The sequence below is a fragment of the Carassius auratus genome, unplaced genomic scaffold (assembly GCF_003368295.1).
Source record: "Carassius auratus strain Wakin unplaced genomic scaffold, ASM336829v1 scaf_tig00013368, whole genome shotgun sequence".
NCBI lineage: Eukaryota > Metazoa > Chordata > Actinopteri > Cypriniformes > Cyprinidae > Carassius > Carassius auratus.
Genome location: NW_020524389.1, coordinates 1 through 65,301, shown reverse-complemented (window position 1 = coordinate 65,301; position 65,301 = coordinate 1). Strand labels below are relative to the sequence as shown.

The following is a 65,301-nucleotide window of genomic DNA, read 5'->3' as shown; positions in this document are numbered from 1 at the left end:
ACATGCAACAGTCCAAAAGGGTCACAAAAACATATGTGAGTACACTTGAACCATATGCAGTTTCTGGCTGTTAATTATTGATTTGAATGTTAATAATTCAAGTGGACTTTGTAAATCAGAGTTTTGAACTTGGTGGTTCAGATGAATAGAGCTCTGAAATGAGCAAGAGTTGGTCTTTCACTCATGCATGAACAATTAAGGTAAGAGTCAGTCAGTAACAATTTAGTGTTGTTTAGTACATTAATCATTTCAGTGTAGTATAAAGCAGTATATGAAATTCATGTACAGATGATTTCAGTGTAAAAAATATTTTTGTGAGTGCAAAGGAGGTATAATTAAATATTATATATTAATATTTATTTGTATTTTTCTTTTTTTTTTGCTCAGATACAATGAAGTCACTTTCCAACCAGGCACACTTCATTGTTGGGTTATTTTTGGCATTTTCTGTTTTCACTCTGAGCTGCAGCGGAGGTAAAATTTTACTGTACCCTGTCGATGGAAGCCACTGGGTCAATATGAAGGTCCTGATAGAAGAGCTGCACTCCAGGGGCCACAGCATCACCGTGATCCGACCCAAATCCAGCTGGTACATCACAGAAAAGTCCCCTCTCTACACTTCCATCACAATCGCAGATGAAATAAGTGAATCTGATAACTTTTTTGATGAGTATTTATCTAAAGTGATAGAGATAGAAAGAGGCGATGCTTCTGGACTGTCATTCTTGAAGCTCCAGGTTGATTTGTTCTCCATGTTATCAAAAGCACACTATATTATGTGTAAAATGGTATCGGCTGTTTTAGAAGATAAGATGCTTGTGAAAAGACTTCAGGATGAGCGGTACGACCTGGTTCTCACCGATCCTGCATTAGCAGGTGGGGTGATTGTAGCGCATTATCTAAAACTCCCCTCTTTTCAATGTACGCTGGATCACAGCCGGTGAAGGACATTTTGCTATAGCACCATCTCCAGTGTCTTATGTACCTTTACCAGGCTCTGGCCATACAGATAAAATGAGTTTCACCCAAAGGGTTAAAAATGTTTTATTTCAGAGCTTTACTTTCTTCCAGGACAGATTCGTGGTGGTCCACACTATGATGCGCTAATAGATAAGTATTTGGATACCAAACGGACATTGTTAGCCTCATTCAAGCTGCTGATTTTGGCTCATGAGGACTGATTTTGTCTTTGAGTTCCCAAGACCAACCATGCCAAATGTTGTTTACATGGTGGGTTTCAATGCAAACCCTCCAAGCCTCTTCCTGCAGATCTGGAAGCATTTGTGCAGAGCTCAGGAGACCACGGCTTTATTATTATGTCATTGGGAACACTTGTTAAAAGTATCCCTGCGACATGGCTAACGGTATTGCAGCCGCTTTTGCTAGTTTACCTCAGAAAGTCATCTGGAGACATCTTGGAGATCGGCCATCCACTGTGGGCAACAACACCCTTATCGTGGACTGGATACCACAGAACGACCTCCTGGGACATTCCAAGATCAAAGCGTTTGTAGCCCACGGAGGAACCAATGGAGTGCAGGAAGCCATATACCACGGGGTCCCGATCCTGGGCGTCCCTTTGTTCTTCGACCAGTTTGACAACTTAATACGCATCCAGGAGAAAGGAGCGGGGAAATACTTAAGTTGTCAGAGTTCAGCGGTCATAATTTTGGAAAAGCCCTACGGGAATTGCTCAGTAACACCTCTTACAGGACGAACATGCAGAGACTCTCTAGTCTTCACAGGGACCAGCCGATGAGGCCTTTGGACTCGGCTGTTTTCTGGATCGAGTTTGTGATGAGGAATAAAGGAGCGACTCACCTGCGCTCGGAGTTCTACAAGATGCCGTGGTACTCATACCATTCTGTGGATGTGTTGTTGGTTCTCTTCACTGTTGTTGTTGTGTTGTTTTCTACGGTTGCAATAATCCGATATGTATGTTATAAAACATGCTGTAAGCGAAAAATAAAAAATGAATGATGCTATCCAGATTTTTATACTCAGATTTGCATGCAAAAACAAAATAACTGGGGAATAGGTAAATAATTTACTCAAATGCTTTGATAATTTCAACAATAAATACTTTTCTTTTTTAAAAGGTGTGTTTTCTTTTTATTAATAACTGGCTTTAATTATTAAATTAAACAAAACTAATACAAAAAATTTGGAAACATATTTAATACATTAATATTTATAAAATATTAAAAACTGCTTAATTTTAAACTAAAAGTTGTTATATTTATGCATTTAGCAGACGCTTTTATCCAAAGCGACTTACAGTGCATTCAGGCTAAACAATTTTTACCTATCATGTGTTCCAGGGAAATCGAACCCCCAACCTTGTTATATGAACAACTAGTAACGAAACTTCACTGTATGCTGTATGTGTTTGAATCCCTAAAAATAATTACTCAAAACTCATTTGTTCTGTAATCAGACTACACTGATAGCCCTGCATTTTTATGATTCACTAAAAAGAAACTGGCTTATTATAAGAGTCATTTGTTCTGGAATCCGACTTAATTGGAAATGCTGTATGTTTATGATTCATTTAAAAGAGCCGACTCAAAACTTTTCATTTGAGAATTTGAATAAATTGGTCGCTCTGTATGTTTATGATTTCCTAAAAAGTACCGGCTCATGAGTCATTTGTTTGGGGAAATGGACTACGCTGGTCGGTGCTGTCTGTCATAGATATATATAAAAAAAAAAAGATGAAGTGAAGCAAAAATGTTCCTAAGATGGCCGCTGCCATCTTACGTTGATAATGTCATTTGGAGCCAGAGTCTGCACAGTAGTGATCACGACTCATATAATTCATAAAAAACTGCTGGCTTACAGTAACCGTTTTTTCCCCCTGCAAGGCTAACACTAAGCTTGTTGTCTTAGCTAGCTAGGCAATAACTTTTATTTACTAATTCACTTATGAAGCACAAATTTAACTGAACAAACTTCAAAAATCCCTCAGATTCTGTTGATTTGTACAATTTACTGTAGAACAACTAATTTTGGAGCTAAATGGCAGACTAATAGGTTAAAGTAGAGCTGTCAATCAAAGCTGTCAATCATTATATCAGACCCCATTTTTACAGCATCAAGTAACTAAAACCAACCAATTAGAAAAACAAACACTTGACATACATCAGCGTTATAAGAACTACATAAAATTAGAGAAAATAGCTTTGGGGGAAATGTATTTGAAGTGGTCATTTATTTATTTTAGTTGGGCTCGAGTCCCATCTGTTTACCTGAAGAGGGTGGATTATGACGTATAGTGCAGCCAGCCAGCAGGGGGCAATAGAACTGTTTTGGTTTCACTTTTCAGGATGTGGGGTTTATTATTTAATAAAGAAAACTGGTTCATAAGAGTCAGTGGTTTGGGAATCAGAAAGTTGTTCACGATGTATGTTAATGATTTACTAAAAAGAATAAGTCATTGAATTTCACAAACACTGCAGATTCATTGTCAGTCACTGAAAAGTGTATGATAGAAACAGTTCTGAATAAGAAACAATTCTCGGATTCCAACCCTACAATAATAAATAAACTGCTTCATTGTAAGCTTTGTGGTATAATATTACATGAAAGCAGTTGAGCCATATTTGAAAATTCAGCCCTGGGCTAATGTTTCCTGTTTGAGGCTATAGCTGCTCTCTATGTTCATGTTAGAGTGCCTTTTCAAACTCTTGTTGACAGAAGAGATGGAAAGGATGAGAAATGTGTCATTGTTAGCATTCTCTCTGATGCTTTGGAGCAACCTGAGCTCATGGAGGTCACCGCAGAGGGTAATTTCATGCACTAACATGCTTGCTTTTTACAAGGAGACTCTGATAGGCATAACGGTGTGAAGACATTACCCCTTTTACGCACATTTACAGTGAACCTTCAGAGCAGTTGTCCCTCTGATTGCACCCAGCTGTGGTCTTTTCATGTTTGAAAGAAATTACATGCCATAACTGTCAAAAATGCATTTAAAATAACAAAATAATACATGTAAACATTTACCATAATTCCCAAAAGCACAGTGTGGATCACTGGTCTCTTCCAGCTGTTGTTGGAAATGTTTGCAGATGACCTTGTGGTTGTGTTATGTGGCTTTATAAAAATTTAAAGGAGTTTTAAATCCATACCAATGACTCAAGATGTTAACAGACCATGAACACAACCAGAATTCCTTCATATCTGGGTTCTTGCACATAAGAGTAGCTATTTTACTGACATCTGTGGGTCAGAGGCTGCTGAACCCTGAAACCACAATCTATTACAGAAGTGCTGCAATACATTTGCCTAACTCATTGCTAATTAACCTAAACCACAGGCACTTTAAACAGATTTACCATTATGTATACAAACAGGGTTCCAGAATGATTGAGGATAATTACTTGTTGGACTTTATGATGTAGCGGCTTGATTTACCACATTGAAAAAGCATGATGGTGTTATTATATATTTCCATCTCACTGGAAGATCTACACATTACTGTTTCAGTTTGTGTGACATTTTTAGGATAAGTTCAACAGTCAGTACTGATCATGTTTGCTGTGATACATTAGCAGTAAAAGCTCCTTTTGACACAAACCTTTACAACCAAGAAAATCCACTAATTGTTTTCAGGTAATGCAAACAAACAATGGCTGAACAGAACAAAACACCAAGGGGAATTGTAATGAGCTTACCAAAAAATGTTCAGAGAAACAGTCTATTTACCTTTACATGTGCTCTGGAGAGCCTTCCGCCTTGTGTTTGAGAAAATGGTCAGCCAGCGGGAAGAATTTAAATGAGTGTTGCAGCAATCATCTTTGTTCTCAGTGCTGTTTGAACTGAAGTTTCATTCACACAGCTCTGCATCTGACGAGAGTAAATCATTTGTCATAAAAGACAGCTAAAAATAAATGTGCATTTTGTCTTGATCAAAAAGTTTACAGCTCGAGCCAATTGTACTACAAACAAGTGATCTGACTCAAAATGGGAGAGTGTAAACCAATAACATGCAACAATAGGCCAGTATTACATGTGTTGCTTTTTTGCTACATGCTGTAAGTGATGCACAAACACAAATTGACATTTCACTGTGTGTTGAGAAACTTGCTGAGATAAATTATGATATTATTTATGCCTGTAAAAAGAAAATATATCTAGAAAATATTATTGTGTCCCAATAAAGGAAGAAGGTATTTAAATGTTTTTGAGGCCTGAAAAAGTGAAAATGTTCAATTAAAATGTCTGTTATTTTCCATTTGTCGTTTACATTTCACAACTGCAGCAAGTCTAATTTGGACTAATTTCATTCAGTGATTCCTTGTTTTTGGCAGCTGTATTTCTGCCTTTGATGTGGTCAAAGCTGGTACTATACTCATTTCACGGGATGCACTGCACAAGCGTTTTTATATAAATTAATAAAACAAACCCAAATGACTCAGATAACATTATTTCACATAAGTGTTTGCAAAAATATTATCTGTCATGTAGCAGTCAGTTGTGGGCCTACGGGCCAGCTGAGAAAGCTAAACACTATTAGAATCACTTGCATAGTTTTCATATATTGTTTCCATTTATGTGTATTACAGTATTTCCAATAGTGTATTCTCCTCATGTCATAGCTTTTCTACTGGTTGCTTCCAGTAGTGTATGTCTTCAGAGCTTTAATCCAATCGTGTTGCCAGGATCAAAGAAATCTGCCTAATGCCTTCAGAAACAGTGGAGGCATCTGTAGCTTAAAATCAGTGGCAATAAAGCATATCAGGTAACGCATGTAACCATGGTTCCCTGAGAAGGGAACGAGACACTGTGTCCTCTAGAGGTCATTTTGGGGAACACTTCAGCGTGTCCAGTGTCTGAAGCATACATCTAAACACGACAATAACATTGGCTGGCGACAGCCTATGACATCATTATCTGGCGTGATCGCAGTATAAAAGGGTGCTGGGAGAACACGTCATCTGCTTCTTCATTTGAAGCTTGCATCCGAAGCATGCCAAGGGAACTAAAGGATGCAGTGGGTCTACCGCCGGTTATGAATAAACCTGCTCAAAGAACTGACTTGACAGATCTTTAGTAGCAACACCTTGCTCAGAAATGTATCAACAAAGATACATAAGTTGAGTGGAGCCCTTGGTGACAATCGGGGCCTAAACTAACTCAGAGAAAGGGTACGAGGCCGACAGCGCATAACCCTTACCATTCAGGATTTTAGAAAGTGCACAGAATGCTTAGTGTGTACACTTACCATAGCAGGATTTAGAAACACCATTGCTTAAGGGGTAACCAAAGCTGTATTAAACCAGCCTAGGAGCCCTACCTGACAGTGGCACACTCACAGAACAGACTCCGAAGCATCTGCTCACAGATGCCCAGAAGGGAGCGGCACACTTGCACGAAGCCCTTCATAGTGAGGGGAGCACAGCTAGCTCACTTAACAAGCAACCCACCAGGGAGGCATGAGATGGTCCAGCCACCTGGCATGATTGCTATCCGGAGCTCAAAAGAGCGCAGGCCAGACTTCAAAAATAGAAGGGGGACTCTCAGATCGAGAGGGGCATGCTCATATGAAACCCCCAAGGGAGGTGTTAAACTCGACCCAAAAGGAGACCCTCAACAGAGAGGCAGCAAGAGGCCTAACAACCTGAGGCAAGGTGCAATTTGTCCGACATGCAGATTAGAGCTGACTTCAGGTGGAACAACATTCAAATTTGACATGAAAATGTTGCATGTTATCAAAATGATTTCAGGGGACCTTATGGAGTATGACATGCAGAAAAAAAATTATGTACCTGAGGTAAATAATGACACACGCGAATCTTCTGTTTGAAACAATGACTGCATTCACACAGCAGTGGAACATGTTAAATTATATGGAAATATAGATCAAATTTATTTATCATTATGGCATGTCAAACATGTTCTGTAACAGTTAAAGCTTTATTTTTGTATCATGGCAGGTGTGAGCACGCAGATGTATATTAGTATTGTGTGCTTGAGTGAATTCTGAACAGGAAACAACAGGCCTAACACCCTCTGAGAGCCATTAACAATGGATGATTCTGGAAGTGGAAGTAATATGACTGACAGATGTTATTTAATGCTGTGAAAGCCCAGCCTTGGACCCAAGCCCCATCCATCCATCCACGCAGCCCACATCTCCTGCCTAGAACCTGGCCAGACACTCACTGATTGAGTCATGGTTTCATGCTCATAGACTGGAATCTGTTTTCTTAACTCCATCCTTTTTATTTGCTTTTGCCTGTAGTTCAACTTCTTATACTGAACACTAAGATTTCTTGACAAGACTGTAAAACAAATATATTTGAATGGTTTTCAGCATTTCAAGCTGACTTTAAATAGATCAAGTAACATCTAAGAGGGGTTGAAAATACATTTATATATACATGTGTATATACATATTATTAATTAATATATTATTAATAATCATTAATAATTAATAAAAAATTAATATATAATTATAATATCACACACACATACATTTATATATATATATATATATATATATATATATATATATATATATGAATTGTATTTGTTTTATTAATAGTAGTAATTATATAATTCAATTATTTAATTGCATTGTATTAAACAGATATTATAGTTAATATTTAGAACAGTTTGGGATGGATTTAGTTAATTTATATTTTATGTTTAATTCTTTATTTTATATTTATAAACATGAAAACTCTTATACTGGAGGGACTTGCCCAAGATTTTCCCTTTTCATCCACCAATGCCATAATGAATGCACAAGTTTTCAAGTCATGAAGCAACAGAATATCATTTGTTTTCTGCACTAGACTTTACAGATGTGATAGCTAAAGAGATGTATTCAGTACGTACGAAATTACAAGTCTTAAAGACATGGAAAAAACAGAGCTGCTAAGAATCCAGGTAACTGCCTTCTGTTTGTATGAAACAAAACGATGCTCATGATGCTCAAGCGCATAGGATTTTTCCATTCGTGGTGTACAGTAGATTCCCTGAATCACTTTTGTTTTAAACCGTCCTACTATATTATTACCTGAACCTATTTATTTTCATGGAATAAATGGGGTCTACCTTTGGAACAACCTGTGGCAGGATGATTAACTTGCTGTCTAAGTCTTACTAAAGCTTTCCTCTGTAAATTGAGCTGCAAACCTTTGCTCCCTCCAACAGCTGCATTTGAAAATGCATGCTGTTTTCAAAAAAAAAAAATATTATTTTAATGTCAAATCTCAGCCATTACAGGTTTGGCATCCTGTGCACAGATGGCTCAAAAAGGGGGATTACAGAATGGAAGACGGTGCTCATAGGCCTATTGTGTGTTCAAGGGAATCTTTATAGATCTGATATAATACATCTCAAAACAAAGTGCACAATAGAGAACATTAGTGGAAAGCTGACATGGTGCCTGTATATCTTGCTTCCTCTTCATGTAAAGGTTGTTAAAATCCAGGTTTTAATCCCATCAAGCTGCACAGATGTTTCTGATGACATTAATAATAATATCTTCTTCAACTCAGTTTTTCCCTGTGTTATGAATCAGTATAGCACAATGAACTTGTTTACTAAAGGGCCATTGAGACAATGATCACTCAGATGCTGTTTATTCAAACTTTCAACAGCAACAACAACAAAAATAATCAAAGAAAACATATTTCCATGAAAATATTAAGCAGGTGAACTATTTTCAACACTGATAAAAGTAATAAAATAAGCAGAAAATCCCTATACATCAGAATTATTTCTGAAGGATCATGTGACACTGAATGACTGAAGTGATGCTGAAAATTCAGCTTTGAGATCACAGGAATAAACTACTTTTACAAAAATATATTCAAATAAAAAAATGTAAATAAATGCATCCTTACTGACTTTGTATATTGTTTATTCTTTGTTTGCTATTGGCAGCTATTTTGAAGCACCCTGAAATCGCATATTCATTTAGTAGATACAGTATTATTTTGTGACCATTGTAAAAGTATATTTAGTAAGAATATGTTTACTCTGAACATACTACATCTACAGTACCATGTTAGCACTGTCAATTCAATTGTCAACTTATCCACCATTTACCGATCCACTCCTGTGGCCTTATGGGATAGTAAAGGTGCTTCATAATCTTTTCAAAAGTAAGGAAACTGTGAACACATTTTTACTTACTAAATTAGAAATATTTTGATATCTTTAGAAACTCACCAAGGAGTGGATTGAGACGCACCCAAGTAAAAGACATGTCTGGAAACACTTAACAAGGAAAACAGGAAGCTAATGACAGGAAACGAGACCTTTATAATATCAATTATATCTAAAACCATGACTGGCATAAAAGACTTACAAACACAAAAGTACAAATGTCACACAAAGACAATGCCAATACAGGCCAAATTTTAGGCTTACTGACAAAGCTTTTTTTATACTAAAGGGTGTGTTGTATTTATTTGACTGATGCAGGAATGGCAAAGAACAGCTGTGTGTGTGATTATTTGATGGATTATTTACTTGTGTGCTGGAGACTGTTCAGAAAGGAGATCGCCCGGAGCTATTTTTTTATTTTGCTTGATTTTTTGAGTTATGAGAGAGACGGCGTCTGCTTTAAGACTAATGTCAAAGAGAACAATACTTGACAAGATTAACAAATGAGCGCATAGCTACCTTGCTACATTGCTAGCTATAGCAAATTCAGGTGTGCTGCACACTTTCTAACTTTGAATTTCCTTAAAAACATTTCCTACTGTAAAATGTTTTAGCTTTTGCCCACTTCTTAAATGACTATCCTTTTTCTTCTCAATGCTGTGACCATTTTTGACCAGCTCTCACACCCTTTGGGAAATGGAAACTGTGAGTCACTGAGGAAGCACATGTAATGGGACTCAAACAAGCTCAGACATTACCTTGGGCTTCATGTCACTGTCCAACATGAGACGCCTCAACAAGTTTGAGCTGAAATGAGGCACGCTTTGAAGATGTATCCATCATTCATAAGAATTTATGACCTGGACATCTTTCTTTTTTAGTGATTTATATCATGTTATTATTATTATTATTATTTTGGTAAAATTCTCTTAGATCATACCACCATGCTTCAGTTGTAATTTTAGATAGATAGATAGATACTTATATACAGTATTTTCAGTATTATCCTTTTCCCGTAAAATATAAAATATAGAAAAATGTAGCTGTGTTTACACAAATGATGGGATAAATCCGAAAGAAAAAGTTTCTTTCGTATCTCATACAGTGACATAATGTAGGCGTTCATTTCCTTCATACAAACACAGCAATACTAAGAAATACAAGTGTGATTCACATTTTCATAAGATCTTCCAAAACGCTGTGGTAACTGAAGTAAATGTTCTGGTGCGGTACAGATGTTCTGCCATGTTCTTCTCCAGCGAATGAAAGAGAGTTATGGCAACTGATCAACAAACAAATAACAAACAAAGCCCTGCTGACAAATAAATGTGATAGAATAAAAGACTCCACTGGCCAAAAAGGATGTTATTGTGTGTATAATGTATTTAAGGTGTTCGGAATAATATTGTGTTTGTTTTCTGCCCCCCTCAGATTCATGGAGCCGATGGCATCTCCAATATGATTCATGAAGACATGTTGCTGTTTTAACCTTAAAAACCTCTTCGCATATTTTTGATTTATTTATTTTTGTACATGAGACTAATCATCACTCAAGATTTAGTTCTGCGGGGAACATCAACAGTGTTGATTTAAGTTGTCATCCATAGGATATGTCAATGTCTAGAGAAAGACCGTTTAGAAACACAGGCATTGTTTTATTTTATACACTGACTAGACATATTACGAGTACAGGGGATGTTACACTTGGCAATGCCTTATAACTGGCTGTCCTCAGGAGTGAAGAAGTGAAGACGGACACAACACCAGAAGGTCAGTGAAGCGCTGAACAGTGATGAAACAGTGAGGAAATGCGTTTATTCTTAGAACTAGTCTGATAAGACGAGCCAATTGGAGTGGTTTTCCACAGCAGATGGTGGAGAACAAGCAGGTCTGTTATTATTCTCGTTCATATTGTACATCAACTCAAGAACATCAGAGTAATGGCTCTCTAAAACCACTTCAATAAGAGCTGTCAGTGCATTAAAAATCACACCGTGATGATCTTTTATGACCAATGGAAATTAGAGAACGGAGAGTATCAAAAGCCAAATATGTAAATGAAACACCTTATCCAGACACTTCTATTGTATTTGCCAATAATGTGTGGTTTTGAAAGTAGAGCTTTTCCAGTGGAATAAAGGTGTCATCATAACATTTCCATTAGTAAGTTCATGTTTTGATAAAAAAAAAACAAATAAATAAAAAAAACTGTTATGTAAACCAGTAGAAAAAAATAAGTTTGACATTAAACCATCACCAACAGTGTGTGAAAAAATAGTAAATTATTGATTATATTAATTCATGATATATATTATTTAACAAATACAGTATTATTGTTCTCTGACTTTAGACAGATATTTTAGTCTTATTCTAAGTATTTTAATAAATTAGTCTAATTCTATGTTTACTTGGTTATCTAAATACTCATACCTTAACATATTGCTTTTAAAAATAATGTAGTAAGTAATAATTCGTATAAAATGGAATAATATACTGTATATCTAATGTACAAAAAGCTAGTACTTCTTTTCAGGTAGTGTGTTTTTGTACAAGCCATAATCACAATTTCACCATATTGTACAAGTTAAACATTCTCATGAATCTGTGTTTTATTTTAAAGAAAAAAAGAAAAAAGAAAAAAAAAAATCTTTATTTGTCTTATTTATTAATACATTTTACAATTTCAGATTTCCCCCAAAGGTTAGATTCAGCTCACTTCTGGGACAGATTTGTCCCTAAACCACGGCTAAGCACGTACAAACCCACAGACATATAACCCATCCATCACTCCTTCTCATTCAGATGCTGATCTTTCATGAGAAAGCAGCCATGCCAGAAACGAGGATCCAACTTGAGTCCCATCCAGATTAATCAATCCGATCCAAGAGATACGGTAACCACAATGGCTTCAGTTAAAAGAGCAGCATAAAACACGCTCCAAACCTCTGAGCTCCTAAACACATACAGTGTCCCATCTGTCTAATTAGCCAATGAACTTTAATCACTCTGAAACAGTTCAGGAAGTCCAGGTTTTTTATATCCTTTGGAAAAAGTCCCTTAGGGGACAAGATGGCTATATTGAGTCATTAATCTTGACACTGTCGAGTAACAGTCTTAAAGAATGCACTCTTTGAACCTCGTATTAAGTGAATAAATCAAGAAAGCATTATGCATGTGCGCTTAATTGTTTCTTCTTCAGGTGAGCAGGGTTTTCAAGCATCACAAACTCTCTATTTCTTCTCAAGTAAATAAGTCCTGCAATATCTGAAGGGCGTTAGCATTACACAACACTGTGGGCAAGGTAAACACTTGTTTGATGACCTGGCCTGAGTCAGTTTGGGACAGCCGTCAGATGGTGACTCACTCTGGACTGAGGTGGAGCTGAGAATAATCTCTGTCTTCGAGTTTGGATGAACGGGACCCAGCGGTGCCTCCATGAAGTTCCCACTAACTCCACTTACAATATCGTAAAAAGTAGCTGCAAGTCAATAAAAAAAAAAAGAAGGCGATTCCATCAGGTGCATTTATGCCAAATGAAGAGGCAGCCAGGCCAAAAGCAACAGTGGTTTCCACACCACATCTGAAACACTTTTATGTTGTTTTGGAGGTTGACAACAAAATATGGTCCAAGCATAACACAACAAATGTTAACATCAGCCCATCTGTGTTGTTTTTATCTTCATATTTTGGTGGCGTTGAAGTATTTCTAGAGAAGTTAGATCTGTGGTAACAGAATTTGATGGCAAACTTTAAAAAAGACTGTTTACTAACTTGAAATGTTCTTCATAGACAAATGTGCACCAGCCTCAATCAGACTTAGGACTTAAAGGGACACTAAGTAGGAATTACTCCCATCTATTGGTGAAATTGTATTTTGCATTCAAACTAATTTTGCTCTCCAGCGCCTCGCTTTTTCAAATGCGCGTTGCATCTACGGTAGGCGATATGTACCAAAAAGCTTTGACAGGATGTCTTCTAATAGCACTTCGTCGAGTTTTCCTTCAGGTGAACAGGTGTGTTATTTCAAACAAACTGCAACATGACAACTAACAAACGAATGTTACAGTATGAATTACTGACTGTGGAAAACATGAAATATTGTAATTAGTAGTTATGTCTAATTTATTCGTTATATTTTCTGAATTATATGCATTGTTAGATATAAAAAAAAATATTATAATATAGATTGTAACACTGACTTACCTGTCGAGAAGAAAACTGGCCACTTCAGCGTCTCTTTTGAAATCTTTATCCAGCATTAGCTCTTTCCACATAGAAAAAGCTTCCCCGACATTAACTCTTGTTTTCTGTAATCTACGGTCACGTTTCCTTTTAGGTTCTATTTTTGACTGTTTTGGCGACGATGTTTTCTTCTCCTGTGGCGCGGCATATGTATGGTCCATAATAAGAATGCAATCCAGACTTTTAAACTTGCCGGTGCAGTTTCAAGCGCCTCTCACTGCTCTGCACCTGCGTTTCTGGCTCTGTCCGAAAACGCGTTGTGGAAACGCGTTGGCTTAGTACTTTTTGTCCCTCTCTGCTATTATAGTTTTGCAAGATGGCGGAACTACATGGAAGCCTCCGTCGACCTACCCGTCCCATGTATATAAAGATAATAAATTCTTCATTTACAAGGATTAGTTTAAACATTGGCATAGGTATTTGTACACCATTGAGGGCATATTTATGAATAAAAATATTGATTTTAGATAATAAAATACCTAAAAAGTTACTTATTGTCCCTTTAAGAAACATATATGAGCAAAATTATACAGTAGATAAATCTGAGTTTTTTAATCCTTATGGGATTGCTTTATCAATGACGTATACATGCAATGTTGCCTATCAGCAAGGCTGTTAATCTTGAGAAAATTGGCAGAATTGCGATTTAATAAAAGGCATAATTTGCTTACCATAAGTCATTATGTCAGCAGTTGGCAGGGGAACACATTTTTCCATTGAAAACTGACCCAAACAGGATAACAATGATGCTCCAAATCAGACAAAGCACGCAAACACAAGAAAAAAGGTCCTGAAGCTTGAGTTCAGCTGTCATTTAAGCAAAACACAAACAACTCTGGAATGTTTCACTCACTTTATGGTGCTACATTTACCTGACGCTTTTATCCAAAGCAACTTACAATATATGTCAGAGGTCACACGCCTCTGGAACAACTAGGGGTTAAGTGTCTTGCTCAGTGACACATTGGTGTCTCAAAGTTGATTCGAACCCAGGTCTCTCAGACCAAAGGCATGTGTCTTATCCACTGCGCCAACGGCACCATGTTACACATGCTAAATGGTGTTAAACATGCTAAATCAAAACATTTTAATCCCAGCTGTATGAATTTAATGTTAAAATACTTACATCTGAGCCATTTATACAGTTGGGTTGCAGACAAGACAAATAATAAATAAAGGTACTATTTTATATACATGTACATAAAGCATCTCTGAACATCTGTTCTCCAATTCACTTTAAACTGTACTATACCCAGAGGTTTGGCAAACCCTTTAGATGTTCAAATCTAGTCAGACTTCCAGGGCCTGCATATTCATGTGCATTTATTAAAATGGACCCTTTTTGGAGCATAAGCTTGTTAGGTAATTGCACTGTCTCCTGCTGTTTCATTTGCGTTTTGTGCCATAAAAAAATCCTAAAGTCCTAAGAGTGATTTTTGGCCCTTTGCTTAAGGTAATTATGACCAGAAGTTTCAGTGAATTACACTTAAATACACATGGTTTTGCTGCCAAACAGTCACCAAAAAACGGACTGTGCCCAGGTTAAATTACGAATCCATATGTGTTTACATCACAGTTTGTGTTGTGATTGTTTGGAGACACTGTCACTTCCTGTGCAATTCCGATTCTGTTTCATCCCAAAAGTACTACATAATGGACAACATGGATACATTTTAAAACAAGGGTTACTATTGTTTGTCATCCATTATCCTTGCTATTAAATGCACAAAAACACTGAAGCCAAAGCATTCTCTGGTTAATAGGCAATAAATAAGTCTGTACATGTTTATAGATGTACTTTTATGTGTTATGTTTTATTCTATAACCTTATGAAGGATGCGAGCATCGTAAACACAGCTGCCTGGGACTAGTTTTGCAAATCAAAGCATGTGCTTTTTTCTTTTCGCCCCACATAAAAGATTTATTCGTTGGGTGTGACGTTCTTGACAGTTTATCATATGTCCTGAAAAAGCACCCTGAAGATACATGCATGTCATCTGTTTTTTTTTCCTTTGTGAGATGACAAGGTCACGTATACTTGCGTGTTTGTAAGCGCACGGATGTACAGTTTTAAAACACGTCAAGCATGTTTATACAAAGAATCTTTTAACATGCCAGGGTGAAACTGCAGTTGAAATCCTAAAAATTGACTTTGCTGGGACTAGTACAGCCTTTCAGAACATGAGCAGTGATTATAATCGAAAACCTAGACATAACATTTTAAGGACTCATTTCTGTATGGCTCCATTTTTGAAAAGGCAATCTAGCAAATGATTCTTCTCTACAAATGTCATGAAAAGGAATGAGATCATTATGGCACTCTATTGTTGTGAGTCATTTTAAAGGGAAAGTTGCTTCAAAATTCACCCTAACACAATTTTAAACCTGTATGACGTTGTCTTCTGTGGAACACAACAAAAGAAGATATTTTGAAGAATACTTTTGTCATGCACTAAAAGTCAATGGGGTTCAAAATAATTTTGGACCTTACTGACTTGAATTGTATGGACAATAAAGCACTTTAAAAATGACATTTAAAATATCTTGTTTTGAAAAGTTTTGGAACAATTGAGTGAGTTAAGGATTAAATTTAACATGGCATGAAACACCTTTTGGTTTAGAGAGAGATTACACTGGCAGTAATATAAAACCTATTTCTTTGACACGTGTGTTATTTTACTCTACCTCTCTGTTTCAGAAGAAAAGTATAAAAGCACAGCTGCAGGCTTGCTCTAAACTCAAGGTCACCCCTGTTCACTCATTTATTCAGCTTCATTAAAAACTGCAGCCTCTTACACACACAAACATTGTTTTAGTTCATCAAACAAAACGTTGGCCGATCCGTTTGGAATTTCATAGATCTCAATATGAACGTCAGACAAAAATGTTATAGCTGTGGTGTTTGAATATGAAATGTGTTGGAAATGAAGTTGAAATCAGTTCATTTATTCTCTCAGTATGGCACACAGCTGAGGAATTCCAGATATGACCTGTAAAATAATGAGTTAAGAGCCGTGAAGCTGAACTTCATGTCCGCTGCGTTGGAATCCTTCTGCTTCTAAAATGCCTCTTAAAGAGCTTTATAGAAAATTCCATACAAAACACAAACCCACAAGAGACACATGGTACTATTACTAAAGAACAAGAAGTTCTCAGTCATTCAAGTCATAATAGGTTGAAATCACAACAAAATTACAATTAAATTTGTGTCCAAAAGCACACTTTTGTTGCTTGTGAACACCATATAAGGAGAAAGAAGGCGGAGCATAAGAAGTTCCACATAAACCTCATTGGCTCTGGTGTATTGTCAAAGCGTTAGAGTTTAATGTTTGAGAACTATTTGTCGATTCGTCTAAGCGGGCGCAACTCACACAACTTTTAAAATATTAGAGTACAACTATAGTCCAACCGGTGAAATTCACAGGATTGAAATTACAAGATTTTATCATGATTTTTTAAACATGTAACCCTTTAAAATGTATAAATGTGTTTTATAATGTGAAATAAAATACATTATATTAATTGATTCAACTGTTTCTCCAATAAACACCTAGATGGGGAACCTGATCCATCATGTGTAGCGCAGGGATAGTCATAGATGTAGTGTTGTATGTTACAAGTCCCTCTTCACAACTTTTCTTGTTAAATTCAATCTCTAAGAACTTGCACAGAGCTTTCTGTGAAGTATGGCTGTTAGCCAGCATCCATCCAGTGTTCCTTGGCTGTCAAATCAACAAGAACACTTCTTGACATGAAAGTCACAAGAGAGCACATATTCTTCTGAATTTGGGGCATTTGGCCTCCAGTGTACATACAGCAAGGCTGCCATGTGCCAGCAAGCTGCACTCCATCAGTTATTTATTACAGCTTTGTGTAAGACTCAGAAACACACAGAAACACCCATATTCACCCATACACTTTGTGCTAACTCTGTGAGGGCTATAATGTGCATTTTTTTCCCAAGCAAGAAAAAAGTTCAAGGCCATAACGTTCAGTGACAGTAAGAAGCAGAAGTACAGTTACTTGCTTTTGTTTGAAAGGTCTGAAGAGTCATGATGAAACAGACCACAGCCGCTTCAGTATGTTTTATGGCTCTAGTAAATCTCCTAATCATTGCAATGATCCCCACGTGCAGGGATGTTTTGGCAGAGACTTTTGTGCACCACTTGAGAGCCTTTCATCCGATCTTTAACTTATCACACACAGCCTGTTCTTCCAGTGGATCTGTCACAACTTATTCAAGTCCAAAACTCAATAGTCACTGTAATAGTGTGTTCACTGTGTTCTGTTTATGTTTTTGTATAATGATGGTTTGTTTTCATTTGGTTCTCATATTAGTAGTATTTCATGTTCTGCATTTTTTCATTTACACGATATTGCTAAACTTTGTTTTTCACTCTCTTAACATAGTACTGTTATTAATGCATTGGTTACATCTCGGATTGATTGTAATTCTCTTTTATTTGGCGTTCCTGAAAAGCAACTTCATCGATTACAGTTAATTCAGAATTGAGCAGCTAGACCCGTTCATGTACTGTCGATCACATAACTCCTATTCTTTTTAAGTTGCATTGGCTTCCTGTTCATTATTGTGTACATTACAGATTTTTACTTCTTACCTACAAAGCTCTTCATAATTTGGCACCTCATTATCTTTCAGATCTTCTCCATCTGTATACTCCTTTGGCTCTTTGAGATCATCTTCTGCACATTTATAGTCTGTTCCAAACTTCAAGATGAGTTCCTTTGATGGTAGGGCTTTTAGTTTTGCAGGGCCGAAGCTATGGAACTCTGTACCTTTGCACATTCACCAACTGGATTCTGTTTCCTATTTTAAAATTCAGATAAAAACTTATTTGTTTAGAATTCCTTTTAATTTGTTTAGATTTGCTTGTTTAAACTGGTGTTATAATGTTTGCATTTTATGTTTTGTTTTATTGTACAGTGTCCTTGAGTGTCTTGAAAGGCGCCTATAAGTAAAATATATTATTATTATTATTATTATTATTATTAATGATGCCAGTGAATGCTAATAATAAGCTATATATATATATATATATATATATATATATATATATATATATATATATATAATGCTGTTTTTTGTGCTTTATTGTGTCCCAATAACTAAATAAGAGATTTAAAAAGTTCAAATTGAAACATAAATCTGGTAGTGTGATTTGGGAGCAGGATTTTTTGCTGTTCATAACCATGGAAGACGGGGAATTTTTCTGGCTAACTTTTTTGAAAATATTATTTTTGTGATCGATTAAGGATTATTTTTGATGGATGAATAGATAGATAGATAGATAGATAGATAGATAGATAGATAGATAGATAGATAGATAGATAGATAGATAGATAGATAGATAGATAGATAGATAGATAGATAGATAGATAGATGATAAATACGACAGAAGTAAACTGAAAAATATGACAAAATAACATACACACAACGTGAGAAACTCAAATAAAATTATATTTTTAATGATCATGTCTGCTGTTTTATTACTTTAATTCCTATATTCAAACAGCAAAGCCATAAAAAAGTGTTTTTTTCTGGCACAGCAGATGTACTTTTGACTTTCTCTGTTGGAGCCCATCTCTCAATACTAAAGCTGTCTAACGAAGGAGCTCCTGAACCCTGCAGGCATATCACTCATCACCCCACTGACGACTTTATGTCAGATATATGACTGGAGTCAAAGACATGCCAACACTCTGATATCAGGGACAGCATCTTGCTACACAGAAGGAGGTTCCTCTCAGTATTATGATTCCCTTTATTGGTGTTACTTCCCAGTTAAAGTTTGTTGATAATATGTGGTCTTTGTGTTTCTTTCAGAATATTAATAGAAATTACACTCAATTAAATTATAGGATTTTGTAATAAACAGAAAAGTAATAGGCTACTCATTATTGCTAGTGTAAATGCTTTTTTTTAATAGTGTAATAATATTTTTAAATAATTTTACGTTTTATTTTCTTTATAGTAAATAATAATAATAAATATAAAATAAATATTTTAATATATATATATATATATATATATATATATATATATATATATATATATATATATATATATATATATATATATATATATATATATATTTTTTTTTTTTTTTTATATATATTCTGACCAGTCTGGCACAGAAACACAATGGTGTGAGTCAGGGGTGGGGCTATATGTTTTTAGACCAAGGCCAAGCAGGGGGAGTGGCTTTGAAAAATCATCGTTCTTTTTTGCAGTTCCATTCGTAACGGACTGTTTTATAAGATTTTCCAAATCAGATTGTATTCTGGACTGTAACTCTTGTATTGTGTAGATACTCAAGCAAGTTTTCCCTTGGTTGTCTCTCCAAACATGAGGAATTATGTTCGCTGTGCAGAAATGTCCCCATGCAAGAGCACACGTGGAGAATAATAGAACACATATGTGAACCTGCAAGTTCAGCCACAATACCCAAGATGTTTTCTGTAGCAGATGTGTGGAGAAAGAAATGGCCGGTACTTTTGTCCTTATACTGTAAGTGCAGGTCAGTTGTTGTTAGCTCACTAAAGAGGGATCCAAACTGGGATCCAAAAGCATGACACTTACAAAATAAACTGCAAAAGGAGTTGTACTGAAAGCTGGCATAAGGTTATATAGGAATCAGTAACTTAACATAAACGGCAAAAACAATGTACCCAAGTAAAAAAGCAATATATTCTATAAACATATTTGCTGACATATGGCTCGAGACTTACTGATATAAAAAACTTTACTTGTGCACAATACACATTTCTTAACATTAACTATAAAATGTGTTTTAATGTCACAATTGATGAGGATCTCACGGCAATTCGTACATATTTTACGAGGTGGCTAATTTGTATGAATTGGTCTTACTTCAGTCATGCAAATTCATAAATCATACGTATTTTGCAAGCATTTACGCATTTTTTTGTATTTTTTTTTTGACCTACACCTAACCCCGCCCCAAAACCTACCCATCACTGGGGTCTACACAAATCATACAAAAGTGAGGTCATACGAATTTGTATGAATTAGCCACCATGTAAAACACGTACAAATTGGTTGTGAGGTGTTGTGATTGTATGATCTTTGAAAAATATCGGTCTTTGAATGCAAGGTATTCTTGCTGATTTACTTGCTGTTCCATAATGTAAATATTAACTTATAATATTAATGCTACATAAGTAGATTAAAGTCACAATGATGTTCATTCCTCACAGATATTGCTGTAGAATGAAAAGATTCTCTGCGTGTTCTCAAAATGTATGAGAAAAAAGTGAGGATTAATAGCTGTAATTAAATGATTTTATTTACAAGTGTTATTTTAGTATCCTTAAGATACGTGTAGTTTTTATGAATATTTTGAATTCTTTTTCATTTTTTACATATTTTCCATTTTGATTTTAGTTAAAGGTTTAGAAATGTTGTTGTGTTTTCATTCATTCATTTTTTAGATATTTCGGGTTTAGTAAACTGTAAAGTATTTTAAGGTTTTTTATTTCATTTCCACTAACATTTATTTCTAGTAACAGAAATGTTTATTTTTGATTTTACTTTAAGTGGATAAATTGAATCAGTATTTAGTCTGAATTTAGCAGTTTTCATACCAGTGCAAATAATGGGCAGCTTTAAACTGTCACATTCAGTTTAAAGAGTGTATTCACTATCTAAATCAAACTTGACAAGGTTATCCCCCCAATGAAGTCTGGGGCTTCAGATTGTCTGTATTAAGGAGCAAAGCTTTATTTTTTCAGGCATAAAGACATCCATATGTCTTTATGTAAAGGCATGCATGCTGCTACATAATCCCCTGTCAACATATGTGTTTCTTTAACTCTACACTGTTAGTTTTTGCATTGACTTCATGCCATTTTTGACATGCTATTTATCTGCAAACAAGAACACAAAGGGATTAACTCTGTTAGCCCGTACTAAAGTCAAGATAAATAGCAAACTGACAGCAGAATGTGTGGAGACTGAGAATCAGTCACTTCAAAAGTGACTTTGTACTTGGATATAAATGGTTGGTGATGCCTATTATCATTAAACTCATTATTAGCAGTCACTGCCATCATATTCATGTATATGATGACACTAAAAGTCACTGTGCAATGGGACAGTTCATACCGTTGTTAAGTATTTATATCAGATTCATCAACTGAAATAGGTGCACCACACATTAAAAAAATGAACAGACAGGTCACCGTTTTTTGGACATAAAATCACAAGCAGAGGTGCTATAAACAGAAAATATTTTATTTCATTTTTTTTTACTCCATTGAGGCTTAATTTCAATGTGATGATTTGAATTTCTATATTTAAAAAAACAAAAGAAGCAAGTAAAAAATGTAGATCTCATGAAGAAATTAGTGAAAAATGAACAGAAATTAGAAACAGATGAAAAGTTGCAAGCTGTGTGATTTAAAGTAAACTCAACAGCCAAAGCTTTGCTGATCCTTACAGATAAAAATGCATTCATATCCCTGAATGCAAGCACCACAAAATCTCATGTGCACGACAAGCTCAATGACAGGCTCATACAGTATATATATATTCAAAGAAACAATATAAACAGCTTAAAAAACAAACAAACAAACAAAAATGACCAATGTCTCTCTTTATAACCACCACCATTTCAAGTACCCCTTATCTGAGTTGAATTGGGGTGTGTGCCACATAGATCCAAGATATGACTGCATTGGTTTGTAATGTGTAAACATTCAATGCGGTTTGAAGTAACAGTGTATTTGCAGGAGAAACACACTGTCCTACAACACTGTCTCTCTCTTTAGCTGGATCTTCAGAGTGAGCCTCATTCATCTCACTGTCTGCGTCTGGAGTGATGCCTGACCATTCTCACTCTCCGCCTTGATCCTGCACAAACACACATACTGTATATAAACAGCAGTTCTAGACATTTATAGTTCATTTTCCTCTGTGTATTATGAAGGTCTGGATTATGGTAAAATTGGATATTAGAACAAAAAAATGCTATACTTAAATGTGTACTGTATGTGTCTTAATTAATATAAAAACAGCAAAACACAACTGATGCTAATGAGCTGAAACACATACCTTGTGGATGTCTGATGGCAGCTCGTTTTTTAGAACGACCCCCTGAGGAGAAAAATAATTCAATTAAATCTTGGGCATTAAATCCCTCTTCATATTATTCCCACAGTCGTGAAAGCACTAACCCTTGATGATTCTGGTGATTCTCTCCGATTCTGTTTCAAGGAGGTCTGGACTGTCCTTGAAAGATACAATCTTAGAAAAGTCTGGTCCTAAAAGAATAATAATAATAATAATAATAATTCATCATGTATGCATATATAATATCAAATCAGATACTATGATTTTTATAATTATAATTAATGTAACTGAAGCCAGTTACTACATTCTAAACAATGGTGGGTTCAGCATGTTGTGTCAATTTATTGGGCTGTTTTTAATTTTTTTACTCAGGTGCTGGGTTATATTTTTTAACCCAAATGATGGGTTCAGCTTGTTGGGTCATTTTATTGGGTTATTTAAAATATCTTTTTACCCATGTGCTGGGTAGTTTTACTGTAACTTCAGTCTCCGAAGAAACAACCTGGAGTTACAGTCAGAGAACAAGCACAAGCGGAATAAAGGATAGTATACAGTTTACAATTTAAATTATAAAATCTTTATAGAGTCCTGTAAATTATATTATTTTAAATGATGGAACAATGGAAACACCTTTTGCCTTGCATAATATAAATTGATTTTATTCATTGTTTAATATTGTTTTTAATTTAATTTGATGTTAAAACATGTTCTCTAATGTCAGTACTGTTTGGTTATGGGCAGGTTATGGAGTCACTCATGGAATTTGTCAGCTACGAGTGAAACGCGAGGCTGCAGTCTGAAGTTCACTCGTGAATCAGCAGCCCTTCACCAGCTCCGAGAATTATCACTATTTTGGTAAAAATTTATAATAGAGAACTTTTTTATTTTGTTTAATTTCCAGCCCATTTTAAGGCAGGAATATAACTTTTAAATAATAGTTGACTTAAATAAAACAACCCAGCATATTGGGTATAAACATTAATTATAATAACCCAGCATGAGGTTGCCAAATAACCCATGTTGGGTTGATGTCTTCAACAGTATATATATATATATATTAAACACTAAAATGAAACACTAAAATCTGAATATCGGAAGTGTGAAATAATTTCTTACCTTCAATTATCTGTGGTTCTGGTCGAACTTCTCTGGTAACAGTGGTTTCCCCTTCTGGTGCATTTGAATACAAAAAGATGAATATTTGATTTAACTGCATCTTATCACTGTTTGATGTACTGTGTCTCACCTTTAATGATCTGAGGGCCTTTCTTAATTACTCTAGTAAACGTGGTGAGCCCTGGTTCAGCTTCAAGCAAAAACAGAATTCAATGACACAAACATCTGAGCAAAACTTAACTCACAGCATATCAGCATTTTATTTATAAGGCCTTACTTTCAACAACCTGGACCTCTGGTTTGATTACTTTACTGATGGTGGTGATCCCTGGTCCACCTTTGAGAACAAGGAAAGATGAGAACAATGGATGAACAAACCTCTCGGTGAAAGTCAAACCAACCATGAGCCAAATCGGTGAGTAATAGTCAATAATGAAAGCCTTAATCTAACTTTAGCTGTACTGCTTAAAGGTTCTTAAACTGATTCTTTCTTTTAGCTGAATCATAAGTGTGATCTTGCCAGGAATGAATCAAAACCATAGGGTAAGGAGTTAAATCAAGAACATCTGGAGTAGAGCCATGTGTATGAGCTATGGGAAACCAACAGGGCTTTATTCTGTTCCGTAACTAGAGATTGTAATCCATGGGCATAAAATAATACAGACAAACAAACATTAAACAATACTAAACGAGGACGAATCACCGCGTTCACAGATGCTCTCAATAAAAATGTCAAGCTCTTTAAGAAGCTACAAAAGAAGCTTACAGATCCCAAAGCCCTTCAAAATCATAAATAACATTAATGTTTGAATCAATGGCATAAAAAAAAAAAACAATGCGGGAAAGAACATGATTATTGCACATGCCAAAGATTATGGGTAAATTTTTGGCAGGAGAGAAAGACATATGTGAAGAATTGATGCCAAAGGGGAAGATTAAAGAACAGTCTCTGTTTTTTCAAATGTAAATGGCTCACCAGTTTAGTGTCAATGAGTTTGGTCACCCTTTACATACAATTATACACATTCAAATTGTATCCAGTTGAAAATGTTTTTTTTTTTTCATTAACTGAAATAAAGCTGAAATAAAATAAACTACAAATGAATTAGGTGAAACTTAAATTAGGAAAGCTAAACTAAAATAGAAAAGCACATAACAAAAATCTCTAAACTTAAACTAAACTGAAATGAATTTAACATTTAAAAATACTTTACTAATATATATACTATATAACACTATATGTGACACTGGACAACAAAACCTTAAGTCTTAAGAGGGAGAGAAGAATTTAAGAATTCTTAGCAATGCTTATTACTAATCAACAATTACGTTTTGATATATTTACGGTAGGAAATGTACAAAATATCTTTATGGAACGTGATCTTTGCTTAATATTGATTTTCTAATGATTTTTGGCCTAAAAGAAACATTTATAATTTTGACCCAGACAATGTTTTTTTGGTTATTGTAAAAAATATACCAGAGTGACTTAAGAGTTTTGTGGTCCAGGGTCACATATATAAAATAACAATAACAAATAAATAGTCTACAATGAAGTTAATGTCAGAGAAAGGGCAACTTTTATCATTACATCAACACTGAGGATTAAATATAGTAATGTATTATTAACATGTCAACTCATTCGAAACTCTCTTGGACTAACCTCCCTGGGTAATCGCATCAGTGATTTGTTTGATATCTTCCTCCCGGAGGATGTGTACATCACCACCATGAAACTTCTGCACCTTGGTTACATCTACAACACATGGACACACAATGTTTTAGTGTTTTATCAGTTGTTTACAGCCATTCTGAAACAAACTAAACTGTTAAAGTATTGGTAACTTATAGAATAGACTTGAAAATGAGTGTCTCTTTCTAATCCAGTCCTTACTACGCATGAATCGGTTTTCAAATGTTTGATAAAACCAACTGGACATTCTTACCCAAAACATATAATTTACATAATGTACTATACAACATATAACCAAATAAAGCTGTTAAAAGGAATGACCTTCACCCATGATTCTCTTGATATCTCCCTCAGTGTCAATATCTCCATCAGATGAGGCACTGTGAGCTGAGCAAAATAGTCACAAAAAGAAAAGGGAACACAAAAACAGAGGTCTGTCACTTTAAAATTAACCTTGCTACTTAAAATAAAAAGTTCATCCAACAATTAAAAAATCACATGCTCACCAATGAATCCTCTGCAGTGAATGGGTGCTGTCAGAATGAGAGTTCAAACAGCTGATATAAACATCCACATGATGCCAGTTCATCAATGAATGTCTTGTGAAGTGTTGTGAAACTGTTTTGGACTGTTATTACTTACAAATATTGGATATTTCTGTGCAGATTTCTCTCCTGATTCAGACAAAGCAATATTATGCACAGAGACTTAATGATGAATTTGTTACAAACATGCAGCACACGTGTGATGTTTTTATCACAATACTGTTTTGAGTCTCATTCTGATGGCATCCACATACATGTAGAAGATCCATTGTTGAACAAGTGATCTAATGTTAAATTTCTCCAAATCTTTTCAAGTGAAGAAACACCCTCAGGCCATCCATGAAGCAAATGAGTTTTCAGCAAATTTTAATATTTGAGTGAACTTTTATTTTAATCTAATGAAGATTGGACATACTTTCAATGAGCCTTGTGACTTTTGTAATCGACGGCTTTCCTTCATTAACTCGTCTAACTTTGGTGACGCCTGCATCTCCTTCAACCACTCCTTTCATTATGGTGATGCTTGGGTCTCCGTTAGTCACTCGCGTAATTTTGATGTTTGAATCTTTTTCAATCACTCGTCTAACTTTGGTGATGCTCGGATCTTCTTCAATCAGTCGTGTAACTTTGGTGACGTTTGGATCTCCTTCAATCACTCGTCTAACTTTGGTGATGTTCGGATCTTCTTCAATTACTCTTGTTACTTTGGTGACATTTGGATCTTCTTCTATCACTCGTGTTACTTTGGTGATGCTCGGATCTCCTTCAATCACTCGTGTAACTTTGGTGATGCTCGGATCTCCTTCAATCACTCGTGTAACTTTGGTGATGCTCGGATCTCCTTCGATCACTCGTGTTACTTTGGTGATGCTCGGATCTCCTTCGATCACTCGTGTAACTTTGGTGATGCTCGGATCTTCTTCGATCTCTTGTGTAACTTCTGTGATGATTGGTTCTCCTTTGATTACTCGTGTAACCTTGGTGACACTTGGTTCTTCAATCACCACCTTGTATTTGGGACCTGAGGGAAAGGTAGAGATCCCATCAGGTGGCATGTCAAGACCATGACATTTCCCAAAAAACTTCTCAGTACTTGTGAAAAATTATTTTTTAAAATTATTACCAATTATTTAGGGACATTTTTCTTTTAGTCTTTTTTTTTAAGTACTATTATGCTGATTTCCAATGGTTTTGAGTCCATTGTGCCATTGCTCCTTGCTGCTTTTACTGATATAAATCACAAGTAAATCATAGATGAGAAAGGAAGTCTAAGCCAATAATTAATAATCACTGGCGCTGTCAGAGCTGTTAATGTACACCAGACAGGACTTTCTTTCTAGACTTTGCAATGGGGGTCATGTTTCGTGCTACTGCTGGATTCATAAAACACAAATTTGGATAATTTGCCAAAGATGAGCTAAGACATAGTGCAGATGGAAAAACTGGCGGTGGGTCAGGCTCATAAGGTTTTTGATTGCAAGCTCAGCTCAAATGGTACTTTGTGTTTTACACTGGAATTCAAAGTGTGAACAGATGTACATAAGAACCAACAGACCAAAATAAAACTACATTACAGAAAAGAACCCAAATTAGGGATCGAGGAAGTAAGCAATCACAATTCAAAGATTTTTATTTAGTTCATAGGTGCTGAAAATGCTAATAATTAAAACAGTTGTGCTGCTTCATATTTTTGTGGAAACTGTGATTTTCTCTGATTTCGAAAGAAAGCTCAAAAGAGTAGCATTTATCTGAAATACTATCCTTTTCTAACATTATTACTGTCATTGCTGTTTTTTAATCAATTTAATTTGTATTTCTGCTGAATAATAAGTATTAATTTCTTTTAAAAAAATATCCCCAAACTTTTGAATGTTCGTACATATAGTATAATATACACGTTTGATACAATCAGCATTTAATCAACTGTTGACCCATTTACTTTGACATGATATTGATTCTACTCTTGAGTGGTTTTAAAGACAGATCGGAACCATTGTGACGCACAGATCAGAAAACGAATGACACATGCAAATGTTAGACTGTAACATCGACTTATTAAATTTAGCCGTACAAAGACTCCAGATGATTTGCCTGATTCATTTGTCCCATCTGTCTTTCATTTAGAACTAACTTTGTCATTAAAAAGATCTTTCATGGAAAAAGTTTGTCTATCATTTACCAATAAATAAAGTCCCACTATGGGATTGGGTCTTTTACATCATACCCTCACAAAGCTTCTGGCAATTCTAGATCTGATTTATCAAGACCTATGATTGTAAAGTTGCATTACAATCAATTTAGCTTTTGTCAGTATATTGATATTTCATCCTATAAATTTAAAGTATTGGATGAACCAATGTTGGGCTCTGACAATTACACATATTAGCTCTACATAATTGTAGGAGTTTAATTAGATGAAAGCCAGAGGAGATGCCAGTGCTGGTTCCAGCCAACAGAATAACGTGCTCGCTCTCCTCTGGGGCTCTATGAAGAATCGGTTTTCTTGAAATGCAGCTGAGGCAAAGTTCAGGCATTTAGCATTGGATAATGATCACGTAAATACACAATTTTACAAACAGGCTACCAAAAAGTGCTGCTGGGAATAAGCGGCTAGCAGAGAAGGACGTGCTTGAGGAATAAATGCTTATAGATGTGTAAAAGTGGTAAATGGGTGAAGAAAAGAGTTAGCATTTAGAGGTCTAAAATCAAATAAAAACTGAAGTCATGAAATAATGTTCTACCTTTCTCAATGACATGTGTGGTTATAGTCCTCTCTGCAAGGTGAAACACAATATTCATTAATAAAAAAGCATGTCCAGCGTAATCCGTAAGCCGTTGATAATGTTATTATGTTATGTGGAACATTAGAAGAGTAATGAGGGATGAAACTGAACTTACTGATGAATGTAAGTGGAATCTCACGATAGGTGTATCCAGATACAAACTACACACAAACCAAAGCAAATAAAAAATTGAACAAACTGGTATGTGTGTTTGTTCAGTGATGTACTGAACTGTGATGGGTCTGTTATATAATGAGAGTCAGTGTTCAGATATGATGTGTGTTCTGCTGTACCTTCAGCTGCATGTATTTGATGAGTCTCCTCAGCAGAATCAATATGTCTTCACGGCCAACTGGCAGATCTGTCAAATGCAGTCAAATTCTTTATTAAGCTCAAGGGACTGTGTCTTATGGCTCAGCAATTGTACAGTTATATAAAAGGGGGGAAACCATGTATATTGAAGACTTAGACCATCATGCAATTGATTTTGTTGGTAAACGTCCCTTCAAAATATGACATTTTAAACTTATATTCACATATAGTGCATGCTCATTGCTGTTAATAATTCACCTTGAGGATATAATATGGTCTTCACTACATGAACCACTCCGTTGGATGCCATAAGATCAAAATCTGGAACCTCCACTGAATTTACACGGATGGAGTTGTTAACCTGAGAATAAGATGGTGTTGATCATTAAATGATGTTTCTGCTGTCTTTGATTGATGCAGTAAACTGTCAGGAAGTTATGATGTTACCGCTGTAGCAATGCTCCCATAAAAATGTCCTATGTCCTAGACTTTCAGTCTTACACAAACACAAAAAGAGATGTGTTCTTAGCACATCAGGTTTTTTATAATCAACTCTGCTTCATGCTCAATGTTGACCTACTGGTACATTTCCTGCAGGATTTATGAAAATTGTCTGGATTTGGTTCATGGAATTTTTTGAGGACAGACACAGGAAATTTGTGTTGCATCTAATTGCATTGTCTGACGATAACAGCAGGTCAGGTCCTTCCTCTCTTGTCCTACCAAAATATTAGTACTGGCTCAAATTTAAAAGTCATTCTGTCAGAGTCTAGTTATAATATGGAGTTTGGAAAGGACTTTATACGTTAACCTTTATTGATAATGCCCAAATTTGATGAAATTTCGACATTTTCACTAATTACAGTTTAATAGGATATAGTTGGTTTGTGGTTAGAGCTTAAAAAATCTGACAGATAAAAAAAAATCCTATTTTAAAATAACAACCCCAGTGTACTTACAGACAGCACTTGAAGGTTGTTGCCCTGAATGGTCTTGAGAAGATTAGTCACGCCACCCTCCAAGCCTCCATTAATAAAGACGCCATTGCTAAAGTGGTAGAGCAGGATCACCCTGAGGGTGTTGATGTCGCCTGGATGACAGAATAGTCATAACGTCACTGTGAGGAAACAGACCTAGCAAAAGTTGGACATCATTTAAAAAAAAAAAAAAAAAAACAGAGAATGAAAGGTTTACTTTTCAGAAGAGTGATGTCTTCCTCTGTCAGGGTGCCAAAGGCAGCATCTTCAGGAGCAAAGAGTGTGAACGATCCCTCCTGCTTCAGTAGATCTGTCAGTCCAGCACTCTCCATCAGAGACAGGAAGATTCTGCAATAATTCAGCCAGTCTATGAATTATGTATGCTTGTAATAAAGAAAAAATATTTTTATATTTTGATATACCGTAATTCGATTTTACATTATAGTATTTTAAAATGCTTTTAGAAAAACATTATATAGACTAATAATTTTTTTTATTACATGCAGAAAGTGTCCTGTTAAATTATAATTATTTTTTCATTGTATTTAAATAATTAACTTATCTTGTTACAAATACTTTTACAGTTTAGGTAATAAAACACTTGATAATAGTAACTATAAGGAGTCATGATGATAATCTCACTTGAAGCGTCCGTCTTTTAAGAGCAGCTCATAGATGGTTGTCTCGGGAGGCTGGATCAGTGATCGCATGAGATGAAGGACTCCGTTACTGCCCTCTCTGCTGCCTCGGACCATACATGCGTTCTCAATACACACAGCCTAAAACACACACATAAAAAAAGAGAATGAACTGCAGAAAAATAGCATAAAGTTTAACCGCCTGCACACTTAACAAGTGCTTGTTTTCACTCATGGTGTTTACACAATAATTGTTTGCAGGTCCTCAATCTTTCCCTCTCACCGTGCGATAAATGAAGACTCGGAGGAGTTTTCCTCCCAGGGTTTCCAGAAGCTGGCCGCTGTAGAGGTCACTCAGAGAGATCTTGAGTTTCACAATGTGGTTTTCTAGAATCGTCTTCAGGAAACGCTGATCCATGGACATTACCCCGTCTGCATGACAGGTGAAGACACTTTTTTGGGACATTTTAACCGGACTTTGGGGCATTTAGAAATGTACGCATATTAACTATAAGCTGAAGATACAAATCATATATTTTTTCATCTTTTGCAGCCTTATGTATCTTACCAATCTATCTATCTCTGTGTGTGTGGGCGTGTTTTTGTGACATATCAGGACACAACTCTGTATAATGACATGGTATGACACAGGTATTACAAGGAGAGGGTGACTTATGAGGACATAACCCATGTCCCCATTTTTCAAAACACTTATAAGGCATACAGAATGAGTTTTTTTCAGAAAGTAAAAATGCACAAAGTTTCCTGTGAGGGTTAGGGTTAGGTGTAGGGTTGGTTTAGGGCCAAATTAAATACAGTTTGTACAGAATAAAAACCATTACGCCTATGTGATGTTTCCACTTTTCACAAAAACAAATGTGTGTGTGTGTGTGTGTGTGTGTGTGTGTGTGAGTGAGTGCTCTCTCTCTCTCTCTCTCTCTATAAATGTCTATATTGTATTACATTATAATTTTGTTCACGTGTTTAGAAATGACAGACCCCTGGTGAGCGCTCACAGTTATCTCTGCAGAAAGATCCTGTATTTTTCTCATAGAGTCATGAGATCAACTCACCAGAGAAGGCTCCATTCAGTGGGGCAAGAATAGTGTACTCAGTTTCAGGCTGCATGGCGGCAGACAGGCCGAGCTGAGACACCAGGTCACTGAAGACGCTCTGAGATTTGCCTATAAGCTCCGTCACCTGCTTGGCTGCAAGACAAGACACACACCTATCACAACTTCAGAAAACTTGTTATATCAGTGACAACAAATGTGTATATTACAGTATATACAAATGTACGGCATAAGGATGTAAAAATAAAGTCAGCGGTCAGGTACAGAGTCTCACCCGAGTCAGGCATGAGCACCTGGCTGATCAGATGAATGACCCCATTGCTGGTGACAATGTCTTTCTTCAGCACCATCTTGATACCATTGACTGTAAGGCTCTCGCCATCACATCCGATCTCAACATTGCTGCCCTCAAGAGTCCCATAGACAGAACCCGCCATAATGGCCTCAGAGCACTGCACCGAGTTCAGGAGGTGGTACTTTAGAAGGGCTTGAAAAAGAAACAGATATAGAGAGAAGGAGAAAGTTTAAGTGACAATGTGCTGACCTGAACTGTTGAGATGTCTTTATCGTCACAGTCCAGTAAGCGTCAAGATATAGACCACTAAAGAGAATTAAAAACACAGAAGCTCATGTTGTCCAATGGGACACCCGCCCAGTTCTTCCTGTGCGGAGGCAATGTGGTGGAGAGCTGAGACTCTTAAATCACTTTCCCAACAGCTGAGCTTATTTCGACAGTTTCCTGCATCTGTTTAAGCTGTACATGTATTCGCAGTCTGACAACTTTAATTGCTTTGCCAAACCTAAATCCAAATCAAAACAAGCTTTTTAAGACAGGTCCTATTCATCGACACTTCTAAACTTTACCACATGGGCTATTGGGTAACAGTCAGCTGTGGCATGCATCATGGTACTCTCATGAACGTGTGTTGAAGACTGACATGGAAGGGCCGAAATGATTGAATAAAGTCATTATATTTGTTTTCTTTGCGCACAAAAAATATTCTTGTAGCTTTATAACATTATGGTTGAACCACTGATGTCACATGGACTATTTAAACGGAGTCCTTATTACCTTTCTGGGCCTTCAACAGGTCAGCTGCATTGCCGTCTATGGAGGATCTGAAAGGTCTCAGATTTATCAAAAATATCTTAATTTGTGTTCCGAAGATGAACAAAGATCTTACGGGTTTGAAACGATATGAGGGTGAGTAATTAATGAAAGAATTGTCATTTTTGGGTGAACTGTCCCTGAAATTGAGATTGTATATCTCCCCTTATTAATATAGATGTGCATATAATGATCCTAAATGCAGTTTCCAAAATATTCCTAAACAATTTATTAAACATCTGTATAGACAAAAAAATTCTTAAATTCAAGCTCATTTATCATTATTAGTACTATAGGCAACAATTAATTGTGATTAATAGCATCCAAAATAAAAGTTTTAATATATATACATATATATATATATATATATATATATATATATATATATATATATATATATATATATATAAAATATGTGTGAAATGTGTACATTTAATATGCACATATAATGTTACAGACACAGTATATATTTTGAAAATATTAACATGTATATATTTTTATTCATATAATTTATGCATGTACATGCATATGTGTGTATTTATATTATTTATATTATTTATATAAGTAATATCATTATATAAGTAATGTTTGTGAGTAAAAAAAAAAAAAAAGAATAATTATAAAACAAAAACTTATCCTGTAATCTCAAATGTGAAGTGCAATGAACCCTTCTTGAAACTTAAAACTTCTGGAATTTATTTCATTATTAAGACATTGCCACTCCTAGTTTCTGTAAACAAAGAAATAAAGTTTGGAAACAAGTTTTTTCACTACAGCAGAAATGCCAGAAGTACCCTGGCCTTAATGGAGGGCTTTTGATTGTTGTCTTGGACAAGTCAGGCCTTGGAGTCAAAAAGGTTGATAAACCATTGCTAGGGTCCTGTGGACATCATGTACACATGCGAGCAAAGTCCACAAGACCACAGGTCCACATCCAGTGAGCCATTTGGACAGGGCCGCAGATCCATTAAGAGCCAGAAGTGATGTAATGCTGACTTTATACATCTGTGTGGTCTTTCCCTTCTAGCCTAAAATGAGGCATGCTACCAAAATCTAATTTAAGTAGAAAAAATACACTAGAAAATCAGTCGGTATGCCGTAGGCCTTTAAACCAGAACCCTGATGCCTGATCTGCTCTAATGATTTGCTTTTTTCACACAGCATTTACATAAGCGAGGTCTTGAGATAATTGCCCTCAGAAGAACTGAATGTTTACTTAAAAGCTATTCTTTGCTTTTGAATACAGGTCTTAACATTATTTTCTTTTAATGTGTTTTCTATAATGATGATCTCAGTCATCTAAAAGGTCACACAGATTAGATCTGTAATGAGACCCTCTTTATTTTACATGGGGAAAACAGATTTGGTCTGGTACAACACTTACCATTGTCTGACCATCTTTTTTTCCCCAGAATCAGATGAAGTATTATTCAGCATCTAAGCATTTCCCGTCAGGAAGCGTTAGAGGTCTTGACCAAACTTGGTTTTGGATCTTTGTACGGCTCTGGCCAGATCCGCTGTTTGCCCGCCGTCTGAGAATGTGCCACTGCTTGGATTGGACTGCATTTGTGCAGTTTACTTAAAACACGAGGCTGCTAGTCTTTCAAATCTTTGAAGGTGATTATTCATCATGTGCAGGTTTTGTCTGCACATACACTGCCGTTCAGAAGTTTGTGGTTGGTTGTTGAATGTTTCTGAATAAAGTCTTTTATGCTAACCACACCAAGGCTGCATTTATCTGATCGAAAATACAGTAAAATTGTGAAATATTATTAATTAGTGTAATAATATTAGAAATATTCTTATTACTATATAATAACTTCTTTCTATTTGAATACATATTTTAAATATACTGTATTCCTGTGACGGCAAAGCTGAATCATAACTCTAAAACTATCTTAGAGACTCAAAATTTTGCACGGAAGTTTATTATGATGAAACCACAATAACAGTAGTGTTACTATCTTTGTAGTGCATCAAAACTCCATCCACCTCAACACGAACCCTTTGCTTTATGCTGTATAAAATATATTACTGTGGTTGTGCTCTATGTTTACCTTGAAGTACAGTTGTGTCACTCATAAGTCTCTCAAGGACTTCTCCGCCAACTTTGTCAAAGGCCTCGTTGGTTGGAGCAAAAAGTGTGTAATGTCCGGGCTCTCCCAGTTGATCCTGGAGACCTGATCTCAAAGCAACTGTCTATAAAAGACATCAAAAACAAAATGTTTTCCAAGATCACTCTCTGAAATCATATGCCCATGCTGAGTAATGATCAGAAAGCTTCCAAAGAGTTTTCATCATATTTGTTTACAAAACCACGGGTATGATAACACATACGTTCAGTGAAGCCAGATCATCGTTGGATTCGATCACTTCCTTGATCGTTTGGCTTACGACGCTGATGACCCGATCAATGACGTGCACAACTCCATTAGTCGCCACCTGGTTGCCGTGAATGATCCTGGCACAGTTCACAGTGACAACCTGCAAAATTGTTGAAAAAGAGTTTAGTGCCTTTAAAACTGAAGTTGGGGATTGTTCATAAAAAATGAATATAGAAAATGTTTAGGAAAATATCTAAAGTTTTTCAAATGTTGTTTTAAAATCTATTGATCTCTGTGCACACAAAATAGTTAAAAGGTTCTTCAAAATATATTTTGTGATCGACAGGTGAAAGAAAGTCAGGTTTTCTGATTTACTAAGCAAATAAAAATGAAAAAAAAATGACTTAAAATGAAATAAAATGGAAAATATGTTTTAAAACGAGCTAAATCAAAACATTTATAAATGCTACAACAATATATAAATAATACTTAAATAGCATGGTTTCATGCACACAATGAATTTGAAGGAAAGAGAAACATACTCCATTTGAGTAGTGATTGATATAGAGGCCTTGTTTGTTATGCATGGACTCTAGGGTCATATCATTCTTCAGGTCCTTAGTGAGAAGACGTTTGTTGACCATGTGATAGTGGAGTGCATTGTAAAGCTCAGTGTTTCCACTGCTGACCATGGCATCTCTCAATGCCTGGAAACAGAGAAACAATGCTGTCAGCACTTCAAAAAAAAAAAAAAAAAAAAAAAAAGACAGCATGACGGCATATTCCTCGATTTATTTCATTTCAATAAGTTCCAGTCAATGCTTCACTTCTTAATAACATGCACATTTGATCACAGATTAAAACATGGCATGCGAATACTGCGGCGCGAATGAAATCAAATGTGGCAGGGAATTTGACTCACAGGATCTAACTCTATCCAGGCATCGTCACTTGGTGCAAACATTGTGTAAGATCCGGCTCCCGTGAGTTCTTCCGTCAGTTTGGATTGATCGGAGTATTGTTTGGTGAGCTTGGCTTGCACCAGATCCAGGGTGCCAAACACAGTGTCAATAGGAGCCACTGCGAGGTGGAGCGAAATTTAAAGGAAATAAACAAAAGAGTCTCATGCACAGGACAGAGTACTGTAAAGAGTATCCTTTCACATGATGTGAACCTCGAATCCTCATTCAAGACTGGCTGTGGCTCATTTACCTCATGCATAATACAGCCAGCTGGGTCTGGATTTTGTTTAGAGAACAAAAGCTACACTAAACTCATAGCCAATGAATAACCTGACATTTAATCTAAGCATGACCTTATAAACTGAAGTCAAATGTGTGATAATTGTTGGTACTTAACAATTTAACAGAAAATTTACTTTTGGGATGTGCGCTACAGACATGATCACACCTATATCTATAGTTAACTTATATATACCATGCAGAATGCTGCAATAACCATATAGCAATATTCTAACAACCACTCAGACTAGAAACCTCTTAAGAAAATACATTTCTATTGGTGAAATGAATGAATACTGACCTGCAGGGCACCCTCGCATCCCTTCTAACTTCATATAACCCGGACAGCACTCATATAAGACCGTTCTGCATAGAAAGAGTCAAAATATCAAACTGATGTACATCATATTCAAAGGATGTTGCTGAGATGGTGGCTATAGCTTGTAAAATATTCCTACCAAATTTGTTCAAGTGATATAAAATGGAAGGAATTTCTATTTTGTACATATTAAGTCCTGAAAACTCATGTGATAAATTATTTAAGCATGTCTTGTTCGTTTTTAAATGTATTCAGATGTGTCTTTTTCATATAACACATGTTTGGTCAGACATCTGGACTTTTATCCGGATTTGTTATTGATTTAGTGCTTTTAATCTAACATTTCTGCAGTTTTTTAAAAACTGAATTGCCTCACGAACGTCTGGAATCAGCGTCTACCAAAAAAGCATTTACATAATCCACCACCATTATATTAATACTTAGAAAACACAATTTAATGAATTAGAAAAGATTCCAAAAGACCATATCTTTCAATGACCAAAAAAAAAAAAAAAAAATTCCAATAAATTAGAGTAAGATAATTTCTTCTTGGAATGTTGACAGTAAATGTAAACCTCAGGTTCCACAGTATCACCTCATCGGCAAAATTTGACATAATAAGAGGGCAACAATCCAAATCTGAGCCATCCCTGACACAGAACGTGTACTCTCTGAAACGTGTGAGGGCACATGCCTCTGGGCTGTTTTGACAGTATGATTGATGTTTATTTTTTAGCAGTAATTTCAACTGATATCTCTATAGTGTATCTGGCATGCGGTGGGGAAAAATTTGAATTGTTCCAGCGGTTTATTGAACACATCATGAGCATACAAGTTGATATGTGCTCTCAGAGGAAAATTGTATTGCTCAAAATGCGGCTCAGGTGGTCTCAGTTGCATTTATGCAAGTATCAACTTTGTTTTAGATGTTTCTCATTAAATCCTATACTGTAGGTAATGGATTTTAAGTGTAAGTTATTTTTTAAGCAATGTTTAAACTGAAATATCTTAACTTTTGGCAAATATGAGCCCAGGAGAGATATCAAATCAATTAAAATTAAAATTAAAATTAGATTAAAAATAGAAGCCAGATACTTTCAAAATTTCTCAATTTGCACTTCATTTGATCTGAATGATGCCTAGATGTTGAAATAAACTATTACTTCCAAAAATCTATTATGTGGGGAAAAGCTGGTAAAGAAAACCAAATCACCTTTCCTTGCTAAATATTTTAATTTGTGTAAACTATTTTTTTTTTTAATTTTATTTACATAGAAATCTAGTTTAAGATTTTTATTACGAGTAAACACAATTATTGGAATGTTGGGTAGTAGCCTAAAAGCTGTTCTAATGTATACAAATGAGCAAAGAAGCTTTCTAACAGCTGTCTGCAGATGCCGTGAATAAAATTCTCCCATGACTAATGTTGTTCCTCACTGGTTTTAGCGAGAGGTCTGTGGGTTTGAGAATTATCTTGCCTTTTAGGCCTGCTGTTTGTCAGACAGCGATACGGTTGCAAGCCCGCACCTGACACCACACAGATTCAATTGCTCTGTTTCTCTTTTTTATCATCACGATAGCATCTGGAGGCAAAGACATTGCAGCTGTGGAGGAGTTCATCCCCTGACACTGAACAATGATCCCAGTGTCGGTGAAGGAAGGAAAAAGGAAGCCAGTGGGACCCATGAGAAAGGCCTCACTCAAACTTCCCCAGAGGAGAGACAGCAAGCTGGGCAGCTCCGGACCTACTGCTGCCCAGAGTTTAGTCAGGGGGAACGGGGGGGAGACGCCAGTGTTTAGTGCTTTTGACCTCCCAGGAGACACATCTTAAATTTCTTTCATATGTTTTCCTACAGTGACCAGAGGGGCTGCAGTCGTATATGCTGGAAGAAATCCAGGAGAAAAAGGATGACAGTTGAGCTGTATCATAACACAGGAGATTGATTAAAGTTTGCAGGAGACTCAATGTAATTCTTTATTCAGTAATTCTCTATACGTCTCTCATGAGAAGGCTGAGGATATCAGTTATGAAAATTTACAGCTTAAAAAAAGAAGCTGAGAATATTTTGTTTGATTTCTCTCTTCCAAAATCAATGTATGTCTGAAGACTACAGGAGTGAAGAAGACTCGGGCCTTTAGGTTTCTGGACCTGCTGCTGCATGATTATAACACCCATACAATTGTACAATTTGATGCTTAATATGTATAAACCATGACACACTACCATTCAAAAGTTTGGGATAAGAAAAACATTTAATAAAAAAAATTTAATAAAAAAAAAGGATTATTTTTTTTTCCGCTAGGAAGCATTAAATTAATTAAAAGTGACAGATATTTATAATATTAAAAATTGTTCTATTTCAAATTTAAAAAAATATATCATTGTTTACACAAAAATACTAAGCAGCAAAAAACTTATTTCAACATAGATTATAATATCCATTATTAATTATTGAGCACCAATAATGATACAATTTGCATACAATGATGTGTGTGTGTGTGTGTGTGTACCTGGTGTTCCCTACATTATGGGGACCAAATGTAGTTTACAAGGACAGTAATAACAGTAAATTTTGACGTCATGCGGACATTTTTGGTCCAAAATGTTCTAAAATGGTCTAAAAATATAGAAAGTTTTGTGTGAGGAGATGTTTTGGCGGTAGTGTTAGGGTAAAGGGTAAATATAATTTGTACAGTATAAAAACTATTACATCTATCGAATGTCCTGGAAACCAAACACATGGAGATACCTAAGATCAAAAAAAAAAGAATGACAAAAAGAAAAAAAAAACCTGCACAGCCCAACACAGCCATTTCCTGAGGCCAAAGGTTTTTCTCTTTTCTTTTACACTCAACAGATCTCTGCCAGTGGAAAGGCTGAGTTGAGCCTGAAAAGTGTTGCCTGCCAATTACTAGTCACCAGTCCCTGAGGCCTCCATCACAGTCTCACAGAGCCCAGAAACACTCTTACATCATCCTCTCAGTGAACATGCAGTAAATTAGTGTGGCATATGTGAAGAAAACAGAGAGAGAAGCCAGTGGAGCGACAATAAACATGTCATAGTCAGCGCACATGAGCTGCGGTTTATCTGCCATAAACAAGTACAGTACAGATACACTCGGCTGACAACTGTTGTTTCAGCCTGCTGCGAGCTAGGAGAAGAGCTCCAAAGTGTAATATGTTTTTGTATCATAAATCATATTGCTCTAGGGAGTATTTATGCTCTGGACCAGCTTGTCTTGGCAAAAATCCAACTGTCTTAATACAAAACAAAGAACAGTCTTCTGTATGAAGACTACAAAACAGCTTCAAATACTTCTGCTTCATTCACTTTCCCTGAACACACCCTACAGCACTGAACAAGCCTAACCAATGTAATCCATCACCAGTACGACCCACCGTCACCTTGAGAACTACAGGTGCTGTGTCCCGGTGACCCCTGACCTCTAATAAGTCAGTGGGCAGAAACCTCGTAAAGGCAGACAGGGTCAGAAGGAAAAGCGATGGATAACTTACGCCTTTTTACCACAGATGGATTTGTTATACCAGTTCCTGCATGTGCTGAAGTATTTTTTCTTGGTCCCCATGACCTGCTGTAAAGCACACACATTGGGCCTGGAAAAGAGAGCGGAGGGAGCATATGCGTTAGAAAAAAACCCTCTGGGGATGGTTGATAATTGCATACATGACAGACTTACAGGCCACAGGGTGTTCAGTTAGGCAGGTGATTATATAGAAGTCCTGACAAATTGCTTTAAACAAAGTCAAAGTGGCTTTTTAGTCCATTTATGTTTTAGAAATGTAAAGATTTATTTTAAAGATTAAAAAGATTCAAATATTTAGCATTGTTAAATTATACTGATGACACATATTTCTAATGTTATAAAATATATATATATATATATATATATATATATATATATATATATATATATATATATATATATATATATATATAAAAGAAATAATAAGAAATTAAATTTTTCAGCTTCAGCTTCAAGTACATGCACATTATGCTTTTTATTCAATAAAATACTTTTATGTAGATATTACTTGAACATAGATTTATACTGTGTATACAATAAATATAAGACTTAATATGAAATACAGTGGCAGTGTGAGACTTCTATGTGAAAATGCCAGTTTTGTATTTTTTTGTATTATTTGTATTTTTTTTTTATATATATATATATATACAATTTAATCAAATCTGGCAATTTCACACAATTGTCCATTAAAATAATCACATATCTACATAATTAGAGTGAATGTTAAAGTTATAAATAGCACCAACCCCACCCCTCCGCCCCAAAAAATAATTTTTCATTTTACATTTGTTATTAACAGTATTAACAAATCTGACCACCTTTTCCCAGCTGGCAAGGTAAACCCTCAAAACAATCAACCCTTACCCTTCTTTTTTAGCCCTGATGCGACTGTGTGTGACTATCTTGTCATAGGCTGAAGACTCCACCTGGTCCAGGGAGGACAGCGCCAGGATGGTGAAGGTGACCGTAAACAGGAGTATCATTCTGGTGTATCCCCTGAAGATCAAACCCACTGAAATAACAGAAGGAATGGGAGCAAGCAACAGGGAACCGGCCTTTATAGGAGCCCTCCCCTTCTCTTTCTGTCTCAAACACACACAATGACACACTGATGGAGATTAATACAGAGAGAGAATCAACCTGCTTCCTATGGATCCGCCCCCTCCGTGAGAACCCTGCACGCCTAAGAAGGACCCTCTACATTTACAGAGACAGAAGAGAGGAGAGAATTGAAGGCCCTTACAATGCTAAGACATCTGGAAATGTTTAGGTGCATTACAAATAAAATATCCAGATTGTATGCCGAATGTTTACGATGCATATATGCACACATTCTGCAAACATTACACTTTTTTTTATCACTACAGCTCAGTATAAATCTTTATAAGTGACAGAACAAAGCTTAATCATTAAATTACACCATCATTTCTCAGGTGCTCTGTTAGTTTGTCCTCAGAAACAGGATGTTCATTATCTGTAGAAAGCTACTGTGGGAATCAGATGATGGATAACTAACTGTTCAATCTCTTGCCAATTTCTTATCATTGGGCTGCTGTCCATATCTGGATTCTGACGGTTTTAAGCTGGAGCTAGTTGTTCAGGCCTCAGGCAGTCCTTTGGACAAGTCAAAGCCAGATGGGACTATTTTAAAAGCTTCCAAGAATCTCATCTGCATTTATCTCATGCTGTCTGGCATGGAAAGGTAAGTCGGGGAAAAAGTGAACAGATGATGGGAATAATAGTGGGAAGGGATTTGAATTCGTGTCAGAAAACGCTGGTTTAAGAACTATAATCATTAATTTATGTCTGCTTTAACCCTGTGTGTGCATCTACCTCTAGTGGTGGAGTCCTAGCAGTACACAAATGACAACAATTAAATCCCCTTTTGCTGCAGAGCAGCGTCCTGTAGTAGTAAGGAGAGCTTTTATAATAGTGGTTTTTTTTTTTTAATAACGAGAATCATCATAAAGATAGTCCCTTAATACTCTTCAAGTGGTCTAAATATATAAATATAAATATATTTCCTCTGTGGAAGTCTTTTAGGATCGAATGCAATGATAGGATGTTCCACCTGTCTGTCAACATGTGTATTTGCATTCTTCGCGCAGCCAATAGCGAGAGAGTTGGGGGCGTGGCTACTGCAGCAGGCTGTTCCGGATGGTGTTTACATGGTGTGGATTAATTTTTCTTTAAAAAAAAATCGCATGCAAAATTTGAAGACTCACTAAAATACACAGAGACAAGACAGTGAGGTACAACAATGCCAAACAGTGTTTAACAAGATGGAGGAATTTGATAGAAAGTTGGGTTGCAAATGCGATGTTTGTTCTGACAGGTAACTTAAGCCAAGCATTAAGTTGAAAGTATTATTTTGGACCTTTTGTTGAAAGTAGCGTACTTTTACATGTACAAGCTTTGTTTGGGGTGTTTTTGCAAAGGTTTTTATTTTTGTAGTTCCGCTGACTCTAGTAGCACAGAAGCAGCCTCTTGTAGCTTTAATTTGCCAATGGTATTGTATCAGAATGTAATATGACTTAAAACTACCGCTGTCATGAGCTAAATTTTTTATTTATTTTACAAACAAGAAAGTTTGATGTTGTAACTTACAATTGTAAAAAATTATATCGCTTGTTTCTATTTGCCAGTTAGTTCCAAATGAGGCCAAAGCTGGATTAAATGCATTACGATTGGTGATCTCTGTGAGTCAGTTCAGCGTATGATTCATAATGACTTACTTGTTTCCACTTTCAATATAAAAATAATAATTTCAAAAACTAAAGAGCGAAAATTAACGTAGCTGTAAGTATTGAGGTAAGATAGAAGTGCCCTGGGAAAAATTTAAAAGTTATAGAAAGACAGTAAGACTCACAAACTGAACAATGTATTGACCAGAATTTGTATTATTCTTTAATGTAACATACGTTTTGCATTTGAGATACATTTGAGTTCACTAGGTTACTTAAATTTTGTCCCAGTCCAGTCCGTGTACAGATTGCCTGTAATGAGTATTTTTACTCTACATATTATTTACACAATTATTCTAATTCTAAGGCACTTCTGCCTTCCCTGAAATGAAACCTCAAATCTGATTTGGAACATACAATGTTCATCACACAAATAGTTTTCATCATGCTGCTAACACAGCGATACAGTTGCAATTATAGAATTTTTTAAAAAAGTGTCTTTTAACTCTTTACACTTTTCAGTTCACACACACACATATTATATTTCTGTGATGCAAAGCTGTGATGCCATTACTTTAGTCTTCAGTGTCACATGATCCTTCAGAAATCATTCTTATATGCTAATTTATTATCAATGTTGGTAACAGTTGAGGTGCTTTAAAAAAAAGTATTATTTTTATTTTAATTTTTTTATTTATTTTGGAACCTGTGATGCTGAGATATTTTTTGCAAGATTCTTTGATTAATAAAAATTTTAAAAACAGTTTATTCAAAATAGAAATATTTTCTAATCATATGTCTTTACTATCATTTTTTATCAGTAAATATGTTCTTGCTGAAAAAAGCACTGATTTCTTGCAAAAAATGGAAGAGTAAAATGACTGTCAAATGTTTGAACGGTAGTGTATATTATTACAAAATATTTCTATTTTAAATAAATGCTGTTCTTTTTAACTTTTTATTCATCCAAGAATCCTGAAGAAAGTATCATAGGTTCCAAAACATATCAAGCAGCTGTTCCCATCATTGATAATAAATAAATCATTATTTTCTGAAGGATCATGTGACAAGACTGGAGTATTGGCTGATGAAAATTAATCTATGTATCTCTGGAATAAATCACATTTTAACATATATTCACATGGAAAAAAGCTATTTTAAATTGCAAAGATTACCAATATTAAGGTATTTTTCTGTATTTTTGATTAAATAAACACTTTTGCTTTGATGAGCAAAATAAACATATTTCAAAAAAGCATTAAAATTTTTACTTATCCCAAACTTTTTAATGGCAGTATATGTAAATGTAATCTAATTTTTTCTCTTTGTTTGATATTCATTTTTCTTTTTCTTTTGTTAACAGATTTAAATAATAAAAAATAATACAATCGTCGATTTGAATCTCACGTCTCTCTCAAAATCATGTACAGTTCATTGCTGGATCACACAGTTGCACTGATGATCCACAATAAACCCTAAACCCAGGATAGATGGGCTGAGTGAATGTGGTCTGGACTATGTAGATGAGCTTCATTTTGTCAGAGATGCTGAAGAAGCACACGATTCCAGCACTGTAATCCACATACACTGCCAATCTAGAAGTCTTTAATTTAGAAATGTTTACATATAGTTTAGTCTTTTTGTTACTCTCCCAGAATGTGTATTTGGAATGAGAACAGTACAGATTTATAGAATGATCATTACATCCAAATTTACTCTCGTCACCATTTCCCTTCCTGCAAATGCTCTTATAGGCCAAAGATACTCCCACACCAGCTCTTCCAGTCCACTCAAACTCCCAGTAGGCTCGTCCACATACACTCTCTTCACACAGGACCTGAGGCCAACAATCAAATCTGTCTGGATGTTCGGGATATAGCTGGACTTTGCCAGTGTTTGTAGCCACTCTGTTCCCTCCAGACAGTAGGAGGGTTTCATTGATTGTGTTTGAATCCATTGAGAGCTCGTGTGAATCTAAGGGAGATAAAATACAATATTAAACACAATATTTAAAAATGGACAATTACATTTTTTTTGCATATACATAACAATAGGAAGAAAACACTATCACAACTTCTTTATCATGCCTTTAAATGTACTATTAAAACCATAAAAGTTAGTGGAAAGTCATGTCATATGTGTACGTACATTGTAGGATCTGATTCCTGTTTTTGGGTCCATCAGTAGGAAATTTGCAGCACATTACTATTGAAAGAAATATCATATATAATGTAATTCTTTGTATTTAATATAAAGTAGTATTTATTTAGATGTTTCAGCTTGAATGAATGCAACCTACCCCAACCAGATACAACCATTACCTCCGAATTAAGGAAATTGTCCATTTTTTTTCTTTAGTCTTTTGGCGAAAGATTTTCTCCCATGATCAGAACGAGAAACAACATCAAAGCTGAAAGGTTCAGGAGGAACCAAATAAGATGAAGAACTCTGAAAAAAAGAAAATCTAAATCTAAATCCACACTAACTTTCAAAACTAACTAGTTTTTATACTAAACTCTCTTGTTTACCTAATCTATTACAGTGTCCGTGTTGCATTTTATTTCAATCACTGTATCTTTTTCTAACATTTTGGTAAACATTTTTTTTTTTTAAATTGACACACCAAAATTAAAAGAGTTTACTTTACTGTATATCAGTCCCTTACATCCTTTCTTTCAAACCTGTTTTAGATTCAAATCTAATTTATTTGAACCAGACTATACAGACTATGAACTAAGAAATATATTGTACATTCTGTGTCAGAAAGCCGGCTCCTGCATCAGCAGCATCTCATATATGTGTTATGATACTCTCATGAACGCACATCGAAGACTGACATGGAAGAGAAGAAATTGCTGAATAAAGTAGTTATTTTTGTTTTCTTTGCACACACACACAAATAGTCTCTTAGCTACATAAAATTACAGTTAAACCACTGATGTCACATGAACTATTTTAATGATGTTTTAACCTGGTGGTTATTGCTGTCTATGCAGGGTCGGAAAGCTCTCAGATTTCTTAAAAAATATCTTAATTTGTGTTTCGAAGATTAACAAATATATTATAGGGCCGGAACGACCGAGGGTGAGTAATTAATGACAGAATTTTCATTTTTGGGTGAACTAACCCTTTAACTGCATATTTTGGATTTGTGTTAATTTAAAACTGCATACTATTACACAAGGCAAAACAATTGTAATATACTCTTTGCAAGGCATAATTATGCTTTACGCATTAGTGCTTGGTCAGAGGGATTTAATTTGGTTATTATGTTCTTCAGTGGATGATTAACTTTGTTGAAATGAGTTGGCAAGCAATTAAAAAATGAAAGCAAGTACATAGGATGTATGTGAAGGCCAAGCATTTGCTCGGTTGCATTATTGTTTCTAATTCATACCTGATTCATTCTCCCTGCTCCTGATGTCACATCATGGTTTTTGTGGATATCCATCGTACACCGCTTACAAATACTCATCTGGTCAGTATGACAGAAAATCTCCAAAAGCTCATTGTGTATTGGACAGATCATGTCCTCTAGTTGCGCAGTAGCATCGATCATACAGTGTCTCTCACCTTTGAAGACTTTCTCATGTTGTTGAAAGTGGCTTTGACAGAGAGAGTTCAGACACACCAGACAGGATTTGATGGCTTTATATTTTCTGTCAGTACAGACCTCACACTCCACGTCTCCAGGTCCAGCTTCAGTTTGAGAAACTTGAGCAGGCCGGGGAGCAGGCTGGAGTTCTGTTCTCTTCAGTTTCTCCACCATTTCAGCAACCACCACATTTTTCCCTAAAACAGGTCTTGGAGTGAAGGTCTGTCTGCACTGGGGACAGCTGTACTGTCTCCCGAGACCATTTTCATCCCAGTGGCGTCTGATACAGTCCATACAGTAACTGTGTCCACAGGGGATGGTCACTGGATCATTCAGTATTTCCAGACAGATCGAACAGCTGAACTGTTCCCTACTCACATAAAGTCTAGCTTCTGCCATTTGAAAACATGTAGATGAAGACAGCTAAACACCACACTAGTTTCCTGATTCTGTTTAAGAGACGGCAGCAGAACAGGTGTGACTGTACGACGTGATGGTATTTAACATTAACAGAGTCCTATAAAAAGTCCACTAGGGTCACTAAGCAGATTTATTTTACAGGAACTTTAGATTGTACAACATTTCTGAGAAATGCACTGGTAATAAAGATTCTTGAGTTTGACGAGAAGTGACTAGCTGAACAAAGGTCTACACAGAGTCATTTAGATTGTGTTCTAGAAGATACTGATCTAGTAGTCACGTTCATTAGTCTAAAATACTAGTACAAGAATAGCTATTAACAATGTGCAACATCCACAGAAAACAAAAAGAATGGACTCATTGATTCCAGGGAATTGTAGCACTGAAATTTTATAAATGAGATTCATCATTGCCATATTTGGGTAACAAAATGCTGAGACATGAATTAATCGAGGTTTTGTGTTCTAAGTGGGCATGGTGATGGAAAATATTGTGATAAGAGCAAAAAAAATTCCCACACAAAATGTTGTATTTGCGTGTCAAACAACAAATCACAGTTCGTTTCATTCAGCGTCACGTTTCGGGAGTGGAAATGTCGCCACAATAACAGACCTGTGTGTTAAACTCTTGGACGTATTTGAAAGATTCTATGCCATGAACTTTAAATATTTCACATACTTTTGAACTCCAGTGTTTAGTTGATCCTGATAAGCACCCATCATTACAGTTGTAAACATGAATACTTTCTTCTTTAGTGAGGGGGTTTGGCAGCATGGCATCTTTTTTCCAGGCAGAATGTTATTAAAGAACTTGACACACACGTCTCCTGGAAATCCTGTAGAATTCAACCAATCCAATGTCGACTTTGACACTCATGAAGTGTTTTGAATTTGGGGCTCATTTACATCAGACGTTTAGCTACGGTTTAGCAATAATTCTGTTTTTTAACAAATTGGTCAAGTGAATGATTCAGTGACTCACTCATAAAGAAGGTTGTTTTTGTTCCTGAACGATACAGCCTGGCAGCCTGTCTGGAATACACAATGATCACATTTTCAGTATTTTTCTATCCCTCTTCAGTGATCCCTGTGAGGTCAGCTCAGTAGTTCCCAATTTTAGCATTCACAAAGCATAGCGTGTCAGCGCATTGCCCCTTACTGCAGTGCAAATGACTCGCTGCTCTTTTAAGCTTCATTCATGTGCCCTTGGGCTGCACACTGGACTCTCTAGGGTACTAATTCAAATAAATTATAGATAAGCCTTTGTATCCTGGTGAAGGACGGAGAATGTGAATCAAATTAGATGGTGAAATGTGCCCACAGTTTAACGTTCCCACCCCATCAAACCGTGCAGCACTGCAGGAGTCTGAGCCTATTTACAGTAAAACCATTACAGATCCTCCATTTACATTAGTATAGTAGATAAACTGATGCTGGTTAAAATATGGCATGCCATCGGTCAAAATAAAATGAATCACATAAGAATTTACATTAACTCTAATATAATATGTATTGCTTTAAGCTCTCTCTCACTGTGCCGTTTGAATGGAGTGTAAGGTTTTTCTTTTTTCCCTCAGGTTATGAAAGAAAAAAAAAGTCACTCACAATAATACTGCATCATAGTATAGCATTTCTTTATTTATATTTGTGCATTAATTCATGATCTGTAATAAGAGGAGTAATCTATTATGGAGACAACGAGGATAGATGGAATAAGACATTTAGAAGCATAAAGGACTATGTACTGTGCAAACTCTATAATACTATGTTCTCCTTGTTCTTTACGATGAATACAAATGAGAGGAGGAGGAAACAGACATGATTACACAGTACATTGTACCATACTGACTTTATGATATGTAGTGTTTACTTTGGGTTTTAATCCATGTTTATAAAAAGACACCCTTCATCCAGTTCTATCTTTTATACAACAGTCTCTTGCTCAATGCAAAACGTGACTAAAAAGGTAAAAAGTTGTAAATATTTGCATAGTAACCTTCATTAAAGATATTAGGTTGCATGACGGTAATGACATCTCTTAACATTGGAACCACAGACAGCATAAAATGCAAAATCTAACAGAGTAAGGCAGAATGAAAAGTCTAGAATAGCGAGGGGTCAGCTATTGCTCCTTCATATATGATTCAGCAGAAAGGGGAGCAGAGCAGTGATAAACTACAGGAGCATTTACACAGTTGAGAGTGTACATCACTGTGAATGACAATGTTGGACCCCATATTCTCCTAAAAGTGGCATTCATCCCTGAGACTCCAGAACAACACTTGATGTTCAGATCATCCAGACGCAGCGCCCTGCACTGGACCTTCGCCACAGCTGCTTCTGGGATAAAGAGAGAGTTCAGGAGAACAGCATCTTTCTCTTTGTTTCGCAGCATTCGGAATCTGATTGTTGCTTTTTCAGAGAGTGAATGCCATTGTAATCTGCTTCCTTCATATTAGTTTTCCTCCATCTCTTCATTACACATATAACGCATATATGACATTTCATCATCCTCTTGCAAAGCCTCATTCCTTCCGTCCTTCTCTGTTTCATTGTTTTGGTTCTCGTTTTCTCCCTGTTCGACGTCATCCTGTTCTTCACTTTCAGATTCTCCAGCTTCTTCTGACACGGAGTAAATCTCTCCTGGGTTGCTTGGCCCTTTGCAGTGTATTTGATTCTTAACAGTATCTTTTGAGATGAGACCATCTGCTAAGCCACTTAAGCCGCCAGGCTTCCAGGGGTTGGCTTTGGGTCCACCCTCCTGGATCACAGAGGTGGCGATGTTCTGCAGTCTCATTTTGCCTTTTAGTTGTCTTCCATCTGAAGTAGAATTGCACTTTAGAGGCTTATCAGGATACACTAGGTTTGAAGCTCTTGTGTGCCCTTTTGAGTTTGATACACCACTCTTAGTGCCCTTCACCATTCCCATCACCTCGTAACGGAAGCTTGAGATATCCTGTTTAAGTTCCTATAGTAATAATAACCACACATTGCTCAGTAAACTATAATGCACAGTTGATATAAAAAAATTCAAGAAAGGACAAATATAATGAATCGCATCCAAAATAAAAGTTTTTGTGTACATAATATAGTAGATATAAATACACACATATACTGTACATGTATATATTTAGGAAAAATATGTTATGTTTACACATTAAATATATAATATAAATTCTATATAAATATATACATGTAAATGTGTTAAAAATATATACTGTATGTGTGTCTTTATGTATACATAAGTATACACAGTACATACACATATTACATTTTTTTCACTTTGAATGTGATTAATCACAATTAATATATATAAAACAAGTACACTTTACCTTAAAGTTCTCCTCAGTTAATCCGGCTTCTTTTTTGGCATCCCTAATCATTGCTGCCACATACCGCTTAACCAGATTTCTAAGCACCTCCTAAAAAAAATAATTCATTTGATTATGAGCCGGGAAAAGATTAGACCAAACAAGCAGCCCATAGAGTCTTTCAGGAGAGTCAACGTGTATTTGAACAGTAGATTAATGTCGAAATTCAGAAGGACTTGAGTTGATTTACTCTGTATTTAATCAGAGATTGTGGTGAGCTGGAACCTTTCATCTGTCGATTTGATGCAAAGTGCACTTTGTAGACATTTAATGATCGGTTGCTTTGAAAGAGACACCATTACCTGGTACTGGCGGTTTGTGCGGACGTTTTCAGCAGCACGCATCTGAGAAAAAAAGAGAACAGATCGATTGTATTGATTTTTCATGACACCTACTTTGCTATATTACAAGGTAGTGAAAACCTCAGCAGCTCCAATCATTTTGTTCACTGAATCATTTAGCTTCATTTGAACATTTTGAAGATTACTCGTCATACAGAGCAATCGTATGACTTCGTAAGACATGGACTCTTTTTTTGGGGGATGTTTGGTTCTTTCTGTATATTGACAATATAAATCACCATCTGTCTGGAAAAGAGCAGCGTAAACATTCTGATAAAAATCATCTTTTGTTTTTAGCAGCAAATGGCTTATTACCCCGAGTGATCCAAACGTCTCTGTTCTTTTTCTGTGTTTAATATTGAAGCAGTGGGTCTTGATCCATCTGATGAAGTACCATCCTGATTTTGGACTTGGAATGATGTTGAAGGGAGGAGGCAGAGTCCCGCCCTCCTCAAAGTAGCTCATCCAAAGTTTCGTTCTGGCAAACTTCCACTCAATATCAGCATGGTCCTGTGGAACAATCAAAGAGAACAGCTGAATATGCCAGTTATTATTTGTAATTCATTTGTCACACCAAACGAGGCAAAAAGTGATAAAATATTTAAATAAATGTACAATTATTTTTATTGTGCCCAAAAGGAAAAAAAAATGACATAATTCACAGCACTTACAGCAATATGTTGGTAGGAATTATTCATCATGGCAATGAGCATATTAAGAAGCACCACCAGAGAGATGATGTTGTAGGTCCCAAACATTGTGGCTCCAACAAATTCAGTGAATTTGTGGTCGGCGTCAACATTGGTCACATACAGGGCAACAAGACCAAATATAGACCAGAACAAAGACTGCAATGTCTCAAACATTCTGGAAAAAAAACAATCCAAAAACATAATATCACTATTTTACTGCAAAACAAGCAAAGTTAAGATCAAATCTATATTTATGAGTTTGCTTACGTGGTGAATGCATTGTTCTGCTCTGAGCAGCGGATACCCTTGCATGTGACATTGTTATTAGTCACTTTGCCATCAGTTTCATAATAGAAATACAGTTGATTGAGTCCATTTGCAAATGCGAGTAGCACCAGGCAGTAAATGAAGAGGAATTTGAGGATGTCCAGCAGCATTCGGCCAAGGGAGATCTGAAGGGGGCCCAGGTGCGAGTTGGCTGTGAAGAGTGAAATCAGTCGCAGGGAGCTAAATATGTTAGCAATGGCGAACAAAGCCTCGCCCACCAAGGCGGGGTGCCACATCTGCCATGCCTTCCACTGCTTGTAGTCTTCAGACCACTGAAAAAGAAAAATGTTGAGAATTAAAGTATCGTTATTTCTTTAAGTTTGATATATTTTTTAGCTTTTTACTCCTTTATCATTAAGACAGGATAGTGGAGAGATGAAAGGAAATTATTGGGTAGAGAGAGGGGAGCGGGACCAGCATAGGACCTCGAGACGAGATTGAACTCGGGTCGCCGTGAGCTCACTATCTTGTTCTAACCAGGCATGACCCAAAACATTTTCCAGTGATAATTTGTTTGTCCACAGTGAAAATCCAAATGTTTTGAATGCAATACACAGCCAGTGAAAAATGTGTCTGCTGTAATATACAGGTATGCCACAATTATGAACCAATGAGATTCCACACTTAGCAGCACTTTCGGCTGGTACGTAAATGAGATTTCCACATGCCATGCAAACATTTTTGCTGAATTCCATTTTTTAGTAAATTTAACTTAATTGTTTTATAATACATTTATTAATCGTTTGGTATTGTTCCTTTAGTAGGTACAATTGCAATTATTTGTGGTGAAAACAGACTGTAGACGGTAATCGTATAATTTTATTTTTATAAAATGAATGTACTATATTTCTTTTCATTATTTTTTTTTTTTTCTTCTTTGATATAGTGTATTTAGGGATTTCATGTTACTATATTACAATATTCACATCTAAATTATGCCAACAATTTCGATGATAGATTATTTGAGAACCATTTGGTCTGTCAAAAAACTCTTGGTAATTTGGAATGTAATAAATGTGGAAATCTGAAGAGACTAGTATTAGTTTTTTTTTTTTTTTTTTTTTTTTTGACAAACTGTTCAGAAGCTAATGCAAAAAAATCTATTTTTCATATATCCTGACCACTAGGTACTGTGCCAAAAAATACTGCATGTAGTTTAGTTGTTTTTGCTTTGGGATTTTGTGTTTGCACCTTATAGGTCAGAAGTTATTAGCATAAACATATGTGTAACTTTAGACATTATGGTTTGAATTAGAGACTCTAAATTTGCAGTGGTTAATGTTGAGACTGTCATCTATCAGTGTGCCAAATTTCTAAAAATTTTACCATACGGTTCTATGGGCTGCCATAGATGAAATGCTGAAGATGAAGAAGAAAAAGAAAAAGAAGAAAACTAACGGATACAATAGGTGCTTGGCCCCAATAATTGGTGACAATATCAAAATCTATTTTTTATTAAATAAATGAAGTCTTGGTGAGGATAAGAGACTTTTAAAAACATCTTACCGATCCCATTTTGAACAGAATTGTATATTACTGTATATGAGTTTTTTCAATAAATGTTCCAGCTGGATTGTTCCAATGCCTGGAATATACTTTTGACAAATAATAATCCACACATAAAATCTCAGGGAAATGTTTCAGTTCGTAAAGCATATGTTCATGCAAAATAAAAAGGTAAAATTAAGTCAAATTCAGTTTTATACAAAAAGTGTCAAAGAGTACTTTATTTTTGATTTGTTACCTTAAAGTAAGTGACGAACTTCAATGAGATGGTGGCCAGATACAGGGAATTCATTACAAAGTCCATGAGGTTCCACCAGTCGTGAATGTAATCCTGAAAGCCACCGTCCCACATTTGTTTGATCTCAGCCCATACAAATCCTGTTAAGCAAGGTCAAATTTCAAATTCAAGTTTAAAATTCTTTAAAATTCAAATCAAAAACTGTTCAAATCAAATTTTTTAAGCCATAAACAAAAATTACCTAAAACCCAGGGTAGGATCATCCATTCCACAGTGGTGGGCTCTGGACCTTGCTTGGTGAACTGACTGTCCTTGCGGTCCACGTGTTGGGAGGCCAACAGCAGGAGAAAGAGGAAAGTCAGATAGGAAGCAGTGTGGCATATAAACTTAATGAAGGGTTTCCGGATGAAGAGGCCATATTGGCTCTTGGGAGCAATCAGGTAGAGCAGCGAAAAGAAAGGGGAGAGGAATCCGATGAACATGCAGGTGATGAACTTGCTGGCCCAATGGCGGCGTCTCCAGCCTGAGAACTCATCATACCAGCGAGATGCGAGCAGCTGCTGACAGTTTGGCTGTGCTACAAACTAAGCACAGAATAATGAAAAGAGATTAAATTGACACTGAGCCTCCTACAGGAGTAAAGACAAACAGTACATGTAATGTATACATTGAGTTATTGAGATTTTGCTGAACTTTAATTAATCTGCTTGCATTTTCTCACTGGAAGGTACAGAAAAGCAAAACCATTTTCTGCTTTCTATCATGCATGGAGCCTGTCATCACTTTCTGCAGTTGCATAAGAAATGCTCTCTGCAGGAGAACACAAATAACGGAGCCATGTCCTAATGAGAAACAAGTGTTGTTTGAAAAAGAGCAAACACATAAGGCACAGAAGGGCTTACAGTGACACATTGTTCTTTTCTCTCAGGCTGCTATCTGGTTCTAATCATATCTGATTTAAATCCCCATCTTTATCTTTGCAGTAGTGAAATCAATTTTTCACAAAAGGTATATATTTATTTCTGCACTCTCAGGGAAAAATAGCCAAAAGCTGTCACTGGTGTGGTACATATTTGCATACTAATATGCACTTTTAAGGTATTTAAAAGGTACCAGCCCAATATATATATATATATATATATATATATATATATATATATATATATATATATATATATATAATTTTTATTACAATATATTGTTTCTATATAAAATTATTTACTTTAAAAAAATAACAACAACAAAAAACTATGAAATGAAAATATCTTGACCACCATTTGAATTTCCTGTTAGGTTTCTTTTCTTTATTTTTTTCTCTAATTTATGAAAGACAAATAATGAGATCGAATGCTTTGGCTGTTCAGCCTAATTTGCTATCATCATGCTGTGATGTGGAAGATCTTCCAGAGGAATTTCAATGACTCAGCTATGGAATAATAAGATCCCGGTGGGCTTCTGTTAATTTACATACAGATGCTTCAGGTAAATAAAAGGTTTCAGCTTCCACAGCTTGTAAGCATCCATTCTTTCTGCATTTTCAGTTATGTTTAAGCAAGTGCAAGGCAATACAGTACCATACGTACATATGCATAGCAAAGTAAAAACCTCTAAGTTTATGTATATCACATAGAAGCCTCTCTTGCAAAAGAAGAAATGTCCTTCTACCTTTCAAACAGAAAGAGCTTGTAATGTTTAATGTGCACAGAAGGGGGCAACATAGATTCATATGTTGCAGCCACTGCAGCATCCCTCTAGAGCAGTGGATCCCAATTATGTTCCTGGATGTCCTCAACACTGCACATTTGGCATGTCTTCTTTGTTTGACACATCTGATCAACTCTTCAGCCCAGTAGTAGAGACTCAAGACCTGAAATGGGCATCCATGGACATGCTTGGGAACCATTCCTCTAGAGAGAATAAACAACAACCTACCTTCTGGTGGTGAAAATATTCAACTCCGTTTTAAAACCCAAAATTTGCCAAACAGAAAAACAACACCACCTGAAATATATTATCCACAATATGTAAAATACATCAAATTGCCAAATCAACAATCATCCAAGTACAGTCCCTGAATGAACCTTTGTAATAAGCTCAAGTGCTGTTTCTATCTGGAGTGATTATTTTGTGCTACTGCTAATGATCTTGAAGTAGTTGTAGATTGCTTTTCCAAGCTCTTATTGTCCAATGTGGATGTCTGAAGAGCACACAACTCACCTCTTTCTGGTGGTACTTGATAGCCAGTTTCAACCTGGCGAGATCATTATTCCCTTCATCCTCCAGGAGATTCATATCATCCCTATAGTTCAGAATCAGTTCCAGCTCTCTGGAGCTGCGCGTTTGGTCAAGCAGATCTTTGGCGAACTGCTTGCACTGCTGGGAAAGCTCTTCATACTCGGACTTGAATTCATTCTCCACTTCGCTGAGCTCCTGGAGCTCCCAGCTGAGCTGGAATGCAGTCAGGAAGGGGTCTTCGCTGGAGAGGGCGATGAGCGAGGGACTGGCCAGGGCCCGGTAGATGTTGAGACGGGATCGGGAATGTCGCAGGCTGTCCACGTCTGAGCTGGACACGCATTCCATGCAGTTGCAGCGCACCTGGTGGGGCTGGGGCATGGACACACCCTTCTGAACCAGCATCTTGATGATCTCATAGTTGTTGGTGTGAGCGGCCAAGATGATGGGTGTTATGTCAGGGGTAAAATCGGAGAACTGTTTATCCAACAGGATAGGAGGCACCTAGAAAAGAGAGAAATCAGGGTTGATAAAGTTCACAATCAATTTCTCTTTTTGTATTTTTGTCTTGCTTTCTAGTATAAATGTGCATAAAACAAGACACATCTGCTTGAAAAAGCTGAATTATGATTTTTAAGTCTTGTTCTCAGAGAAATTTTAATTCAATGTAGTTATTAAAATAATAATAATAATAAAAAAACATAATGGTTTAATCCTGTCGGAAAATATTTCAAGCATAAACCTCATTAATGGTTGATTTCTCAACAAAAAAAACAAAAACAATACCTTTCCCAGTAGTACCTTATTTTAATGATGTTTTCATTGGAAGACAAGACAAGGATACGGAGGAAGAAATTGATTTGTTGTTAAAAAAGCCACAAGCTATCATTGTGACCTTTAACCCCAGGATGTTTCATGGAGTCCATCTCTACAGTACATTAAAGTCCATTCAAGGCAAGTCAGTTCAGTCAGTTCTACGTGAGTGAACCAATTCATCAAAAAGCTGATTGGCAATGAGTGATCCGTTCCTATTGCCCCCATATTAAACTCCCCCATATTCTCACATTCAGTTGTCTACAAGCAGTTAAAAGTGTTGCTAAATTACTGTATATACACTACTGTTCAAAATTTAGGAGTTGGTAAGATGTCTCTCATGCTCACCAAGACTGCATTTATTTAATGCACTTGTGGACAAGAAAGTGACTAAAAATATATAAAAATATATATAACAATTTGAAATTTAATGTATTCCTGTAATGTGGAAGCTGATTTTTCAACATCATTACTTCTGCCTTCGGTGTAACATTATCTTTCAGAAATTATTCTAATATGCTGATTTGGTCTATTATGAACGTTAAAAACAGCAGTGCTTCTTAATAAATTTATATATATATATATATATATATATATATATATATATATATATATATATATATATATATATATATATATATATATATAATTTATTATTAATATTTGTATTTTATTTTTGTGGAAACTGTGAATTTTTTCTTTTCAAGATTCTTTGCTGATTAGAAAGTTCCAAGTTCATAGAAATGTTGTAACTTTTGATCAATTTAATGTTTCCTTGCTACATAGTTATATAGTTACTGCATTTTCTGTGGTATACAACAATAAATAACACTTTTGCTGTCTGTCTGTACAAACCCTTTAAGCTGCTCAAAGCATGATTCAATTATTTTGTGCTATCCCACAAAAAAAAAAAAAAAAAGTATTTAATTTGCTCAACCAGGTATTATTATAAATTCACCTTCTTTTTCTGTGAGACATGGTGGCATGACAATCAGTTTGCTACACGGTGTGCCACTGAAGTCATTACAACTTTATCTGGGTCACAGCCCTTCAAACAAAGTGGAAAATTACTTAATCTTCAGCTGCAAGACAGTGAAAAGGATAATACAAGTCATCTTCACGAAAAAGCAAGAAAGCACTAACTATTAAGAAGAGCACTACTTCCAAAACTTTTAATTAAACATCCAGGTCTACAGGGAACAAATCACTTTCAATAGGATTAGTGCTTTCTCGGGTTCCAGGTACCTCTGCGACACGGTCAGAAAAACTATTTGAAATGCTCTGAAACAGTTTGGATGTAATCTGCACATTTACAGTCACTTCACAAAAGAAGGGATTACCAAGGCAACTGGGAATTCCTGCATGTGTAAGTTGAATTGAAAAGAGGACCCAAGAGATGGTACAGTAGGTGAGACATTGAATTGTTTTAGGTATACAGGAAATTCGGAAGTAAATTTGTCTGTGATTGCCATCTTACCTGCATGCCCCCACTGGGCTTTTTATGATTCAAAAGCAACTCCACAGCCCCCACCACTTCCTTTCGTATGGCATGTAAAAGCGCATCCCCCACGTACACGTTAAAGCTGAGCAGCAACTCAATAATTTCCAGGTTCTCATTCTCAATGGCAATCAACAGAGCTGTCCGTCCCAAAGGGTCGATGCAGTTGATGTTGATTTTGAAGTAGATCTCGGCTTCTATCAGAGCTTGTTTGACGCTGGCGTAGTCACCTTTCTCCACAGCAAACAGGTAGGCCTTTTCCAGCGGTGACAGTTCAGACTCGGCTCGAACTATCCGCAGAGGGATCCTGTCCCTGTATGAGAAGTTATCCGTTCTGCGAAAGTAGAGCTGTGACATTGCTGCTATGCCTTCGTGTGAGACAACTGGGCAAGAAGAGAGATGGAAATAGAGAGACCAAGTACAGACAATGAAAGGACGCTGGTAAATGAGGGTAAGAATCATGCATTACAGAGGAAATGGCTCGAAGCATTGCAAACCATCATCTCCACACCCAACATCCCATTAGCATGACACTTAACCCTTATTTGCTTGGTTTTCTGTAGAACTTCGAGGTTATGAGGAGGTTATTAGATTTGGGCGTTATGTTGAAGGCCACAATGAAAACCTCAGATCCTTCTAATGGGACAAGATCTTAATGGAGTCAAGAGTTCACTTGATGTTGGTGAAGTCATAAATGTATACCATGGACTGGATTTTTGTTACTTGTCTAAGGGCAAAGCAACGTGGTACATTCAAAAGTCATCATTAACTTTATCAATGAAATGATTAAATAAAATGGATCAGTTTTGCTTTACCTCACCACACAAATAAACTCTGAAAATGCCCTCTTGTAGTCATTTGGATTGATGTAAATCACTAAGACCACTAAGGGGATATTGTATATTTGTAGACCAAAACCCAGAAATGAGTTAACAATTTATCACTAACGGTTCCACCAATATGGTACTATGGCAATGTGCATATTGTTTCTGACATGCACTGTATGGGGTAGACCAATCAAAACAGACTGGGCCATCTTACCAATCAGAGCACAGTACGATCACAGAAAGGAGGGGTTTAGAGAGACTTAATCTTAGAACTGCTTTGAACAAATTATTTAATAATAATAATAATAATAATAATAATAATTCATTACATTTTCTAGGCACTCAAAGCGCTTACATAGTCAGGGGGTATCTCCTCATCCACCACCAGTGTGCAGCATCCACCTGGATGATGCGACGGCAGCCATATTGCGCCAGAACGCCCACCACACACCAGCTTACTGGTAGAGAGGAGACGGAGTGATAAAGCCAATCAGCAGATATGGGGATTGTTAGGAGGCCATGATGGTCAGAGGCCATTGGGCGAATTTAGCCAGGATGCTGAGGTCACACCTCTACTCTTTTCGAAAGACGAGAAAACATTGTTTGACCTATTGTAGGAGAGTCCCAAAACAATATACCTTAAAAATGGCACAATAGTATGGTGGCCCAGTAGTGCACAAACCAACGCAATTAAAAAAGCAAACATAAGCTCACAACACAATATTATAGTCGACTAATCATTAGTTGAAGAGAAAAGGCTTAATTGACCACATTATTTTTTTAGTCGCTTTTTTTTAGTCGCTGCTGCTGTCCCATCACGGTCTTTGAACTTGAGCGCGTCAAATAATAAAAGAAACTCAGACATAAGAGAAATAGGCCTATCTATAGAAAGCAAAATGTCTCCATTAAAATGAACCAATTCAGATGGAAAACAACTATTCTCAGGTGATGTGATCTGTATGAAACATTAATATAGGCGCATTCTCTGAAGAGATCGTCAATTCATCACTGCAGCCGAAAATACAGCAAACACTGGTTTATCAACGAATTATTCAAATGTTAAGCCTCCTTGATTTTTTTTTCATGATGCATTCCTAATCATTACTGTACTTATGCCGGTGTGCTGTGTGGCCAAACCTTATTCATAAACGCTCATTACTATGATTTATGGTTTATTCATATAAATGTACGATTAGTCGACAAACTGCTTAACATAAATGACTACTGGTCGCCAAGAAAAATCTTTAGTCGAAGACAGCCCTAAGAAATAATATTGATTTATTTTCTGCTCGAATCATGAATTGATACATTAAGATTACCAGGATATAAAATCATTCAGTAAAAATTAAAAAATCGATTGCACATATTAAGTTACACATATTAATCACTTTGAGAATTTCTAGTGGCATCTCAAGGAAATATCGGTGTTTAACTGTCAACACTGTCCTCTAGTGGTCAGGAGCATTTCCGCTGTGTTGTGGCTTAATGTCATTGTGTCATGAGCTTATGTCTGCTTTTTTACTTCCGTTGTGAGCTTATGTTTGCTTTTTAAATTGTGTTGTGAGCTTATGTTTGCTTTTTTAAATTGCATTGTGTTGTGTACTCCCAGGCCACTGTACTATAGGGGTACTTTAAACACCCTAAATAAGGTCTGTGGTTAACACAAGCTCAACATATTTTTACTAGGGATGTCCCAATCAGGATTTTTTTGTGCCCCAGATCTGAGTCACTGAATATCGAATATCTGTTAATAGTGAGTCCCAATCCAATACTTGTATTTTCCTATTGCTTGGTGCAAAATTCAAGTTCATTAAAGTTATAAAATTATTACAGTCAATCCAATTTGTACAGAGATGTGCAGAGAGTTTCTTCATCACCATGGTATAGTTTGTTTATATCCTATGTTTGTTTTTTGTTTTTTACTTTTGTCAGTTGTATTTAGGCTTTCATTTTCATAAAAGTTGTGTTCATTTATAAAGACTACCATACCCATCAAAATATAAAAGAATCATAAACTTTTGTTGGTCACAAAGCTTATGTTTTGCAATAATCCAAAAGCCAATGGAAAAATCCTGTTAGGTTTTAGTTGAGGGAAACAGGGTGATGCTAACTTCCTGGTTGGCCAACAAAAATATGTCATCACTGCAAGAAAAATGGTTACATTTTCTGTAGTCACTGAAATCTGCATACGTGTCCGCTAGATATGGGATAGATATTTGTCATAATAGGTTCATAGCATCAGGGGCTGAAAATCAGTATCTAACCATCCACAATTGATTCAGCTTGTAGATGATGCTGATGTTTTATGGAAAGTGCTTTCTGGTGTGTGCGTTCCAGGAACATGCTGTTAAAACATTTTGTTCTCCAACAGACTTAGCAGTTACTATTCTAAAACCTCATTGTGTTTTACAGGTCCAAATATATATCAAGTTAAACAAACACTTACACTTGTGACTGGCACTGACAAATGCTAAAACATTATGTTCCTCAGTCTTCTCAGTGTCCTCATAAAAACTTGTAGACTAATGAGGAACTTCCAGGCTTTTATATTGTTACACTCATTGTGTCAGATTAAACAAAATTGTAAAGGATAAGCTTAATGGTTTGCAATTTTTACTTTTTTTTTTTTTTTTTTTTTTTTTTACAAATTACATAAATTCCTTAACTTTTGAATCAAAATATTGCTTATACTGTAGAAATGTCGCTATAGTCAAAGCTTTTGAACATATGAGAACATGTTACAGGCCTAATAATTATTACAAAATTTTTTTAATTTTTAAGCTCTTTTGTCTTATGTTGTGTATGTTGCATTTAGTAAGTCACCATATGATGATTGTTGCTTCTAGTAAACTGGGACCTTTGTTGAAGTTATTTCTTAGAATGTGTTTTTATTTTTATTTTTTATTATTTGTGTGTGTGTGTGTGTGTGTGTGTGTGTGTGTGTGTGTTTAGATAATCAATTTATATTCAATTACTAAGAGGCCACTCACTCATAATTCCTTTTACACTATTTGCTAAAATGTTTGATATTTAAAAAATAATTTAAGCAAATTTATTTTATTTAATTAGGCAAACCCTCAAAAAACTGAGTTCAATAAAATGGTTCAGTTCACATTTTCAGAGGATAACCTTAGATGAACTTGATAGGCTTCAGGAAAAGAAATGTGATGTAGGCTACTTCAACCAAATAAGTGTTTATTTCGAATTTCAACGCCGTTTTAGACACATCCGCACCCCGTAGATTTGAATTCTGGCATTTTTTGGTCTATTTATGAACCTTTTACCCATTGAAGTGGTTTTACTATAATTTACGAGGGCATTTTCATAATGTGCACAGAAGTGGTGGATGAACACAGACAGATCACTGCGCAGTGCGCTCTTCAGTCTCCACTCCTGACTGCCGCAGGCTGTGTCTCGAAATATAGTGAGCTGCCTACCTCAGCAGCATTTCTGACCATAGATGTTTTTGACTCGTTTAGAGTTAGCAAAATGTCACAATCCACGCGCACCCAAACATGATGCACATTATGTAAACGTAGGCAACGTGTATGAAAAGCAGGTTACATTTTATGTGGTGTTATATGCTAGTTTAAAGCAGTCTTTAGAGAGACTTACTTGAAATTTAATGTATTATTGATTTTCAAATACCACAGTAATTCTCTGGAAAAGCGCGTTTATAAAATGGAACTCGTTGTCACTTTACAACAAAATGCTAATTATGTTAATAGCCTACTCACCCCTGTTTTATTCTAAACCTGTGACTTACTTTTTTCACTGTGTTACACGAAACAACAAGTAACGTTATAGCTTCAGTATCCAGTGAATGGTGGGAAAAAAAGTAAATACTGACTGAGGCTGTCAATCTGCCGAAGACCTCCATTTGTGTTTAACATAAGAAAGCCACACAGATTTAGAACAACCTGTGGGTGAGCAAAGAATTTGCTTTTTTTTCGATGAACTGCCCTTTTATGAAATAACAGAATATCACCTCACCTGTTGGTTTTGGATGTTGCACCGACTCGTGACTGATTCCGTCTAACTAACGTACAACAGGTGCCCAACGAGAAGAAAACCCGTTACACTCCAACCGCCTCCACAGAGGAAAAAGCGCGAAAATGCGCAACGACAGAAATAGAACGCGGGAAAATCGTATCCATGTGTACGCGCAGCGAGACTCGGCGATCCTCTCATTTCGTATTCAAGATGGAGCTAATCTGCAGAGTTTCCCAAAGCAACATATTTGTTGTCTGTCTCCGGAAAGTGCACGTGCGAGATCTTTGATGGTTTATCATCTTGCATAGTCTACTCGCTTTCCCAAGTAGGTTTCATCGCACGTCGGTGTGACGCGTTCGCATCTTTCGTTACGAGTTCTTTTGATAATTGAAGAGACTTGGATCGCAAAGGCTACCAGATGTCCTGTCTGCATACTCTCTCTCTCTCTCTCTCTCTCTCTCTCTCTCTCTCTCTCTCTCTCTCTCTCTCTTTCTCTCCTGAGAGAGTGCTTGTACATGTTTATAGGGTCAACACTCGACGTCTAGTATCACGGACAGTCTTTAAAGGTGCTCTAAGATTTTAAATGCTAATTTATAAGGTTTGCACATTATGGATTGAAAAGCAGTTTTGAAAAATATAATTTAACAAAAAACAGACATATAATAGCCTATACCTAGAAAAAATTGGCTCCTTCTGACTGCAATGTTTGTAATCAAATGACTGTTAGAACATATGAATGTTTTGGACAGTCTTGTCTGTAAACCAGTGAGCACCTGTGCCATTTATTCACATGTACACTTCACTGTCAAAGCAGTACAAATGAAGTGAGTCCAGACACTGAGATGATGTTGGTCTCTCCTGTTCAAACCTGTGAAACTGAGTCATTGATCTGGGTTGAAGTTTTAGGTGCGAAGAAGCCAACTTTAAAATTTCAAATCCTTCCTGCAATTTGTCAGATTAAGAGGTTCAAACATCACAGAGCAAGACAAATCAAACTGCTGCAGCAGTCAAAGACATTTCTCTCTGAGAATTTCATGTCATCTCAGAGATCTGAAGGACAGACAAATGAAAGATGTGGAGCCATAAAGCAAATTTCGCATAATTCATCAGCAGCTATTGCAAAATGTTCACCACCTGTCATATTCAAACTCCTCTGAGAATGTGTAGGTCTTCTGCCTAAACTGATAATCTGCTTCTGTTTATCCTTTTTCCTTTTCCTTTTTTTTATTAATTTTTTAAAAATCTTTCTCTTTCACAGTTGTTTGCATAATATCCGTCATCTGTTTCTCAATGATGTAGAAGACGTTTACAAGCATCCTTTATGGTGAAACCAATCCCAGAATGTTCCCGCCACAGGATGAAAAAAATGTAATTCCAACTTTTTGTCTTACAATCGATTCACAAATTCTGAATCGAGATTAAAATAAATATAAAATTGTGAGATATTTGATCAAAATTGCAAGACATATTAATTGTGAAATCAAAAGTCGCAATTACTTTTCTTTTTTTTTTATGGTGGGGAGAAAATTATTTGAATTGCAAGATGTAAACTATTGCGAGGAAATAAATTCTCGAATTAAGTTTATATTTCGCAATTCTGACTTTTATTTCCCCTCATAACTGCAAGTTTATGTCTATAAAAAAAAGAATAAAAAAAAAGTCAGTAAGCTTTTTTTAATCCCTTGGTGGAAATGTGCTTCAATACATTAAATGCATTGATAAAATAAAAAATTACATAAATGAAGAATAAATAAATAATTATATAATAATAATAATTATTATTATTATTATATTATTATATTATTATTTATTATTAATTAATACATTTATTAATAAATAATTAAAACATATTGTATTTTCATTAATATTATATGCTTGTTAGAGTGTTGCACAATAAACTTTTTAAAAAACAATTTTAAAAAAGTCACCGAAGTTAAACAAATTCAAATTTGTATTAGCTTTTATCCCAGATGGCCATTTAAAGCAAATTAATCCATTTAAAAAGAAAAAAACTTGTTTTTTTCAGTTCAGAAATAGTACGTTTTTCCTTCAAGTGTTGCTGTTACTATCCTATTGCAACCTTTCCCGTGGCTATAATTGTTTAGAATAACATATCATATAATGTCTATACTGTGCTACACCCTGTAGATTCCTTGCATGGGAAATAAATATAGCAGTGAGAGGTCGGATGATGTGGAAACAAACAAACAGCTAAATTAGCTTTTAGGTGTTCATGTTTCTAATGAGCCCCTACGAAAGCTGGGCATCGTGCTTCCTCCAGGCAATCACAGACATACCTTGGTATTCACACTCAATTCTCAACTCATCTCAATATAAATACTCACAACCTACATAAAGAAAAGAACAGGGTAATCAAAATGAGAATGGAAAACAAATCCAATATCACCTTTTTGATTCCAATCTTTCTAAACAAATACCAAGATTTTCAGTGTGTATTCTGACCTTAGGTTCTCCATTTAGACTAGTAAAGCCTGTAAGCAGATAATGACACAGTGAATTATAATAAAATGGGATAATCTTGCAGAATGTCAGTATCGATTTACTGGGCCAGACACAATAAATTAAATGTCTCCTGTTCTTTGTTAGTGC

The 65,301-nt window shown here is 35.9% G+C and overlaps 3 protein-coding genes and 1 pseudogene across 5 annotated transcripts; 1 reads left to right on the top strand and 3 right to left on the bottom strand.

The window, feature by feature from the left end:
* The first annotated feature begins 118 nt into the window (after nucleotides 1-118).
* Nucleotides 119-2,088, top strand: LOC113073970 (UDP-glucuronosyltransferase 2B17-like; annotated as a pseudogene).
* A 19,531-nt stretch (nucleotides 2,089-21,619) lies between these two features.
* Nucleotides 21,620-41,247, bottom strand: LOC113073969 (periostin-like). Of its 3 annotated transcripts, none has more exons than XM_026246660.1 (26): nucleotides 41,020-41,247; nucleotides 40,124-40,222; nucleotides 36,589-36,653; nucleotides 35,969-36,126; nucleotides 35,589-35,753; nucleotides 35,060-35,206; nucleotides 34,780-34,921; nucleotides 31,889-32,101; nucleotides 31,615-31,749; nucleotides 30,825-30,973; nucleotides 30,546-30,682; nucleotides 30,121-30,251; nucleotides 29,886-30,016; nucleotides 29,185-29,287; nucleotides 28,908-28,975; nucleotides 28,730-28,775; nucleotides 28,573-28,605; nucleotides 26,247-26,852; nucleotides 25,608-25,673; nucleotides 25,257-25,349; nucleotides 23,871-23,930; nucleotides 23,724-23,783; nucleotides 23,594-23,647; nucleotides 22,582-22,668; nucleotides 22,460-22,501; nucleotides 21,620-22,258 (listed from the first exon to the last, which is right to left on the bottom strand). In XM_026246660.1, exons 1-26 carry the CDS (start codon nucleotides 41,136-41,138, stop codon nucleotides 22,206-22,208), a joined length of 3,162 nt encoding a protein of 1,053 aa, XP_026102445.1. In that variant the 5' UTR covers nucleotides 41,139-41,247; the 3' UTR covers nucleotides 21,620-22,205. The 3 variants fall into 3 exon arrangements, with proteins under 3 accessions (XP_026102445.1, XP_026102446.1, XP_026102447.1); XM_026246661.1 differs by having other exon boundaries at nucleotides 25,614-25,673; XM_026246662.1 differs by lacking the exon at nucleotides 23,724-23,783.
* Nucleotides 41,248-44,246: 2,999 nt separating this feature from the next.
* LOC113073971 (E3 ubiquitin-protein ligase RNF135-like) lies at nucleotides 44,247-46,887 on the bottom strand. The gene is given in 5 exon segments (XM_026246664.1): nucleotides 44,247-44,813; nucleotides 44,988-45,044; nucleotides 45,139-45,190; nucleotides 45,192-45,287; nucleotides 46,237-46,887. Coding segments are annotated over 5 exon segments (1,356 nt in total). The 5' UTR covers nucleotides 46,834-46,887; the 3' UTR covers nucleotides 44,247-44,259.
* A 1,590-nt stretch (nucleotides 46,888-48,477) lies between these two features.
* On the bottom strand, nucleotides 48,478-63,100 carry LOC113073968 (short transient receptor potential channel 4-like). Its single transcript, XM_026246659.1, has 11 exons — nucleotides 62,692-63,100; nucleotides 57,851-58,254; nucleotides 55,546-56,064; nucleotides 53,570-53,912; nucleotides 53,329-53,468; nucleotides 51,525-51,856; nucleotides 51,237-51,432; nucleotides 50,881-51,075; nucleotides 50,527-50,568; nucleotides 50,186-50,275; nucleotides 48,478-49,821 (listed from the first exon to the last, which is right to left on the bottom strand). The coding sequence occupies exons 2-11, from the start codon at nucleotides 58,226-58,228 to the stop codon at nucleotides 49,309-49,311; spliced, it is 2,748 nt and encodes a 915-aa protein (XP_026102444.1). The 5' UTR covers nucleotides 58,229-58,254; nucleotides 62,692-63,100; the 3' UTR covers nucleotides 48,478-49,308.
* Nucleotides 63,101-65,301: the final 2,201 nt, after the last annotated feature.

What these genes read in the sequence shown, in the direction of transcription:
- LOC113073968 (XM_026246659.1), bottom strand. Translation starts at nt 58,228, where the DNA reads ATGTCACAGCTCTACTTTCGCAGAACGGATAACTTCTCATACAGGGAC. An exon ending in GCACAAACCGCCAGTACCAG is followed by an intron (nt 50,276 to 50,526) that starts GTAATGGTGTCT and finishes TATTTTTTTTAG; the next exon opens with GAGGTGCTTAGAAATCTGGT. An exon ending in TAACTGAGGAGAACTTTAAG is followed by an intron (nt 49,822 to 50,185) that starts GTAAAGTGTACT and finishes TTATTACTATAG; the next exon opens with GAACTTAAACAGGATATCTC.
- LOC113073969 (XM_026246660.1), bottom strand. Translation starts at nt 41,138, where the DNA reads ATGATACTCCTGTTTACGGTCACCTTCACCATCCTGGCGCTGTCCTCC. An exon ending in AGGCCCTCAGATCATTAAAG is followed by an intron (nt 23,648 to 23,723) that starts GTGAGACACAGT and finishes CAAATGCACCAG; the next exon opens with AAGGGGAAACCACTGTTACC. An exon ending in TGCCATCAGACATCCACAAG is followed by an intron (nt 22,259 to 22,459) that starts GTATGTGTTTCA and finishes GTGTTTGTGCAG; the next exon opens with GATCAAGGCGGAGAGTGAGA.